We start from the raw sequence: 72,089 nt of genomic DNA, 5'->3' as shown, positions 1-72,089 counted from the left end.
CTTTCCTTTTGGCACTATGATGGCAAAATACGAATCTGCACGCTGTTGGGAACATATTTTTTAATGCCTTCATATATGAATTGCTAGTTTTCATAATGGTGACATTAAACTCTCACAAAATGGTCGCATATTTTTAACCATCTCTTTCCTTTGTGCATCCATAAAGTATATCCCATAGGACCACTGAATGTGGATTCTCTGTGAAATGAAGCTTTTCAGTCTGGCAGTTAAAAAAATTATTACCATCCTAGCAGATGGAACATCAGTAATTTGGTACTAATCAGCTCAACTGGTTTTACAGGATTTCTGCCTTTAGTGTTCTGTGCTTTCATTGTGTATGATTTACATCTAAACTGAGAAAAGCTTCAAAGGCTGGCAGCCTTCAATAGCTGGCTGATGCTATCTCCCTCTCTGTCATTAGTTCTCCTCTTGCCAAGTGCTCCTTGGATCAGATGACCAAGAATAGGCATAGAAATGACTATACTGGTAAACTGAGTTCTTCTATGAGACAGATTAAGTCTTGGTAGAATAAATGGTGCACTGTTTTTTTCAGACCACCAAGTGACCACACTATTATGCTATCAGCCATCAAGGATAACTGAGATGAGTAAAGACAAAACCCATGCAGATAGTGTGACCTTCATCCGAAGAAAATGATAGAAATTTAAGAACAGGTTCAACTATGGATTAAGTACCCATTTATTTTTGCATCTGTATATTATCTATAATTTCAATATGGTAATGATTTGGTTTTGTTTTCAAAAGTTTTTGTAAAATTACTTACCAACACAAGTCATCAAAAGCAGTAAAACTTACTTGAGGTACTAGACTTTAGCAAAGTTGCTATTTTATTTTTGTGGATTTTCATTTCAAGATGTTGTATTCCCCAATGTGATTACATTGAGCAGATGTTCAATAGTTTATCCAGTTTCTTTTAAATGCCTGAATTGAAACATGTTATCCACTCTAAACTTCTCTAATTTCCTTTCAACTCCAAAAGTGGCATTTGCATTAAGTAGGGTCCCAAAGGAATTTTGATTCTGTGATCTAGCGCCATGCTGTTTTTGTTTAATTTAGATCCCGTTTTTAAAGGCATGTGCAGAAGCATCTCTAACATTGGCTCATAAATGTTACAATACATCATAATGCTTTATTTTTTTCAATTTTACTTTAGCAAGTCTTTTTCTAAATGGAAATGGGGTTAAGTTACTTCCAAACAAACACCAATAGCTATAACTTGGAAATCAGATACCAATCTGATACACAGAGAAAAGCTTACTACTTCATTTGATGATGGATGGAATAGAATTAATTTTAGAGCTAAAGTCATGTGGAATGTAGCTATTATCTCAGGAAATACCAGTTATTTATATAATCATGGAAGTAAACACTCACACTTTGCCAAAGTTGTGTATCAAAAGTATTTTTATGTCACTTTTCACTGCTTTTTTATTGTCCAGAGGTAAATACACATAAAGAATCAAAATTTTGCCCTTTTGAATAAGGAACTGTACTGTGTGGAATTGGATGCCAAAATGAACTCTTTAACAGTTCCAAAGAAACAGCTTCCTGTTTTCTGTAGAAATAACAGCAAGTACTTTTGCTCTGTTTTAAAGGAGTAAGGGATTGGGAAAGGAATCTGTGAAACTTAAACCTGTTTTCTTTTTCTTTTTATAATGAGCATGATGAAACGACCTTTTAGAATTTTAGTCTATCTATTGATATGGCACACTTGTGTGATAAGGCCATCTACATGCTATGAACAGCAGACAAGCCAAGTTCACTTTGAATAGGTTGGCAGGTCTTCTGTACTCAAGCATCAGTGCATCAAAATTGAGTGTGTTTAATACTTTTTCAATACAGAAGGACCTCAAATATATAAGGATAGACAGCTCCATGTACTGAACCTACATCCCCTTATTACATTCATCATTCAGGGCTGAGGGTGCGGCTCAAGTGGTAGAAAGCCTGCCTACGAAGTACAAAGCTCTGAGTTGAAACCCCAGTACCATGAAAAAATAAACATAAAAAGCCTTAAACTTCTGTGCGCTCTCATTTCATCCATGTCCCCATGCACTCCCTCAGAGCACATAATTTAAAAACAAAGTCTAATATCTTATTGCACTGATAACTATTTTGATAGCTATAACAAATGAAATTTGTGACAAAAAGTCATATCAGTATTCTGTAAAAATAATTCTTTAAAATGATCAAATATTTAATTATTATTCAAAACTTCCCTGTGGATCTAAGAATGATTTAGTTTAGCAGTTTGTTTAAATCATGGTTTAAAAAGCCACAGTCTCTTGTCTGTTGTTATGACTTAGTCTTGCTTCGTCTTGAGGTTCCTCTTTGTCATTGTTCTTCCATTTTCCTTCTGAAACACTTGTGAATGATACTGACTTGCCCCATACAGTTGACCATGGGCTAAATTTCCTGATTTTATTTACTGATGCTCTTAAATTTTTGTTCTCTGTCATCTGTTTCTCTCTATATTGGTAGATGGCTGATCAGAAGAGGGGAAGCTTTTTTTGTGTATGGAAAATATTTTGTCAGTGATTATAGGCTTATATCAGGAGGTGGATAAAGTCTTATTGATAACATTAATTATTTTGTATTTTTGCCTGCTTGATTTCACTAATGCTGCAAAACAGGTTAAAAAACTTCACATTTCAGTCCTGCAACAGAGACTGAGATGTAATTAGATAATTAATTCAATAAACAGTTATGAAAGTATTATTCTATTTAAAAGGGACAGCATTCAGGCCAGGCATGGTGTTCAAACCTGTAATTCCAACACTTGGGAGATGAGAAAGGAGGATCAGGAGTTTGGGGCCACCTTGGGCTATATAGTGAGTTCCAGGCCAACCTGGGGATTGTAGCAAGACCCTGTCTCAAAGAACAAACGGTGGAGGACAGGTTAAAGATCAATGTCCTTGTCTTTGAGGGGCATATGGATCAGTGATATGATGACACATGTACACAAAATTCCAGCATTACATGTATTTTGTGACACGTACAAGTTGATGCAATATGAAGCGACCCCGTGGGGCAGACGTAGAAGCAGATCCAGTCCTGGAAAAAGACATTGGAAATGGGGGACCCTGGCTCCCTCCTATAATCCCAGTTACTTGGGAGGAAGAGATTGGGAGGACCATGGTTCCAGGCCTTCCTAGATCCAAAAAAAAAACCAGAACAAAAAAAGCAACAAAACAAATCCAGGCTTGGTGGCACATACCTGTAATCCCAACTATGTGGAAAGTGTAGGCAGAAGGATCATGGTCTGAGTTAGAAAAATACAAGACCCAGTCAAAGAAAAACTCAAAGAAAAATATTGGGGCAGGGGCCTAGGGGCATGGATCAAGTTAAGAGCTCCTGCCTACCTCTTGCAAACCTAAGAATTCAAACCCCTATACTGCAACAAGGAAGAAAAGATAAAGAAAGAAGAAATCTTAGGCCAGAACATATTTAGTGTGATGGAACAAAGAGACTTAAATCACTGAAACAGGAATTTATAAAGGTGGCCAGTGAATAAATAAGAACATAAATTAAATAAGAAAAACCATGATCAAATGTGTTTTAGAAAGAAAACTCAGGTGTAGAAATTTAACAACACTGCATTTAACCAACCACTTTTAATGATGAGGGACTGTACCAGTGCATAGGGTTCTGGCCTGTTGACCTATGAACCTAATCCTAAGCACACACAATGTGACCTGGATGCACTGAGGCATGCAGAATTTTAGTCTGCTATTTTCTCTCAATGTCTTCATGCCATTTCTCAGAGTATTAAACTTGGGTACTATTGGTCTATTCATACTGAATCATTAAAGGAATCAGTCTTCAAACTGAATCATATAGCCTCAAGTCTAATTCATTTAATTTTAGGAAAAATCTACTGGAGTATGGTACTATATATAATATTAGCTTGTTAACTTTTTATCTAGGAAGGTAAGATGAATGTATGTGAGGTCAATGCTTCTTTTCTTATCGGAAAGTACTACATAGGCACATCATTGCATGGATGTTAGGTTTAAGCTTCTTTTATGAAATATGGGAGCCTGGTTGGAGCAGGACAATGAGTAAAGTACAGAAGGGGAGTTGAATATAGAGGCAAACCTTGAATAGTTACTGTGAAGTCAAGGATAGGTAACAGGCCATCAATGAGGCAAATTCCCGACTTTGCTGGATCAAATTATAATTTGGCACACTCCATACCCTTACACAGCCTTTGTGCATTTGTTTATTTGATGGGTTCCTTATTTAATGATGTTCCAAATTCTTGTTTGTGAGTAGAGAATAAGGATGCTTGCATACATTCAGACATTTACCTACCTCCTATGTTCAGTGAAGGAAAAGTGCTTTCAAGAGGATTGTAGGAGCAATGAAACCTCAGATTTCATAAAATTTGGAGGGTCAGCACTAAAGAAAAGTACATAAACAATTTAAAATTAGAACTCACAGAAGCAGAAAGCATAATGTGAGTTCTGGAAGGATGAAAAGTGGGGAGGTGGGGACATGACAAGCAGAAACAAATTTCCGTTGGAAATTCTGGAGGAATAAGTACCAGAGACCTGTTGTATTTCATGGTGACCACAGTTAATAAAAATGTATTCCTGAAATTGAGAAGACAGTACTACATTTTGAGTGTTTTCAACACAAAAATATATGCAGATTAAAGCATATTTTAATTATTTTGGCTTAACTATTCCACAATATATACATATACCAAAATGTGTGATATATCATGAATATATAACTTGTATTTATGAACATTTTTAAACTGCCAGAGGCTTTCATCATCAGCATAGAGAAATCAGGTGAACCATTAACTTAGGGTCCAGTTCCTGCACATCATTTATTCTCTAAAGTTACCCACCTGAAAATTAATAAAAATTAACTGCTTTTTGTTTATTGGGATTAGATATAACCTTGTCTGGACATGTATTTGTCAGTTATCTGTTGAAACTTACATGATTTCTGCTTTAAAATTTTTCTTGTTCCAACTTTCCTTTGTTCTGCAGTTTACAAAATGTATTCCATGCTGTAAATATCTACCTATTTTAATTTATTATTTATAAAACAATCTAAATAATGCATATTAAATAAATGAAACTTATTGATTAATATTTATTATAACATAAAGTTTCTACATATTTTATGATACAAATTTCTTTTCCAATATGAAAAATAATATTTGTTTTCTATAAAATATAATTCAAGTATTAGCAGTAATGCAGGTGTAGAGAGGGCAGAGACCTGTGGAATTTTGTAGACATCAGTAGCAAAGAGATTTTAAGAACAAAATATTTAAGTGAAGTGGATGTCAATAAAGAGGTTTTGAGGGATAAAAGCCAAATTTAAAATTTTGTACTGAGAAAATTGGAAGTAAATCTGCCATCAACCCTATAGGAAATGAAATAACACGGAACACAAACAACTTCAACTCAAAAAGACAATGATAGAAGCTGTGTTCTGAGGAGACTCAAATAACAATTAAGTCTGTGGGGGAGAGTGAGATTCTCTGGGGAAACTAAGACTGTAGTATAGTTTGACAGTAAAACTGTTTTGACAAAACTACTAGTGGTGGTGTTTGAGTGAATGTTCAAAATCAAAGAGTGAAAGACAAAGCATCTAGGAGGGAAGAAAGGCTAAAGGACAGATTTTATCACAGATACTAAATAATAATGTTGGGTCTGATGAAGATTTATGATATTGCCATGTAGAGGAAATGAAAATAAAAGGACAGGTGCATATCATGATTCCTGCCTTGTAAAAGCATTGGTTCAGCAGCACCTATGGAGGCTCTGAGCGAAAGCAACCAAGTCAGAGTGCGACAATAGATATGGATCAGGTGATACATCAAAGAATACCTGAAGTTTTAGTGCATCGAGAACAGCTACAGTGCTCATGCAACCCTGAGGGAAACCTTACACAAAAACTGGAGAGAGCTGAAAATCTGTTCACTGAATTATTCAGTAAAGCCAGAATGTCATGGTTAATTTTAGGTGTCAACCTGACCAGAGCAAAGGATGTCTGAGTAGCTGGTAAGGCATTCCTGCTGGGCTTGTCTGTGAGGTGTTTCCAGAAAAGATGGGCATTTGAATCAATGAACTGAGTCAGGCACCATGCAATTACCTCAGGGGCAGATATAATAAAAAGCTTTACAAGGGTGAATTTTCTGTCTCCTGGAGCTGTGACCTCCTCCCTTCTTCTACTGTCCTTGCCCATCAGAACTCTAGGGCCTTTGGGCTTTGGGCTCAGGAACTTGCCCCAAATGGCTCCCTAGGTTCTCGACATTTAGTTTCAGATTGAGTGATATACTTCAGGGTTCTGGTCCTGCAACATTTGAACTTGAACTGAGCCATGATACCAGCACCCCAGGGGCTCCAGCTGGAAAGTGACATTTCATGGGACTTCTCGGCCTCCATACATGCACCAAATCCCCTTATACATATATTTCTATAACCTATTGGTCCTGTCTCTTTGGGGATCTCTGACTAATATAGTGCTGAAGCCCGAAAGAGGTCTAACTTAAAGAATGACAATAAAATAAAATCATAAAATAAAGAAAATGAAATTCATTGTCACAATTTGAAGAGTATATTGTCTATAAAAGTATATACAGAAATGAGATAATTTAATATAGGAACAAAATAAATGACATAAGTGTACAAAAAGAAGGATGGAAAAATATTAGAAAAGTAACATGCATTAGTGACAAAGAAATCAGTGTGTGTAATACAATTATTACACATATGTGATACCATTTTTATAAAGTATAAATCAAGTAAAAATGAATAATATGTTGAGATATATAAACACATGAAGAAAGTAGTTTTAAAATTCATTGATCCTCAAGTAGAAGATGAGGTAAGTTACCTTTGAGGAAAAGGCAGGCATGTAGAAAAGGATGAACACTACTGATAGAATCAATGGTAGCAGGAACATTTTAATTTTATGGGCGAGTGATGGAATCACAGGTGCTTGTTTCAATCTGGGAGACATCAGCTACGTAAGTAATGCATAGTGTCTTTATGGACTGAGGATGATATAATAAACTGCAAATTATGACTATTGGTAATATGAAATTAGTAGTATTCACATCATACAGTTTTCATAAATACTTTTAGAGAAATTCAGAAAAGTATCAGTATACAAAATCAATATACACAAATCAGTAAATCAGTGGATTTAGAAAGAAATCAGGAAATAATCCCATTCAATCTGACTAAAAAAATCTAAAGTAACTAGGACTAAATCTAACAGGAAGCAAAAGACCTCTACAATGAAAACAAACAATGGAGAAATTGAAGAACACACTAGAAGATGGAAAGTCCTCCTACTTTCATGGATTGGTGAAATTAGTATTGTTAAAATGGCTGTATTACCAAAGTAATCTAAACTTTCAATACAGCGTCCATTAAAATTCTAAACACATTATTCACAGAATTAGGAAAACTATCCTGAATATCATATGGAAGCAGAAAAGACTTCACATAGATAAAGCAATCTTGTGCCAAAAGACCAATGCTGGAGGTTTATAATACCAAATTTTAAATTATACTAAAGAACCATAGCAGCATAAACAGTATGTTACTGATTCAAAATCTGACACCTAAATGGAATAGAAGGGAAGACCCAGAAATAAACTCACTCAACGACAGCCATCTAATTCTTGTCAAAGGTACCAAAAACACATGTTGGAGAAAAGGCAGCCTTTTCAACAAATATGGTGCTGGGAAAAGCGGATATCCCCATGTAGAAGACTAGTTCCCTATTTGTTACCCTGTACCAAAAAATAAAACTTTGAAGTGAATCAAATATCATAATGTAAGCGTTAAGTCTTTGAAACTAGCAGAGGGAAACAGAAGTGAAATACTATAAGAGACAGATAAACAATGCCTTTCAGAATAAGATTCTGATAGCTCAGGATTTAAGAGTAAGAATTGACAAATGGGTTTTAATTAAGTAGAAAAGCCTCTGCACAACACATGAAACAATCATCAGAGTTAAAAAACAATGTGCAGGTGGGGATAATCTTGTCAACTATTCATCCAACAAGGGATTAATATACAGAATATGCACAGAATTCAAAATAATTAAACACCAGAGGAACAAACAATCCAATCAATGACTGGCAAATGAACTGAATACTTTTCAAAAGTATAAACTCAAATGACTAGTCACAATAACTGAAAAATAATACCTTTAACCACCAGGGAAACTCAAGTTAAAATTACATTGAAATTCCATCTTCCTCTAATTAAAATGACTATCATCAATAAAATAAACAACAAATGCTGACAAGGATGTGACAACAGGAACACTGATACACTTTGGAGGAATGCAAATTTGACTAGTCAGCATGGACAGTAGTATGGAGGTTCCTCAAAAGACTAAAAATAGAACTACCATATGAACCAGCTCTACCCAGATTATACCTAAAGGAATAAAAGTCAACATTTCAGAGATACCTGCATGCCAATGTTTATTGTAGCATCATTCACAATAGCCCAGTTTATGGAGTCAGTCTCTGTGACCATCAATAGAAGAACTGATGAAGATATATGGATAAAAGGATAAAGATAATTATGTACGTGTGTCTTCAAGAAGGACTTATGTCATTCAGAGGAAAAGGGAATAATATTCAGAGATCATCACATGTTATGGGTTGAATATGAAGTCACCCTCCCAAAATGTTCATGTGTTAAAGGCTTAGTCTCTGGTGCAATCAGTGTGCATAGGTGGAGTTTGGGGGAAGTGTCTGGATCACAAGGGCTTTGCCTTCACCAATAGATTAATACAATGATGAAATCAAAATCTGACTAGGACAGTGGGAGGTGGTGAAACTGTGGAAGGTGGCACCTAGTGGAGGGAACTGGATTATGAGAAGCGTGCCCTGGAAAGACACAACTTGTCCCTGGCCCCTACATGTCACTCCCTCTGCCTCCTGTCTGCTGTAACACGAGTTATTTTGCTCTAGCACATACCACCATGCTCTGCCTCACAGAGGCTCAGGAGGAAGGGAGCTGGGAGGCTATGGTCTGAAACCTCCAAAAGGCTGAGCCACAATAAATGAATCCTCTGTTTAAATTGTTTGCTCAGATATTTGTCTCAGTGACAAAAGATCTAATTACTGCTTCATGTTAAGCAAAATAAGTCAGACTCAAACACAAATATTGCATGTTTCTTCTCATATCCACACATGAGAGATCCTAGACAATAAAAAAGACATGAGAATACAAGGGGGAATATTAAGGAGAAGGAATGGGGTCAGGGGCAAGGAGGGAGATTTGAAATAGTAATGGGGAAATTATCATCAAAGGTGTATAGGCATTTATAAACATGCCAAAATAACCAGTATTTTTTACAATTAATGCATGCTAATAAAAAGTTTAAAATGAATACTTTAATTAACAAATTAACAAAAGTAATTGATTAGTAAAATAAAGCACTTAGACAATGTCTAATACATGATAGATGCACTGTATTTATTAACTAAGTATAATTTTAAGTGGACCAAAAACCAGCAATACAAACTGAAGTCACAGGAAGACCTGAGCATCACAGATAAAAGCAGGATGTGGTTATGAGTTTGGTCTTTGGAGGCATGTTTGTGCTTGGACACCTGAAATTTTTTTTTTTTTAGCTGTGTGATTGTTGGTATTCTGTCAAGCCCACTCTGTGCTTCAGTTTTTGCATCTGTAAATGAGAGTACTAATAGGAAGGATGGATTTATTAGATACTTCACGATAAGCAAACAATTGCAGCATGTGCAGTTTGCAAGAGTACTTGGCGTATGGCAATTGCTGCATAAATATTAGAGATTCTAACGTTCATCGTGACCGTTACAGTCATCATTATTTCAATGGCTTGATGAATAGTAAGGGTTGTGGTCACTACATCTGAGAAGAATAGTTTAGAGATACTAGAAATTTTAAAGAAAGAAGGCTACACACATAGCAGAATTGAACATATAAAAATGGAAAGAAAACCTATGGGAGCTAAATACCAATGACTTCTTCAGATGAAAAATCATTGCTTTTTGGAGATGAAAATTTTTATCCTGAATTATAAGGATTAAAGGAAAATTAAATTTCCATTATGCAAGAGTAAGTTAAACTCAAACAAAGAAAAACATAACAGGGTCCTACTTGTTTGAAGTACTGTAGGGCAGAAAATTAAATAAGGTTCAAAAAGTAAAGAGTTGAAAAGAGAAACTGGACATGTGAATTCTTTAACAGCTTTATGTGCTGTCCTTAGTTATGGATACTTCCTGTAAATGCAGAACTCTCAAAAACGTTACTGGAAAAAACAGATTTTTAATGCATTTGAAATAGGAACCAAGCTTTTAAATGAGAAATTATAGCAAAAATGTAGAATCATAATGAAAACACATTAGAACACTCACTGAAATCTGATTAAGATTTGTTAAAATTAGTATAAAGCTCAACACAAATAAAAAATTCCATTTACCACCTAATATGTGAAAATGACTATGGTTATTAATATCAATTATATAAAAGGAAAATGAAATACCTAATTTTCATTACAAACTAAGCTAATCTTCCTCCCAATATTTCCAATTTAAGAATGTTTTATTTCCTTTTTTCTTGATGTTGTGATGATATGGATATGCAATTACATATACCCTGTTATATGCAATTTTATAAAACTATTATATATACTTGTATATATAGGTATATACATACATACATACACACATACAGGTAATTATTATTATACACATCCAATTCAGTTAGCTATATTATTATAACTATTATAGCATATAATTCTTTAATATTTAATTATACATATAAACCCCTTCTTTATGTCATATTAACTTGACATAAGATAAACTCCTTCCCCATCTTCCATTTCTATTAGAATAGTCTTCACATTTCATAAATTTTCTTAATCATGCATATTACATTTTTTTAAAAAAATTATTCCAAATGAAACCTAAGCATGTTAAGACATTTTCTTTCCTATGGATATATCATTATTATTTTGTGTGAACTAAAAGCACATGATTTGATGGACAAAAGATAAGAAAAGTAAAGTTCTGAAAATTGAAGGAATATGTACAAAAGAACCTAGTATCTTTTTGGCTTTCTCCACACCCTTGGATCATGTTTACACTCACTGTGTGTCATAACTCATGTCTCCTCATAATTTTTGTTTATTTAGAGACTAATACTTTGCTGAGTAACATTTAATTTGGGGAATATAGATAGATAGATAGATAGATAGATAGATATAGATGGAAAATAATTTTCTCAGGCACTATATATTTTTATTACCTCTACTATGCATGATAACTAGGTTAAAGTTATACTTCTTGGGAATATGGCTATCAAAAATAACATTTTTGATATCAGACTAATGACATTTTGGCAATAATCTCTCTCTCCTGTCTTTTTTTTTTTTGACATTTTTTCCATTATCCTTGGAGTTACAAAATTTCATCAGTAGCTGTCTATAGTCTGTATTCATGGCATATTTCATTGATCCCACTTGATAAATCATTTATTTTGTGAATATTGCTACATTACTCTCTTAAGGAAGTTTCTTCTATTACTTGTTTTAAATACTGTCTTCACTTTGGTCACTACATTCAATTCTGTGATTCTGTTACATAGAATCACTGATCTTATTAGTCTATCCCTCATATGTCAACTTTGCTCTATGTTTTCTGCCTTTGTGGTTCTGTTTCATGTTACAGGAAATAGTTGGAGCATCACTTGGAAAATTGGGGCCTTAAATTTCAGTTCTACACATTTTATATTACTCAAATGCCCATTAAGTCAAGTTTTTCTTTTTTGTGTGCTGAAAGAAGTTTTCTAGAAAAGCATTTTTGTTTTTTATATACTTTATTTCTGTTTCATTGCATGAATACTCCATATTCTGGGATATCCTCAAGATTACAAATAGTAACTATTATAGAAATGATGTATTTTGCTTCTAGCATTTTCCTATACATTTGCAAGTATTGTTTGTGCCTAATTTCACCCTGGTAGACTTTGTCTAATATTCACTGATCCTTATTGTTATATTCAAAATTATAGATATTTAGATACAGAGTATCTATACTAAGTTTATTTAGATGTCCAGATGGGAAAAACTGTGTTCTCTGAAATGTTGATTATCTTTGGCTCATTAATCTGTCAAGGGACTTGAAAGATAGTATAAAAATATACCATATGAAAATCAAAAATCATATATACAAATTATTTAAATAACCATGATTACCACTCCTAGTTAAAAACAAAGAAACAAAGGAATTCTAAACATTTATCTTTTGTTGATACTGAGTTGATAAAATGATTCCACGTTAACATTGAAAGTAACTAATATTCATTGTTTCCTTACCACGTTTTTTATTTTACTGAAATCTTTTAAAGGATTATTTCATTAATTTCACAATCAACTCTTGAGATGAGATTATTTTCACTGAACTGTAGCAATGCAGAAAATGAAGGGCATGAGTGTAAACTGACCTCTAAAGCAACAGAGGTACTGTATATTGATGCTGGATAACAGTCCCTATTTTCTCACTTTCTTAGTGATTTTTCATTACACATTTTTCCCTCTAAATATGTATGTGTGTCTGTGATATGTGAAAAACATTCCAAAATGTTATCTCTGTATTAAGAGTTTATAGGTGCAATTTTATTATGTGTTTGCAAATTATCTCTAATATATATGCTGATTAATTTTATGAATAGAAAAAATACTAAAAATTTACATAATATGGAGTAAAATGGAAGATTAATATAGGAGGGGATTCATACTGAAATGCTAGCAAGTCAATGGAAAGGCAAATTTTAGGTGATAAAAAATCTTTATTTTGAGAGCTGACTAGGCTTGCTGCAAGGCTTAGAAGTAGAAGCTCCTATCAGGGTGTTAATGTCATTAATTTTAAATATTTTTAACAACTTCTAGAGTATGAATGAAAATTATTGAAAAGAAGTGGTCAGGAACATCAGATATATGATCCATTAAGACAGAATCTTTTCAAATGCACATTGATATCACCAAAATTATGGCAGGGTTCTGTAGTGTGAAATCAAATCCATAAAATACGATATGATGAAGAGGGAACTATGGTTTAGAAAAATTACACATTCGATCCTGAAAGATGAGAGTTCATTTTATAGGAAAGAATGGGGCTAAACAGCAATGAAGAAATGATTGAGGCCATCTATGGGAATTAGGTAGAATGGTTACTATACATCTTGTCAACAAGTTCCATGGGTATCTGAGAAAAAACTTATCACATGCTCAGGAAAATGGAACAAACACTGAATTTCTTAAGGGACAGAAATTCAACCAGTAGTATTTAACATCCAGAAAGTCTAAATAAAGTTCTAGAATTCAACATGTGGAAACTGCAACTCATAAACAAAATGATGATGTAAAATATCATCATTTGCCAAAATGAGAACACAAATCAAATTGTTCATGAAATCCATACCCCTCAAGAGCAAAACTCCAGTGGCCCATTTCCTTCAACTAGGTTCACCTTGTGATAGTAATTTCAGCTACGAACTTATCAACTGATTAACAAACTGATTGAGTTAGTGCTCTCCTGATCACCTCTCAATAGCACCATCAGTGTTTAGGGATAGTTTATATCCAAAACATAACACTTGCTTTATAAATTTGTAGATAAGTACTGTTTCCTGCAGTCTATTTGTTTGTTTTTGTTTTTGTTTGTTTGATACAGGGTCTCACTGTAGGCTACACTGACTTGGAAGTCTTGATCCTTCTGCTTCAGCCTTGGGAGTGCTGGAATTAAAGACACCCAGACCCTGCAACATTGATAAAGTGTTGCTTGTTTGATTTGCAAAAACCCATTGTATAGTATTATTAATTTATATAGGAAAACATTTAGGGATTTCTTATTTTTTGTTTTGTTAAAAAAAAAAAAAAAACTCCTCTACACTACAAAATTTATATAAACTGAGTAGAGACAAATAGGTCCCTTATTTGCCCAGTGATAAGGTCTGTATTCCCATAACAGGTTAATGAGAGAAAGCATAACAAATTTATTTACTCAAATTTTCATCAGACATAGCAGCCTTCAGAAATATCTACTCTTAGCTGGGACTTGTGACTCAAATCTGTAAACCTACCTATTCAGGAGGTGGAGACCAGGAGGATGGTGATTTTTGGTGAGCCAGGGTAAAAAGTTTGCAAGACCCTGTCTTGATCAATAAAAGCTGGATATAGTGACATGCACCTGTCATCTCAAATACACAGGAAGAGTACATAGGAAGATAATGGACCAGACCACCCTGGGCAAAAACTGTGTGATTCTACTTGAAAATACTTAAAGGAAAGGGGCTAGAGGCATGGCTCAAGTGATAGAGCATCTGCCTAGCAAATGTGACACACTGAGTTCATAGGCCCAGTATTTTTTTAAAAAAAGAAAAAGGTAAAGAAAAAAAAAAGGAAAGAAATATTTATTCTTATGCTTAGGTTCAGTGAAAAAATGAGTATCCTTGTAGAAATGTGATTGGACAAAGGGAGCAATATAATGGTCACAAACTGGGGGACCCGAACAAGGATTGTCTTCTCATATTCTTCTCCACCCCTGTGTAGCATCCTTTTCTCCTGGGTTTGGGGAAAGACCCCTACGAGATAAGTGTATTCAAAGAAGACAGAAATTGACCTCTTTAGGTTTTAAATATTGCATTGGGAGTGAGGGTTAATATGATCTGCCTTGGGGAAACAGAATTCTGATTTCTATGATTTGCTTTGAAGAGAAAGAGAGAGAGATAGGAGGACAGAAAGTCAGAAAGACCTTGCTTCTGAGACTTTCCAATGTCCTTCCGTTCACATTAATCAGCCCACCAAGGTGATATACTTTGAAGTCTGAGCTGTACCATCTGACTGCTGTTACTATACTATTTTATTGTCAAGTATCATTAATGTATTCTAACCTACAAAGTAGCACATAAAACTGTCAGAGGATTAATTTGACTCCTGTCAAAAAATACTCCATTGCATTAAAATTATTTTTTGAGTTTTATGAAATTTAATACAGGACCTCACATTTAGTCAAGTGACTGATGCTGTCCTAATCCATTAAGAATTATTATACCTGACTCATTTTTAAAGGCATCAGTGTTGTATGTTTTTAATAAAACAATAGATTGAAATAATGTGGTAATTATTAGTTTTGTAACTGTTCATAGTATTTTAACTTTACAAACCCCTTTTATATATTCTACAGTTTATAATACTGACTTTTTCAAAAAGTACATGCATAACAATCTTTCCATTAAAAGTTGAGAGTTATTCAAAGCATTAAAAATTAAAATTAAGTAGAGATTTAATATGCATTTGAAGTTATATTTCTTTAAAAGAAGTTTTAGCTTTTCAGCGTCAGAGTACTAGAAAATCCAACAATGGTTTGCTGTCATCCAAAATATTGACAATTGATGATCAATTGGAGGCCATAGCACTCTGGGCACTTAAGGTGAATCAAGGAAACAATGGAAAAGTAATCAATCACAGAAAGTCAAGGTTCAATATATAAAAATATTGCCCTCTCCTGCTGGGAAAGCCACTGGTATGGAAGGTAGCAAGTGTCCTCATTAATGAAGGTAATTTTCTCTCCTGCTTTTTAACTGTTGATAATTTTTTAATGTTCTTTGCCAAGGACTTGCTAGGAGTTGTAGTGACACCACAAACAAGGTCACCAAGCAGATATTCAGATGCTGTAAGGCAAAATACACATGTAGAACAAAATCATTTTCAATATTTCAACTTATTTGATACATGCAAGTTTTTAATTTCTAGGAGATAAAGCAGTATTCATTTTTGTGACTAACCTAGGGTAATACGCTGAGATTGCCTGAAAAATAATTTGAAATAAACTTAAAGGAAAGTGTTTTGGAATTTTCTTAATTTTTAATTCCTGTTGGATTTCAAATATTTGGAGACTAGACTTATCCTTTCTCCATCGTCTATTCAGCTGATACTTTGCCTTATAGAAACTTATGCCAATCAATTTCTACCTCAAGGCTTCACAATACTTACAAAGATTTGACACTAATAAAAATTTCAGTGTCATTTGATTTTAGTTCAAAGAGGCCATTGAATATTCTTATGTACCTCATCTCTTCAAAATCAATTGTGGGAGAAATCTCAACTAAATGGTTTGTCGCTGCATGTGCCAAGGGTTGTCCAGGTTACTATAGATCACTGCTAGACATACACTGTAACTATTGCTACTACCCACTCCTTGTTGCACCCTGTGTTTGTCATGTGTCTGTCTGTCTGTATTTTAATTTCTATTCCTAGGAATTACCTTTCTCTTTTACCACATACTGATTTAGCCCTGCATGTTGTAACATTTGTCTATCATGAAAATAAGATATTACCTGAGTCTTCAAGTTAAAATGTAACATGTGTACAGTCAAGTGTATCTTTTCTATAAAGGGTTTTAAGGATTTAGGTAACTGTTGTACAGAGCCCACCCTATTGTATTATATACTTTACCCTTAAAATATGGAAACTGATAGAGCAGTACTTGCTGATTTTCATTCAAAGATATGCAAAGCTGTCATTTCCTCCTTGTGCTCCTGGAAATTATCTAAAAACAGCAGGGAGAATAAAAACCAAAATAATTTTTTTAAATAAAACTGGGAGAAAATTAGATTTATCAAACAAAAGAAATGTTAATTTGTATGTCTTCAAATTCCAAATACAAGAAGAGTAGTTGATGGCAGTTGGAACATCTGCCTGTAAATCTAGAAAAGATAGAATAAGCAATGGCAGACAGATTGCCTTTTGAAGGCAGCAGGATGTTACAGGGACCAGGGATGTAGTGAAGTTAAAGGTGTGTGTGGGGGTGCGGGGGTTGGTAAACTTGCTCAGGTTAGTGATGTGCACAACTTTCAGCCAGAGTATTGTGGGGAAGAAAAGTGGCTGAGATGAGGGATCCCGCCTATTAGAAGAAGCTGAGCTTAAACTCAAGAGCATCAGAGCTGTGTCAGGGACCTGTGGACTTCAAGCACCTGGCTAGTTTCCCTGCTTTATATCACTTTCTTATTTGATGTACTACACATGTAGGTGAAGAAAATTCTTATTCTAGATGATATGCATGTTTGAGTCATTTTTACAATTCCATGTCTTTAGAAAACTTGCTTCCCTTCAGTTTGCTCTGTAATATGCTTACTACTGATTTTACTTGTCAACTCCACAGATTGCTTTTATGTGTGCAGGGATCCTGCAGCAAGCCCTCAACTCCACTACTTTGAAAGTACAATGTGTGATATACCAGATAGAGAAAGCATTTGCAAGAAAGACACTTACTTCTCACAGTCCTGGTTTATACAGTTTAGGCATATCAAATATTTTAGGACTGTAAAGAATGTTTTCCTGGAAGCAACTGCACATTAGCATTCAAAAACAGCCTATCTTTTCTCTACTCGATTGGTACAGGTGCATAAGAGTTAAGGCAAGTGTCTGCATTACAAGATCAAGGCATGGATAGGACAGCATGCAGCAACATTGAGGACAACTACAAGGGAAGGACTTGGGCCAGAATGTTTAGAATCACACACTGTACTACTGGTTATGAAATACACTAAACATCATGTTTTATATAATACATATTTTAATTTTGTGTCAAAACAAATTCAGAAACACTAATACTGTTGTAAGCATTCATCCATGTAACATCACCATGTTTTCATTTCAAGAAGCTAAAATTGTCATTGTCATCTTCACCAGCACTTGTGCTGGGACACCCATCTTTAGCTTTCTTAGTTCTTAGGCCTTCCAATTTGAATACAGTTACACCAATGTCTTTCCTGAGTCTGCAGCTTACAGACAGCATTTCATGAACTTCTCAGCCTCTGCAATCAAATCTCAGAAATCATATAGTATATAGATAGTGCCATGTGTGTGTATTGATTTCATGTGTTATATACAATCTATAACATAATATATGAAATACCTATCATTATATAATACTTTATTCTCTATATACATATAAAATTTCTTATTGGTCTATTTCTCTAGGGAATAATAGTGTAGGTAGCTACATATTATATGATCTACCGTAAGTTGACATGTTAAAGGTAATGGAAACCAGATTAGTCATGCTTAGAGAAAAGACTTTTAACAATATGGAAGGTAAAAAGTAGAATGAACTCTGTGGTGTTGGATGGGAGTGGTTTCAGTGTGAACTTGTGTCTTTGTGTGTGTGGTATGTGTGTGTATGTGTCTTTGTGTGTGTGGTGTGTGTGTCTGTGTGTGCATGTGTGTGGTGTGGTGTGTGTGTGGTGTGTGTGTCTTTGTGTGTGCATGTGCGTGTACATGTGTGTGGTGTGGTGTGTGTGTGGTGTGTGTGCACATGCATGAGTGTGTGTGTCTGTGTGTGTGTGGTATGTGTGTGTGTGTGTGTGTGTCTTTGTGGGCATGTGCGTGTGTGTGTAGGGCCAGGATATATGAACACAGCCATGTGCGAGTATATAAAGTTATTAGCTCTGTCCACTGAGAGGTATTTTGCTGCTAAAGGTGACATGTAGTTCTTGGAACTTGACTTCTAAATGCTGTTCTACAATAAAAGGACACAGGTCTCCTTGACTAGATCTGAGTAAAAAAGAACAAGATAATTGTGGAATATGTCATGATGTTACAAAGCAAGACAGCACTCAAAGAATGAAAATGATGGGTAAAACCGATGGATATTCTCACTTGAAAGGTCTCTTTTGGGCAAACCATGGAGAATTTGGTAATAAATATTAATTTTTCTAATAATGTCTTTAAATCTGTTGAATGAAATATAAATCCTAAGTGCTTTAAGATGTAAATAAATCATAGTTAAAATTATCGTAAGGTTAAAGGTATTCACATAAACTGTCTCCCCATAAAATTCCTATCAAATGCAAAGATTCATTTGCAACATTTCAGTAGAGAAGCCTGACTAGCACTCTGTCAGTGAATGTTCTCCATCATGGGAAGTGACAGCCATGGTCTATGGACAAGGGGCAATAAGGAAAGCACAGCATTGCTTCCTGATAGAAACACTTAACCTGAATCAAGTGTGAGGCAACATCAGCAAGCCCCAGCCTAACCTAGGAGCAACTGGCCCACCAAGATCAGGAGTGAGAGGTCAGGACTCCAGGACACTTCCAAAGTGAGAGATCCCAGTGGGATGGAACCCTTATGTCAAAATGGCATCACTGGTATTTTGTGAGCTGTGAATAAAGTCTGAACATTAGAGAGCAGTTATGTTTCATGCTTAATTTGTTGATTTTATTCATTGTACTGTGGTTACATAGGAGACTGTTTTGTAGAAATTAATATTAACTATTTTCAGGATTATGGGTTTAGAGAAGACAAGCTTGCCTGATTCAGGAAAAATTGAAGTTCTCTATTTTATACTTGTATTTTTGGTACATTTAAAATTGTTTCAAAATAAAATATTTTTTGCTTTTTTTTTCTATTTTTTCCTTTTTTTTTTTTTTTTTTCGGTGCTGGGGACCGAACTCAGGGCCTTACACTTGCCAGGCAAGCGCTCTTCCACTGAGCTAAATCCCCAACCCCTCAAAATAAAATATTTTTTAAATAGATATGTAAAATAGGCACTATCATAATCATTTTATGTTACCCTAATTTTTCTTGCTTTGACATTTTAAGGGCAATTCTAAGACAAGTCTGGTAGTCTATGCCAGCAATTCCAGCTCCTTGGGAGGCAGAGACAGCAGGATTGAGGTTCAAGACCAGTCTAGGTAAAAGTGTTAGTGAGACCCTATTTCAAAGAACAAGCCAGGCATATTATCCCACAACTGTAATTGTAGCAACACACCATGCAAAGGTAAGAGAATTGTGATTGGAGGTAAGCCTGGGCATAAGTATTACTCTATGTAAAAATAGCTAAAGCAAAAAGGGCTGGAGGTGTGCCTCAAGTTCAAACCCCAATACTGCAAAAAAAAAAAAAAAAAAAAGAAAAAAAGTAATTTTAAAATATTTACTTTGGCAAGATGAAGTTTTACATAGAAAAGCAGTCTGTGTAAAAAAAAACCACATTCAAATACATAAAAATGAATTGTGTATTTAAAACAGTCAACACACCATTAATATTATTTTAATAGTATTTAAAATGGTTTAGTTTACCAATAATGAAAACATATTCCTGCAAAATTGCCATACAAACAATGCTATCTTATTTTAGAAAAAAAGAGGAAAGAAGGGAGTTGTTTTCATCTTAATTATCTCTAACTTATTTAAGCAAGAGAAAAATAAAATTCAAACCAAAGTAAAGAATTTTTGTTTTTTTATGGAAAAGTCTTGTGGTTTGGTCCCTCAATTTGCACAGTACCATGACTTACTGTACAACTGGTTCTGTGGGAGGGTGACTTGTGGTATATGTACATACACTCAATTATAAAAATACTATGTAAAATAACAATTTATGTAAGAGACCTTAGCAGCATGACTTAAATATTTCAGATTTTGTTTAAAAAGATCTATATACATCAGATCCCTTTTTCTATTTATATAAGAAGCACCAAAGATGTGTTAGCAGCATACATTGTTTTTGAGGTTCCAAGTTGGAAGTGGGAAAGCTGAAAGAAAATGGTGATTTGAAAGAACAGTTGGGATAGGTATGGGATCTATTCCACCTCCATGGTTGGTTTGGCAGACACCATGGTGATTTGACACGAGAGCCATGTACTGTGCAAGAGCCAGAGGAACACTGGGAAGTAATAACTTCCAGCAAATCAAAGACATACACAACCAAGCATGAATCATGGGCTCTGTCTCCAAGGCCAGCATGAAAGGCTCAGCTTACGGGCAATGTACATATTCTGTACACACACAGCTTTCTATATTTTGCTGTCTATAAACTACTGATGAGGTGATGAAGTAAGGGAGTTTTTTCTGTCTCCCTTCCCCTTTGGGGTAATCTTCCTTTTAATGGTCTGCTTCATCAGTGAAACCCTTGACATAGCTTTTGTTTCTGGTTGAATTTTTGTTTAGCTTCTCTTTCACTCTGCTCACATGATATAATCCTCTAAGGTGTTTTAATGTGCAAATCATGTGAAATAAACTATGAGAAATAGTGCTGTACTGTGAGTTTTGAGGTCAATTAAAATATGACAGAAAAAAAAGCACTCCTTGGATGATAGCAAATAGCTTTGCAAAAGTAATACTCTGGCTGAATGCAGAAGTGTGTGGCCTTTTTCTCTCTGAGGATGCCCTTCTGAGCACTCAGGGAGGATCTGTGAAAGGGACAGTGTGGCATTTCTGTGTTGTAACTGCAGTTGATATTCTGATGAGAAGTGCACAGACTGTGTAGGACCCATCACATTTCTAAAAAGCAAATCAACTTAAATATGCATTCCCCTATAGAATGAGGATAACTGGTCGTTGTTCACTAGGGTCTTATAGAATTGTTTACTATCATATTTGAGCCCTGAGTTCAGTTTGATACATTCTGAGAAAAGACTTACTCGTAAGAGAATTGAAGACATGGGAAATCCCTCTTTCGGCGCCTGGGATATCTTTTCTGTCTTGTACTTCACTTCCAGTCTATGATGGTATTCACATGATGCTGAATCTCTTGCATGGTGTGGGGAAAAATGACCTGGGAAGGGAAGATGTATACTGTCAAGAGATACAACCAGTGAGCCAAGGCAGTAGCTGTGTGCCAGGATCTTGGAGAGAAGAGCACCTGAGAGAAGCCAAATCCAGTTTGTCCTCCACCCTCCAGTGCTACTCCACTGTTTATATGGCAATAGAGTGTATTATTGTATATAAATGGGACCTACCTATGGCATTGTCCCTGTTTTAAATAATAAAACAAAAACAAAATTTTAAAAAAGTAAAATACTCAGATTAACCGATCTGAGGCCAATCCTTTAGTTCTAGCTTCTTGTCTCTTAAGACCTAGAAGTGTGCGTGAGCGTGTGTGTGTGCTTCCGGCTTAACATAAACCTATGCATACACACTGATTGTGTAGCTGCTCCTTCAGGTTTATCTTTGTATCTTCTGGGTCTCAGTGTCCTTCATATTCTTCAGTTCTCACCTATTCTTCAAAGTCGCTCAGTCAATTCCTCAATGCCACCTCTCCCTATCTCGGATAGACAGCAGATGTTGCAGGATTATAAGTCACTGTGCACTGCTTCCATGGCTATAAAATTGAAAAAGTGGCTGGGTTTCCCATTCATCTCAGCTTGTTTGCTGCATCCTTTTAAATGTCTACTGGCCAGGATCAATGACATGAGAACGAACAACACTTATAATGTCCTTTGTTGCTATCACTCTATCATTTCAGCCTTAAAATACAACATCATTCTTTTCCTCATTTTGATTCCTCTTTAATAAAATCCTGACAATTCAAGCAATGTGCTATAAAACCTTGGAAATAGATTTTAAATATCTATTTTTTCAAAATATTCTAATGAGCTGCACTGACATTTGCCAAAATAGTTCACCAAAATTCATAAATAGATTTCTCACCACAGATAGAATATTTGATAATCTATGTTTTGAGAATGGGAATCACTGCAATCATAAATATTTCAAATATAAATAATTGTTAACAATTCATGCTTTCTGAGGCGAAACCTGAGAGAAGCTGTGTGTTTAATCTTTTATCAGGAAACATATATGGAGAAAAGCATTGATTTTTCTCATTTAAGAAGTTTCTGTATTTCACAAAATTTGATATTTTTCAAGTTACAAATGATGGATTACAAACTGATTTTTAATCTGTTGAAATTACATTTATTTTGTGATCTGAGTTTTCTTTTGGTGTTTTCTTATTACATAAGTGAAATACATAAAGATATGAATAATTTATGAGATAGATTATAAAAACAATTTGCATCTGATAATTTGAAAGTAATGTAGGCAATAATACTCATACTATAAACCCTTACTCACAGAGGCAAAGTTATATATATATATATTTAACCATATTTGACGTTGCAAAGGAAATTTCTGGTGGATTGTCTATGCTGAAATTATCGAAATTATACTAAATCAAATGTGAATCTTACCAAACAAATATGCATCTTTTATATTCATGTTGCTTTTTAAAAATGGAGTCTAGATTTTGAGAAATATGAGGGGTTTGTTCAATATGTCTGATGTTGTTTTGCTTCATTTTTGGTTTTATAAGCCTTGTTGGCTTGATCAAGAAATAAAATCAGGAGAATTTGGACGGACACTGATTTTAAGTCTTTATTTTGCAACTATGTTTGTTTGTTTTGTAGTGCTAGACAAGTACTCTATCACTCAGTTATATATCTAGGCCTTAGTTTTTCAAGATAGGGTCTCCTTATGTAACTCAGGCTGGCCTTGAACTCATGTACCCCAAGGTAGCTTCAAACTCAAGATTCTCCTACTTTTGTTTCCTGAATCCTGGAATTACAGATGTGCATCACCACACCTGAATCCCTATATTTTCTTGATATGCAATGAGGAAAGGGGAAATTTGTTGAGACATATAGAATATGGATTATGTCCATTTTTTTACTTAACACATTAAATGTGAGCATGCCCTGAGCCCATGTGAGCATATATTCATGGGAAGAGTGCAAGAAAGGAAGAGAAATTTTGTGAAAACAAATCTATGTATTTCATGGGTACATATTTCACCAATCCCATTTTCACTGTACACTGTGGATATGATATCAAAAGGCTCTTAAGAAATTCACTAATTATAGATCATTCTGCCTTTTATGCACGCACAGGAGAGTTTTCCATGAACCTGAGTGACCTTAAACATCAGGGTCCTGCTCACATGCATGGGGCTTTCTAAACCCAAAGACAGAAGATTTGCATGCATAAGTCATAAATTTTAAAATTCACAAAAACAAGACACTTTATGTGGTTCACTGTTTCCATTCAGATAGCAGCTCTTTCACCCTTCCACTTTATTAACAGAAGGAGCAGGAATTGAGTTGGGTCTGTCTGTATGTCTCTCCTGGGAGGTTAAGTGGAATATTTTAGTGAATGCAGTGAAGTGATGGTTTATAGTCATGGCTTTGTGTAACCGACTTATTGCCAGCTGATCTGGGGCAGAAGAAGTTTTCAAAAATGAATCTCCTTCCTCTGTACTATATACTCTGTGTCCCAGCCTGGAAGTTGCATTGTGATATTGACTTGTTCTGTATTACACATTTTGGAAATATGTGACTTGTGGAGAAGATCAAGGTTAACAATGTATGGAGTCACAATCTGTAAGTTTCAAAACATGGATTATAGCCTAGTGTGAGCGTTATGGGCATCTTGTCCACCGGGACAGATCTTTCTTTCCTGTTGGGTTTATTAATAATGCATTCTATACAATTTTAAGTTTATCTTCCATTTTATTTTTTGTTGGTGGGAATCATAAAAAATTGATATTTTTTTGATGCTAGAAGATAAGATCATGAATATGATCACCAGAAAAACTTGATAAATAAACCAGGTGCTGGGGACTAACACCTATAATCCTAATGAGGACAATTATAGTTGTAGGCCAGCCTAAGTAAAAAAGCAAGACCCTATCTCCAAAATAACCAAAGAGAAAGGGATTAGAGGCATGGCTCAAGCAGTACAGCACCTGTCTAGCAGGCATGAATCCCTAAATTCAAATCCCCAGTATCACCAAAAAAAAAAAAAACCAAAAAAAATGATAAATATTCGAGAAGACCATACACTACTAATTACCCTCATTTAATCACTATGCATTGAATTAAAGCAAGTTAGAATTTAGCAGAATTCTTGAGTTTACAAAGTACAACCTGTAATCAAGCCACAAAAAAGTGGATGTGTATGTCACTCTGATTTGGAAGAATCTGAGCAAAAGTTATCCACAGGTGATAAATATTCTGCAAGTGTAAAGCCAAAAGGAATTTTTCTCAAGTATAAAAAGTCAAAACAAAATTTTAATTTGTGGGAGACAAAAGAAATGCTAAATTATCTTTTCTCTTTTCTCTAGAAAATACAGAATAGATACTATTTTGTCGTATGAAACATGATCATTCTGTATATAACCAAAAATTAAGAGTTTGTCAATTAATAAAATATTATTTTTTTCTAGATGTTATTATTTGTGATATTTTGTGTCATTTATTATTTGTTGTTTATTTTCATCCTAGTGTGTTTAGGTTTTGGCTAATGAGTTTGTATCACTTTTCTGAAAGGATCCTGTATGTAAACACAGCTCACTGCACTTAACCTTCATGTTGACCTGCATATATTCCTTAATTTTATCTTTCTCACTTTTTGCAAAGATATATTTATGTTGAAGATAGGCTTAATTTTCTGTTTTATAAGTACAACTACAAATTCATAATATGTCTGTAACCTTTCTAATTTTAGTTTCACTAATACTATTCTCCTTAAAGTGAGAATTTAGTTTAAGTAATGTTTGGCATTATTAAATAGAGTTAAACGAAAAGATCATAGTGGTACAAAGTTATATTAACATGCTGAATGAGGAATGTAAATTCACACTTTGGAAATGTAATGTGAGTAACAAAAAGAGACTCCAGTAGGATAATCATGGATTAAAATCCACAAGTATATGCTAAGAATTTTCACATATAATTGAGGAAGATAATCAATACACAATGTAATTTACTGATATTAGCTAAAGTCCATGAAAAATTTAATTCAGCAAAGGATTTTTCTACATTTTAAAGTACATCTTTTCATTTACTTTTAATTAAATTTATTTTCACTGATACTTAAAAACATAAAAATTGCAAAGTACATCTTTAACACTTAAGGAAAAGAACATAAGATCGAAAAAGGCACTGAATGTATTAAAACAAACATATTGATTTGTATGTAATGTCATAAAATGTTTTCTAAAAACTTGCACTGAATTTAAGATAATCCCTTGCACATTTTGAATTTTTTCTTATAAGGGAAATGACGAACTTTAAATTATTATTGATTCAAGAATTTCTGTATATCCTGTGTTATAGTATGTGTCTCAAATTCTTTCACTCATTTTGTTAGACCACAGGTGATTTGGCTGCATATTCTTCAAAGGGATGAAACATGTTAAGATGAGATTAGTCAGAAAAAAGTAATTCAAAGGATTTAAAGAAAGAACATAAGAGCATGGGAGCAATTCCAGCGAACAGAATATTTTTTATCCAGATATTTGTTCCAGCCTTAGGAGCCCACAACTTAGTCCGGACTGGAAAGCGGCTAGGGAAAACAGACTTTTGAAAGAAATCTAACAAACTCCATAAAATTTATGAAAGCTAACACAAATGATCAGGTTTTCCATTATGGACAAGTGCTGTTGGAATTGGACTTGCACTTTTAAAAATAAAACTTGTGGAGCTCTTCTCTTCTGTTGGAGCAGTCTGTCAGTGTCGCAACCTTTGTTTGCCTGTCACTGAATTCCCGTGATTAAATGGGAAGATTATCATCATTAACCATGCCAGGGGTTCACTGTGGGTGGAATCTGATGTGCTGATGACATTCTGTTTATGCGATGAAGTCAAAATCAGACTTCATCTTTTCTGGCTCAGCACCCAAAGGTCTTGAGGTTAGCTACCAAGAGCCAGCAGCACTTGCAAGTCCTGACTGCATGCTAAATATTGCATTCAGACTGGCTTGGGAACAGTCCCTGTACCCTGCTGTCCAGGATTCCCTTTAACCAAGACATACAGGCATTCAGCAGCACAGGAGCAGTTTCATTTTAAAATTTGCATCCTTTTTAAGTATTATTTTCCGATACATTTTAGCCTTTAACAATTATAGTGAATGATTTTAAAATTTCATTTTGCATGTTAAACGTATTGCTATGGATGGTACTGACAACAGGAATGCTGGGTACTGTTTTTCTGAAATGACTCAGTTGCAGATGACAATGAAGTGCATATAGTTTTAATGCACTAAGTAAAAGGGTACGCTAGTCTTTAATACATTTCTGTAGACATAAGTAAATCTGAATGCATTTCAGTAGGATTGAAAAGATTTCATTTAGCAATAAAAATACTTTGCAATTTGAATTTAAGCAAAATTGACTTTGATATATTTTTAATTACCTTTAATTCTGTAGAGAACACCAACATCAGCCTTGGCTAAGATTCATTTTGTGAATCCTGCTACATTAATCTCTTGTAATGAATAATGAATCAAACAAATAATAACATTCATTATTTGTTTTCTCTTATTATATACAACTTTTATTGTTCTCTTCCTTTAAAAAAAAAGAAAGTGAATTAAAATTTACAACTCTAACTCCATACATTAAGATTTTACCCTAAATTTGTGATTTGCCAATCAGCTTCCTTCAAAAACTGTATTGTTCACACTTGAGACAGATGGTGAACCCCAGTGAGTAGCTGACTTATGTTTGTGAGACAGAGGAACAGAATCACTAAACTTACCATGTTTCAAGGTGCAAATAAAGCTCCTCAAAAAGTACCTTGAACAGGCACTGGTGGTTCACACCTGAAATCTTAGCTACTTAGAAGCTTAAATCGAGAGGCTCGTGGTTACAAGGCCAGTCCTGGCAAATAGTTCTCAAGAGCCTGTCTCCAAAATAATCAGAGCAAAATAAACTAGAGGTGTGGCTCAAATGGTAGAGCACCTGATTTGCAAGTATGAAGCTGGAGTTCAAACCCAGTCCCACAAAATAACTACATTTAATTAAAAATCATTTTCCTAGATTGTACTAGACTTTAGTCATCGATATGGTAAATAAAATTAAAAATAACCCAAGCGAAATTACTATGAATAACTTTCCTTTTGATTGCTAATAAATACAAATATTATTTATCCTCAAACCATAACTTGTCAACTTCAAATAAAATTCCCAAATTGCTTATAATAGGTTTCATGTGAAAATTAAGAAAATTTTGGACTATGCTTTCAAAGAGTTGTAGGTTTAAGAGTCTTATGAGAGAAACTTGAGACCTCTTAAAACTCTACCAAAATTCAGATTCTTTGTAATATATGGAATGTCTTAATCGAGATAACAAAAGGGTATTGTCTTGAAATGCAATATAATTATTGTGAGTTCAAACAATCAGCAAGACAATGGGCTTAGAGAAATAATGATAGTATTTGGGATAGAGTAAATTATGTCTACCACACACTAATTAAAGCCAGTAGATCAATCATGAGATGAGACAATGTGAGCATGCATTTGGGGGCCTTGTCTGCCAATGTCTCCTGAGGCTTTCCTGCTGTTAAATCTTCTCTGACCTTCCTCATCATTGTCATGACTGTCATAGTGATTTTTCCAGTGTGGCTCTGCAGCAAGACTGCTTTCTTCCCTCCAGGTCATCTGCACTCTGTGGGGAAAATGGACAGGAGGCAGGACTGAGACACTCACAAAGGTGAGTAGGTGCTCCTCCATGGTGGCCCTTTGGGTAAACACAAGTTTACCCAAAAAAACATTGTGCAAAATACCTATAACCAAGACAGGTGTCCCTGTGTGAAATGAAACTGTAGGTGCCACAATTATCCCAGCACACTCCTGACGGACAGAGGTAACACCCCTGCTCACTCCACCACCTGAATGCATTTGGTACATCATAAAAGAGATTGATAGGCAACTCAGGGACCTCCAAACATGGGAAAGGGCCAAGTGACAAATCCTCAAGAAACACCCCTGAGCCTAGTGACTTCAATGGTAACACATGGTTCTAGAAGCTGGAATGGAAGCACAGTAATGACAATAATATCAACAGCAATAAATAAAATGGTTCTTTTGAATTAAGTGTCTATCATTAGCCCAGCCTAATCCAAAGTGCTTTACACATATAGCAAAACTTTTTCAGTTTATTATTTTATTTTTGATTTATTATACATTAATAACATGAGATTCTATTGTGATAATTCCATAATGCATAAGTGTACCCCTCCTACAGACATTGTTTGGTGGGTTTTATTAAGCAGTGTTCATATGTATTGTACTTCTATCCTCTTCACCACACTCAGTATCCTCGCCTTTCTTCCTTTCCCCTCCATGACAATTCCTCATAGGAACTCATATCCAATTACAGCAGATTTAATTCCCAAATAACTCCATAAGGTTTTACTTTTATCCCTTTTTCATAGAAACGAAATATAGAGAAGTTAACTAACTGCCCAGCATCACACAGCTACAAAAAAGGAAAATCACAGAAAGGCAAGCAGCTAATCTCTTCAAAACCATTCCAACATTTTTATTGTGAGACATTTGACTCTATTATCAAACATTGTAATGAAATGTTACTGTGTCCAATATATTTTTATTACGCTTTTTTATATCTACATGACAAAGAACAATTTCCTTTACTCTGAAGGTTTAGCATATTCAAATACTAATTAGAAATGTTCATTTCTAAACTTTTTAGAAAGCAAATCAACCTGGTTGTTATCACTAGTTGTCAAGCCCGGGGGTGGATGTGGAGAGGGATGAAAGATAAACAAAAAGCCCAGAACAGAAGAGAATATATGAAAGCATTAAGCATGCACTATACCACTTGAGCCCTCTACCAGCCCTTTAATTTTTTTTGATACTAGGAATTGAACTCGGGAACTTATGTTTGCTAGGCCAGAACTCCTATCCAGCACAACAATTAAAAAATCCATTATGGTAATTATTTAATTTGCAAAAGAAAGCATTTTAAATTGAGTCAACAGTGAAAGCAAATGTAGAATATGTGTCCCTATTTGTGCAAGCATTTTGTGAAAGGATTGTCTCTAAATCTACAGTGGCTATATTCCAATGATCAGAAGTCTGTTGAATGTTTTCTCTATATATTTCCTCTATCTTGATTTTTCACAATGGACTTTAGGTCATAACAAGAGCCTATCTATTACTTGAAAATCCTACCGTAGATAGCTCACCAAGAAATTTGAGATCCCTATTCTTGAATGCAGTTCTGACCAAGGATTGGGACTTCAATACTGATGCTATAACTTTCTAGAGTAGAAACACTTGTTAAGCAAAATATAAAAATTCAGTATTTGACTGTTCTGGTGGGATTTCTGCCCCATTTTGGCCATGGTCCAGGCTTTATAAAGAATACAGATGGCTTTTTAAGGTTTCAGAACAGTTGCCCTTTTTTGGTGGGTGGTACTGGGTTTTGAACTCAGGGCTTTGTACTTGCTGGGCTGGTGCTCTATCACTTGAGCCACACCTACAGCTCTTTTTGCTTTGGTTATTTTGGAGATATGGTCTTACCTTTTAGTCTGGCCTGCCTGAACTGCAATTCTCTTATTGATACTTCCTGCTGTAGCTAGGATGACAGGCCTGCTCATCACACACAGCTTGTACCCTTTGAAGTGGGGTTTTGTGAATTTTTTGTGTGAGCTGGCCTGGAACCACAATACTCCCGATCTCAGCCTCCCACATATCTTCCATGGCAAGCTATCTTGCATAGCTATTTGGCAAGATATTTGGTCGAAATGGGGTCTCATGGACTTTTTTTTGCCCAGGCTGGCCTTGAACTGCGATCCCAGGGTATATCTCATTTTCTTATTTCTACATATCCTCTAATGTATAAGCAAGTTGAACTTGAGAATTAGCCGGAGTTCTCATTCATGCTGTGAGGATGGCTTCCATTGTCTTTCCCCAAATTTTTAACATCCTTATTTTCCTATTACAAAGAACCAAATGTTAAATTAAGGTGTTCATTTCCATATTTCATACATGTATTTTTTTATAGTACAGGTGTTTGAACTCAGGATCTTGTGTTTGCTAGGCATGACCCCAGACCAATTTTGCTTTCATTATTTTTCAGATAGCATCATTTTTGCTTGTGGCTGGCCTCAGACTGATTTTCCTATTTATGGGCTCCTGTGTAGATAGATGGCTTACAAGTCTGACCACCAGACCCAGTTTACTGATTGAGATGGGGTTTCCCTAACTTTTGGCCCTGCTGGCCTCAAACCACTATCCTCCTAGTCTCTGCCTTGTTGGTAGCTGGAATTAGAGAAGTGAGCCACTGCACCCAGCCAGGTACATAATGTAGAAGAGTTTCCATACTACCTTCATGTTAAAGCAGGTATAACAATGTCATCCACGTTAATTAGACAACTGTGACCCTAAAAATGTGGAATTCTGTGCAGAATCTCATGCAAGATTCTCTGTGAATATCTGCTCAATTTTTTGGCTTCCTTTCTTTTTTTCAGGACAATACTACAATAATAAAAAACAGGATACAATATTGATATATCTTCACTTACATCCAGGATGTATGAAGTATTTTTAAATCAATCATAAGAAAACAAAGACTCAACAAAGAAAATCTGTAAAAGATTTTAAAAGACACTTGCCCAATGAAAACATTTTTATGGAGAAGAGGCTTATCAAACTATCTCCAGTATCATTAGTTTTAGGACAAAACACATTAAAATCACAATGAGACTTCACTACATGTCTATAGGAAGGCCTAAATCTTAAAATAAGTGTTGAAAGAATGTGAAGGAACTGGAACGCTTGTGCACTGCATTGAGGAATTGGAAATGGCACAACTCCTTTTAGAAAAGAGTTTGGCCATTTATTGAACAGTTAATCATATGAGTCTACCATGTAATCCTGTGATTCCACTCACAGGCATTTATCCAGGAGAAAAGAAGGCATTTCATACACCAAAAAAATCTATAACAATGTTCATTGCACTGTCACTTGTAACAGTGGAAAACTGGAAAGCAACCAAAACGGCCATAAACAGGTGAATGAATGTGCAATCCATATAATAGAATAAGCAGTGTTGATATGTGTTCCAACATAGATAAATCTCAAAAATCATAATGCTCTGTGGAAAAGAACAGATTAAAATGAAAAAAGCCGAGGGGAAATATTGATGCATCTTTAATTGTTTTTTCACTCCATTATGTAAACTTATTGCAAATTAACATCAGGTAGCACACCTGATGTCTCCCTGCACTCAATGACGCTATGAGCTCTGACTTCAGCTTTGATCATCTGTCTCCTCAGTTTCTCTAATCTGTCCCCATGCACCCACAGCAGACCTGCTGTAAGTCAGCCTGGTCCACAAATGAACGTTTCTTTCTTATAAAATGCACTTCACGTTTTAACAATTGTCACCCTGAACTGTGAGCACTTTTGCCAGTCATGCTGAAGCCTTTGTTCCTGTAGCCCATTTCTTCCTGGAACACATTCCTCTGGAATTGACTCTTATCTCAATCAACGTTTTTACAGAGTAATCACGGATGTGATTCATCTCTAGCCTCATGTCTTCTTTGAAGGATTTAACTTCATCCCAGGTTGAATTGAGCCTGCCCTTTTGAGTTCATTAAATTCTATGAATGCCCCAATACAGCTAACAACACTCATTTTATATTTCCATGTCTCTGAGTTCCAAACAAAACCGCAAGCATTTTTATCCTATGTACCTAAGTTAATATTCAGCACCTATCAGCACTCAATAAACGTTAAATTAATAAATGGAAGTTTTAAAACTTCAAACTGTTAATAAGCATGAAAAAATTGTGACATATCACATTGGAAGATTAATTTAATTGCCCTTAGAAATTATTAAGTAACAATCAATAGATTACTTTTTTGACCTAATACTCTATTTGTATAATATCATAATGCTAGATACTAAATCATTCTGCTTTCAAATTTTCTAGGAAATTACCACTTTCAAAAACTTATACTTTAATTTGCAGTTCCTTTATTGCTAGAGATGGTGAGCATTTTTTCATGTGTTTTTTGGCCATTTGAATTTCTTCTTTTGAGAAAGTTCTGTTTAGTTCACTTGCCCATTTCTTTATTGGTTCATTAGTTTTGGGAGAATTTAGTTTTTTAAGTTCCCTATATATTCTGGTTTTCAGTCCTGTGTCTGATGTATAGCTGGCAAATATTTTCTCCCACTCTGTGTGTGTTCTCTTCAGTTTAGAGACCATTTCTTTTGATGAACAGAAGCTTTTTAGCTTTATGAGGTCCCATTTATCTGTGCTATCTCTTAGTTGCTGTGCTGCTGGGGTTTTGTTGAGAAAGTTCTTACGTATACCTACTAACTCCAGAGTATTTCCTACTCTTTCCTGTATCAGCTTTAGAGTTTGTGGTCTGATATTAAGATCCTTGATCCATTTTGAATTAATATTGGTATAGGATGATATACATGGATCTAGTTTCAGTTTTTTGCAGACTGCTAACCAATTTTCCCAGCAGTTTTTGTTGAAGAGGCTGCTTTTTCTCCATCGTATATTTTTAGTGTGGTGGGAATGTAAACTAGTACCACCACTCTGGAAAAAAATTTGGAAGCTACTAAAAAAGGAAAACATTGATCTACCATTTGATCCAGCAATACCACTCTTGGGAATATACCCAAAAGACTGTGACACAGGTCACTCCAGAGGCACCTGCACACCCATGTTTATTGTAGCACTATTCACAATAGCCAAGTTATGGAAACAGCCAAGATGCTCCACCACTGACGAGTGGATTAAGAAAATGTGGTATCTATACACAATGGAATTTTATGCAGCCATGAAGAAGAATGAAATGTTATCATTCACTGGTAAATGAATGGAATTGGAGAACATCATTCTGAGTGAGGTTAGCTTGGCCCAAAAGACCAAAAATTGTATGTTCTCCCTCATATGCGGACATTAGATCAAGGGCAAACACAACAAAGGGATTGAACTTTGATCACAAGATAAAAGCGAGAGCACACAAGGGAGATATGAGGATAAGTAAGACACCTAAAAAATTAGCTAGCATTTGTTGCCCTCAATGCAGAGAAACTAAAGCAGATACCTTAAAAGCAACTGAGGCCAATAGGAAAAGGGGACCAGGAACTAGAGAAAAGGTTAGATCAAGAAGAATTAACCTAGAAGATAACACACATGTATAGGAAATCAATGTGAGTCAACACCCTGTATAGCTGTCCTTATCTCAACTAGCAAAACCCCTTGTTCCTTCCTATTATTGCTTATACTCTCTCTTCAACAAAATTAGAGATAAGGGCAAAATAGTTTCTGCTGGGTATTGAGGGGGTGGGGGGGAGAGGGAGGGGGCGGAGTGGGTGGTAAGGGAGGGGGTGGGGGCAGTGGGGAGAAATGACCCAAGCATTGCATGCACATATGAATAATAATAAAAAAAATTTTTAAAATCAAATGCAGTAAGTTTGCTATAAAAAAACTTATACTTTAAATACCTATTTCATTTCATTGATAATGTTATAAGAAATCGTCATGCCATCTATAAAAATTTACATGATTATATGTAACACACTGATCTAACCATAGATGTCTGAAATCAAGGACACCCTGAAAACACTCAGGATGTTCCATTACATTTTCCTTTTCTGAAGAACTGATCTCACAGCCTGGAATGTAGAAGAACCACTTTGGTTATGGCATACTGTGATTTCATAAGTATGTGGTGTGTAAGAGGAGAGATTAGGGATAGACAATTTGTGAAGATATTTTGGTTCTATTCTTGTTAGAGTGTTTTGCTTCATAGATCGGCCACAGTCTGGCCATGTCTCAGAACGGCCTCTTCCACTGGCTGGGATAAGTGACCTGGTCTTGTATGTAAGACTTCAGGCAGGTGCTTTGCACTTGTGCTGTGTGCTATATTCTGAACTTCAACTTTCTCTGGCCAATATCTCTGCTGGGAGTCCTATTTTGGTGCCTCTTTCCCTCCACTGGAGTTTTGATTCAATGCTTTTCAAACTAAAATGAAGATGAGAATCATGGGGAGATGTATCTGCAATGCAGATTCTGATTTTGTGGTTCTGAGGTTGGGTATGAGAGCTTTCATTGCAAACAAGGCCCCAGATGGAGACACTGCAGATTCACAGATCCCAAGTTCTGTAGCAAGAAGTTAGTTGGCAAATCGTAGAAGAGAATATTGCATCATTGTGTTTGAATTATGGACTCTGGTTTCACCAGTTACCAGCAAGAAAATCTTGCAAAACTTCTATAAATGCTTTCAGCTTCAAGGAACTTGTCCTATAAAATAGGTCATTAACAGTTCATAGGGTTCATGAGAGGAGAAGAGACTAATATAATTATAAGTCCGAGAAAAGGAAGTGCTCACTAATATAAATGCCTTTCTTTGGCTCTCTCCCCACCCAAGTACCCTTAAACTTTTGACCTGATTCAAATATTGCAAGATTTTGTCAATCATTTTCTGCCACTTGCCCTTTCTGGCTTTTAGTTTCATCATGGGTGTTAGGTTCTATCTATTAATTAACTTATGGCTATTTCACACCCATGCTGTTACTATCAGGCAGACCCTTCTGAGATCACATGGGCCCTCAATGGTGGAATCTTGGTAACTAGAACATTTTACCCCTGAAATAAACTTTCCCCCCATGAACTATAGTTAGCATTCCTTCCATAAATGTGGTGAAATTCATGGAAGTCAATGAAGTTGAACCCCTTGGGCTGTCTAATTTTATCATAATTGGTTTGACTTTCTCTCCTAGACAACCTAACTGGTTTTATAAAAAGTAGACATTATCACTTCATAGTTTTCATATTTTCTGATAGTAGACATTAGCATACTCATATTATTCTAGAATGGGTTTTCACATTCCTTTGGGAATCCTGAGACATTTCTTATCAGCTCCTTGGGTGCTAATCAGGCCTCACTTCAGGCATCTCAGGAAGGCTTGACTGCACTTGCGTGAAATGACCAGGTGTTTACAGTCACATGTGTAATATCATGAGGTATGAAAAAATGATATGCAGGCAGTAAAACAGTACATTTTTGAAAATCTGGCAATACAATATTTCATTGTGAGGAAAGAAAACAGCAGAGGTAATTAATATATTTGACATGTGCTCTTTGACATGTAACTAAATGTCATGGATCTCAATTTACTCTCTGATCAAAAGGTGGGGATATGCAGACATTACGCTTAAGATATCTTAAAATTTAGCCTTGTACATTGATTTGGTAAATATATATGCTGTTTGCAGGCCTTCTCTCTTCTCTCTATGTAATAAATGCTAATGTGCCTAAATATATAAACATTTTTCCTGAGTTCATTTTAGCAAGAAGGTTTGATTTGATTAAGTAGAGTTTTATTATTTATATGATTCACAACAATAAGTTTAGCTTATTACTTTTATTTTTGAACAGTTGTTTGTCAATTAAAGAATCCAAAAAACAGAAAATAGTCATCATTATTATGTCATTTGCTATACAAAGAGTCAGATGCATTTGATCTCTAATTAAAGACAGGGAAATATAATATGAAATATACTACCAACCAAAGTAGCATGGCAGTTATGGTTTATATATGGAGACTGTGGGAGGTGACACATTTAAAAAATTATCAACCATTGATGCTATATAAGTAACAACATGTTATTTGTGCTATTTTTACTGTGTTATACATTTTCTCCCAGCTGTGGTTTTGGCATTACTTTTGAAGTCGTTTGTTTTCATTTGAAGGAGTAGGCACCCACCTATAGTCTGGGGACTTACTGTTTGGCTCAATGTCTTATGAACTTCACAACTTCTTATATTTCCTAAATTTCTATGCTTCAAGGGAAAACATTATGTTAAGCATTACAATTGGTTATTTTAGAAGTTTTTAGTCTGACATAATATTGGAAGCATTTTGTGCTAAATTTTGTCCTAGTAAGCATGGTATACTTGAACTTCAGACTTGAGAGTAATGTTACTCCTCTTTAAAATTTGTTCTAATGACTTAACCATAAAGTAGATTTAAGGACTGTACACAATTTACTGCTTTTCTATGAATAATCAATTTATAATGTTTGCCTCATATAAAAATACTCATGTCATGCACACAGATGCACCATAATTTGTAGATCTTTGGTGTCTAGCAGACATCTGTCCAATTTCAAGAATCCCTCTTGCCAAGTTTTATATTTTATGCCAGCCATTCTTCAATTATTTCAATAATGTGCTAAAAATTTAAAAGTATATGCAAAAGGATAAATAAATATGGAATGCCATTATTTCTCCAAGAACAGACTTTTTAAATTTTGTTTTAATCTGTTGGGTGTATTAAGATACTAATATGAATTGGGCCTTGAAAAGAGGCATTTATAATAATACAATATAAGATTTACTGAATTTTCATGACCATAAAATCATTTATTTATTTATTTATTTATCTGCAGTGCTGGGATTGAACTTCAGGTAAACACTCTACAAATCACCACACTGAGGCCAAACTTAAAAATTTTTAAGTTTTAAAAAAAAATTTAAAGAAATATCCAAATCCCTAAAAAGCACATGAGCACTTAAATTAATTTAATTAAACAGGTTCTGCAGAAGGACAGAGTCAACAGGATGGATAGATGACAGAGGATGATGATAGATGATAGATGATTGATGACAGATAGATAGATAGATAGACAGATAGATGATAGATAGATGATAGATGATAGATAGATAGATAGATAGATAAGTAGATAACTTGATAGAAGAATGGGTTCATGTGATTATGGAGGCTGAGAAGTCCCACAATAAACAGTCTGGAAATTAGAAAGCCCTTGAAGTCTGCATCGTGGCTCACTTTAAGTCCAAAGGTCTCAGAACTAAAGAAACTGATGGTTGGTGTGACTTTCACACTGAGACCAAAAGTCTGAGAGCCTGAGGGGGCTGATGGGCTACAGAGGAGCTGTGTTACCTTTCAATCTTAATTTTAGATTTTTCTCTCATTTGCCTCCATCTTTCCAATTCACTGCCCATAACAACAGGTTGTCATTAACCCTGTCTATTTTAATACTTTAATATCTCAATGCTCCTTATTGTGTCGATTTCCTTTCTCTTTTCACTTAGCATTTTAACCACTCTTGCAGACATCATGAACTCCTTAGCCTTCTGATTTTTGTTTTTGTTTTTGCTTTTGTGGAGGAAGGCATACACAGCTGTCAGACATGCATGTTTAAGAAGTCCTAGCGTAGGCATGGCTGCATATATGCAAGCAGTAGAAGGTTGTTTTAGAGAAATTCCATCACCTTGTTAGAAGGCTAATAGTCCTTCAACATTAGCAGACAATGCCTCAACATTTTTCTAGTTAAGTTGTCTTTCCTGTTCTCAGAGATGACAATTTTATATCTTTTCTTCAAGTTTTAGCAATCACTCTTCAACCTAACTCTTAGCCTAGGAATGAAATAACAGAGTTCAGTCAAAGGCTACTGCATCTTCTAATCACAATTTGGACACACTGCACTCCTATTTTAGCCTACCCCCCACTCCCCGCCATGGAGATGCAAGGAAAGTCACTGTTCAAAACTAACCTTAATTCCTACATTTTTGGTATTATTTCCTCCTGCTTCCTCACACTCCATCACTGCTTTTCCTGGTCCTATCACCTCAACCTTCAAAACACTCAGAGTCATAAGATGTTTTCCACATCACCAGCTCTTTCCCAGACCACTTCTACCACATGGTAATTGATTCCTTTCACAGTTATTCTCTTCCTGTCCATGTATACAGAAAAACCAGAGCAATATTTTCTGAAGGGTAAATTATCATTAACCTGTCTGACATCCTCCATTTGTTCTTAAAACAAAATCCCAACTCTCAAACTACAAAGGGAGACCTTTGTTGTTTGATGCTTATTTATCTTTCTGAGTGCATTAGACCTTGTTCACTATACTCCAATGCAACTGGCTTTATTCTGACCTTATGAGAGCCTGAGTGTTCCCTGTTAATGTCTTCTACACCTGAATTCCTATGCACTGGGATACTCTTCCTTAAAAATCATGCAAATTCTGTCCTTATGGTTTAAGTTTCAAATCAAGGCCCATTTCCTCAGGAGTCTTACCTGACCATAAACCCCAAGCATCATTCTCATAAGTGACTTTCAGAACTTGACTATACTTCACTTACTTTGTCTTAGTCGTAGCACTTCAGTAGTTGAAATTATATCAATTGTCTATTTGTATAATTCTTTAGTTTCCAAAGGAGAATGCAAGCCAGGTAAGAACAGACTGTGTCAATCCTTGTCCATAATGTGTGTGTAAATCTCAGGAGAAACCTGTAATACAGGACCTTCCACAAAAAATACTTGTGAATAGACTGAGTACACCAACAATATTAACAGAATAACTTATGTGCTATAAAATAATCTGAAATAATATGCTGACTATATGTAAATTCTTATAAATAATTGAACTTCTCAATATATAAAAACATAGAGATACTAATTTATTATAGCAATTTTATAGGCCTATTACTAGATTTTTATACACATACCTTGTAATTCTTACAAAAAGCTAATTCTGTATGAATGTTTCACCTTTTTAAAATTCTCATTCTTAAAAATAAAATAAAAAAAACTCTAGTGTGGATCTAAATAGAACTACATTAAGACTAAGAAAGAAGTTGAAAACAATAATTATTTCTGCATCAATAAAACGTGGTATGAAATGACAGTAAATTTTTGTTTCTTTTTCATATTGACAGGCTACTATTTTCAAAAATTAGACATATTAGCAACACACATTCCACCTCATTTGAGTTCTCAATTTCAAAACACATGAAATTCAACTTCTGTCATTCTGACAATGACATCATATGGAAATATTACAATAAAGTATGATGAAATGTGATACAAACAATAGCAATTTAGAGAAAAGTATAAAGATTTCTGCTTTAAATGCAATGTACATATACATTATTCTTAAAATCCTGAGAAAAATTAACACATGAATTATATATGCTAAATTAGAAATAAATAAGAGGTTTTTACAAATTTATTCAGTAGAATTGATTTTCTGTTAGGTTACCTTTATTTTTTCATTCATCATTTGCACCTATAGACATTATTTTTAAGCATGTGACATCCATGTTCTATTTATGTCTTATTCTTTAAATTATGACCCTACATTTTTTTTCTCTTAACAGTATTAAATTTGACTTGAGTAGCCACTGTGATAAACTTTCAGGCTACACTATTGTACTGTTATAATGTAGAAGCAGAAATTAATCATTGTTAGATCTGTGCTGCTTGGAACAACCATGTGAGATTTGATATGCATGGCAAGATAGTGATTATGTTAAGAAAGTCAGATCAACATGTCAAATTCTTTCTAAAATTTTAGTATCATATTGTTGTACTGGGGATACATTGTGACATTTACAAAAGTTCTTACAATATATCATAGTTGAATTCACCCCTCCATCATTCTTCTTTTTTCCCCATTCTTAGAATAGTCTCAGTAGGTCTCAATGTTCCATTTTCGTAGTATTTCCACAATATTCACCCTCCTAAAATCTTTCCTTATGTCCTCGACCCTCCCACTGGTACCAACCCCCATACAGGACTTGTTCTACTTTCTTGTCCTCCATTTTATTAATTTTTAAAAATTTTTATTGATGTGCTGGATGAGTGTACATTGTGGAATTTACAAAAGTTCTTATTATATATCAAACATAATATACTTGAATTCACCCCCTCCACCATTCTCCTTTATCCTCCTCTCCCCCCATTCCTGGAATAGTTTCAACAGATATCATTTTTCCATTTATATACATGTGTACACAGTATTTGCAGTATATTCACCCTCCTTCACCATTTCCCCACCTCTTCTCCCCTTCCACCTGGACAACCCTCTCCTACCCCCTTACTTCCCCCCTCAGGCACCATCTGTTCTACCCTCTTTTTTCTTTTTTTTCTCTGCACTGGGGTTTGAACTCAGAGCCCTATGCTTGCTAGGCAGGTGTTCTGCTGCTCCTCTTGTCCTTCATCCTCCATTTTAGACAAAAGACATTTTTGTTAAATTAGCTACACAAGGAGGTTTTGTATGACATTTCCATGTATGTGTGCATTATAACCTAAATTGGTTTATGCCCTCCATTTTTCTCTTTTAATCACCCTTTTAATGGTGATTTCAATAGGTTTAAAAATTCTGTATTCATGCTTGTGTAGAAAATACATCACCATATATTCACCTTAACTTCATTCATTTACCTCCCATTTCTGTTACTGTTGTCTCCTTATGTAACCTGTTTTTTATTCCTGTACTACACTGTTAAGGTGTCTCATCCTTTGTCAGTGGACTTAAATGCACTGTATTGAGTCAATGTAATCCCCTCTTCACTGACTTCCTCACCCTTTCCCCCATCCTGTCTTTTTTAACAGTTTTCAATGTTTCCTTGTATCTTGTTCCTACACAGATGTGATATATTCATTATTATTTGCTTCTTTTCCTCTTCACTTGTTCTTCTCTACCAGTCCCACTTTTGGGGAGGTGTTTTGTATATATTTCTATGTATTTGTTTTGGGCCTATATTCCACATATGAAAGAAAACATGAGACCTTTGGTTTTTTGAACCTGGCTAACACCTCTTAAAATTAAAATACTTAAAGCTGAGGATTCTTGCTTTGTACAATCCCCATATATCATTTAAGTTCCTAAATGTTATGTTTCCAAGTTTAGAAGTGAGTAGAAGAAAATGGTTTTCTATCTGGAAGAATGTATGTATTTTGTAGGGAATTATTATTAAGGTTTAATTTCATTTAGTTTGCAAGCAACGCTATTTCCCAGTTTCAATATTCAGGTGTTTGTTGACAAGATTTTATAGAATGACTAATTTGCAAAGATTTTCTCTCAATAGGACTTTAATATTCTGGATTTTGTTTAATTAGAATATGTTGAGAAAAGATAATAGCTTTTATTAACAAATCAAGTGAAAATGACCTTAGATAAATTATTTCTGGGTTTAATTTAAAATAACACTTGTATACCATCTCAGAGTTTAACTAAAATAGACCTCACTCTGGTAGATGCATTTCATAAGCCACTGTTGTCAGTTCTGAGGTGTGTATGTGTGGGTAGACATGCATATGCAAGCTCATGTGTACATCAACCTTTAAATGTTATCAAGAAAAAAAAAAGAAAGAAAGAAACAAGTGCAAAATCCAGAAAATCCTTCTTGCCCCTCAGGAAAGAGCTTGAGGGTATCAGCTGATGCAGTTGTTGTTAGGGGTTGATCATGACTTATAGGAGCCCAGAATCCTGGAACTGTTTTTTGAACTTCAACTCAGGAAACACATTCTTTAACCCTTGCCTAACAGCGCCCCAGTGGTTCTCCACAATGGGCAGTCTCTATTTCAAACATAACAACAAAAGCAATGTAATCATAGCAAATTATGAAACCCCGTTTCTTCCCAACCTCTCACATCACATAAAGGCTGTGGGTGGTCTTGAGTTCTCACATCCACATAAGTGCTACACAGAAAGCACACTTTCTCTCTTCCTGAGTCAGACACGATGTGCACTGGGGAACACTTCAATCACTACACACTCACATGTTGACTATGACAGATGAAAAATTGAATCTGACTTTTGAGACGAAGTTATTCTATCACATGTATTTTTCACAGTAACCACTACACTAGTTCACATAAAGGTGATGTGCTCACATCACTTCTAAGGATCTCTTAATAGAACCATGAAAACCAAATTTTGTTCAATCATTTATCACATTTTAGAAATTCTGGAACAGTTCCAAATCCTCTGAGAAAACAGTCTGGACTTTAAAAGGTATAATAACAATGTCAGGGGAAAATAAGAATTTCATGAGAAATTGTTTTAACATGTCATGTTTATTTAGGCATTATCACATTACTCAAATGTCTGAAAACTATCTAAGATAAAACATTTCTAACACCTGTCTAAGGAGGAGGGAAGATAGAACTTGGTGGGGGGGAGGAAGAGGGTCCAGTCATAACCTCACATCTGCTTAGCCATACGTGGAGCCCTGGCCATACCAGGACATCAGGACCATTTTGAAGGAGAGTGGCTCAGGAAATACTTTGCTTTCCTATGAAATACATCTCTCTTCTATAACCTCAACTTCATTCTGCTGAATGGAGATGGGTAAGAAAGGTACAAACAACTAAATGATGACTTAAAAATCCATTGTTTTTGATAGCCCAAGTGGTATTCCTTACATTATTATCTTCCTGTTATAATCTGTTAATTCCAACAAATAAGGCTACTGAAAAGGCATTCACTTTGAGTTTGAGAGATAAAGATGTGATAGTAACCTTTCAATGTTCTCTGGAGTTGAAAGGAGCGATTATGATGTATTTGTATAAATGGTGTGTTTAAATGTAAGCATTTTGGGGAAAATGTTTGCTCAGAAAATTTGAGTAAATTATTGATAGATATGCCTGATTTATCTTGGTGTGTAAATTCATATATACATATAACATATATATATGTACACACATACATGTAATTGTGTATATACATATATGTGAATGTGTTCTAAAGATATAAGAGCATAAGGTATATAACAATTCTAATACAATAATTTCCAAAATCTTGGAACAGTAACATTGCTATGACTGATGTCAGAAAACAGTTTTAGCTGTATTTTTGGAACCAGTTTATCAAAAGAAAATTATGATATTTTATGAAAAGTTTTATTTACTTTACTAGTTATTTTACCTGCCATTCCTCTCACTATATTCCTTTAAAATCTCATTCATTCTGCAATAATTTCTCACATTTTTCAACAGTTTGTGAGTCCAGGGTCTAAGTAACAAGAAGCCACTTAGAGGTGTTAAGTAGGTTTTAAGGTACAGGAAGAACAAATGGGTAAATATATTTAAAAATAAGATGCTTAGGTTTATGGTGATAGTTACTTCATATTAGCAAAATGTCCCCTAACTTAAAATGAAACAAGTTATTCATTGAGATAGGCAAGACAGCAAGACAGATCCCTGCTCCTGAAACAATAGAGCCATCAGCCAACTTTCTGCCCCAGACTAATTCAGTGTGTCAGGCCCTAATCAGGTCTGTTTCACAGTGCTTTGCTCCATAAAAGCAGATTTGCTTAACCACAACCTCCATTTCAGCATGACTGGAGAGGGAGGAATAACGGACCAAACCAGGCATATCTCACATGTTGTATTATGGGCACCAAGTGAATCCATCATTTGCTGGATGGTAGAGGAAAAGTGACAGGCTCATTCATGCCTTCGAGACATTTTTAGGTCTATTGAAAATTTTAATCTGTGCACTCTGGATGAACCTCCACACTCCTTAATTTAGCCCATGTAGCCATGTGCGGAGTCTGTCTACCTCAGATAGGGCCGGATGGCTTCTGTAGGAGGCAACCCCTCAGAGCAGTTTTCTTCTCTAAATTCAGCTTTCCTTGAACTTTACACACACACATAAGCTCCATTTACAGGAGGATTTCAGAGTTAATCAAATGCCAAATTTGTTTCCTTAGAAATCACATATGCCTCAGGGTTAAGGAAAAGCATTTCAGCTAGTACTTTAATTTAGGATTAAGCATACTGTTCATTTTCTGAGGAAATTTTATTTTTATAAGTACAAATCTATAGAGATGGGGAAATTTCCTCCTTCTGTTACCATAAAAGGTTTTAAAAATAGGTTTAAAAAGGAAACCATAGGCTAAGAGATGCTGCAAATCAGCAAATTCAAAATCATCCTTTTACCTAGAAGGCTTGAGAAGCAGACTAGAATGCCAGTAAAATTGCTGCTTTGCAGATAAGGCTGTTGAATGCCTTCTACCAAAGCTTCCTAGGGTTGTGTTCTCTTTGCTCTGGATTTGCTCTGTGCATGCCACAGTGATAATCCCAGAAGTAGAATATTTACAAATATTTGGGTCAAAGATGAATGACAGGTCTGATTCTTATTATCGGAATAGCAAGTCAACATGACGTAATCATCTTACTTCCACTAAAATTACTAGAAATATCAGTGAATGATTTCATTCTATAATTTTCTTACATATGAGTCCTCAACGGGACAAAAGGTGAAAAAGGTGAGCAAGTGAGAGATAGAAAAATCCAGGAGCCTACTACCTTCTTGGTAGAATTACTTTGAAATGCTGTGTGACAGACACTGCACAATTAATTTAGTGCCTTGAGTTCATTTTTATTGCTGGCTGTGAGCATCCTTTGCAAGAATCTTGCCTTTTGGCAAAATGATCAATCTCTAGTTTATAGATTTAAAAAATGTAAGAGAATATTCAGTGAATACAAATACAGATAAACACAGAAAAGAAGGAAAAAAGTGCTTTGAACACAGTGAACACTGCGAACCTTTTTCCGTTTGTATGTTTAAATTATTAGCGAGACTTATGTGTTCATTTCAACAAGGAATGCTTCTTTCCTTCCTGTGCTTTTTCACTGGCTGTAAAGTTTGGAATAAATCAGTGAAGTGAAGTTTGAAATAAAAATAATTATTGCAGTGTTTGAGGTAGAGATACAATTAGGCAGCATTTGGCATTTTCTGTAGGTCAGATGAGCATATGGATTCTTGGAGGTAAAAAGTTCAATTCATGAGGAAGAACAGAGACAACCAAAGGCTAGAATCGTTACAGTAAAATAAAACAGCCCTAGACCCCGGCCGAGTAAGCCCTGTCCATAAATCTTAGTAATCAGGGATATTTCAAAATAAAATGAGCAAGGAAGAAAAGTATGCCCTATCTCTTACATGCCCAGTTTCGTTATTACTTAAAAAAGAGGATAGAAAAAAGAAATTATTAGAGTCATGAAAACTGGATAATCAAATCAAAGAACAATGCAATTTACGCAAGTTCATGAAGATAAACCCTGTATACTATTTTGAACAGCCATGGGTAGCCTACATTAAATGTATCAAAATTTTATACTTGCATATGTGTGGAATTATTTTTGCTTGTGTGAAATAGTCTCATTTTTAGAAGAATATATTTATATTTCATATTATTTCCATTCTTTGGCTTACTGGGATTAAAACACTAGTCATCTTAAATGCATCTTCTGTCCAAATGCATTATACAGGGCTTCATTATCAGAGATCTTATTCATTTGAAGATAACATTTTTTCTGGTTTCTAAAAACAGATATTGGGAAAGGAAATTAAATAAGGTGTAACTTGGAAATTGTATCTTAATGTCTCAGTGAAGAAAACACATATAATAATATAAATATTTAAGAGAACCTAGTTAGCCCATTATCAGATGAAATTAATTATTTTAATGATTATAGTATGGTAGTTACAATATAATTTTATAAAACTTCAAATCTATGTACATGCAAAATCTTTTAATTTTTTTCAGTTAAAAATAATTTTTCTGTGAAAAACACAAATTTTTATGAAATGTCAAGACTATATGCATGTAAGGAAAAAAATAACCTTACCTCACAATTCTCAGAACTGCTAACATTTTAGCATGTGTCTTTCTTAGTTTGGTTACTTTTATTCAGTGATGACAGTTGTAAACATAGTAACAGAAATGGATGAACAGAAAAGTAAGATTCTGCTGTTTATTTTCATGAATTACTGTGTATCAAAGCACAGAAATAGATGCAAGTCAGAAGCATCAGAGCCTCACTTTTGCCTTAACTGAAGGAAGCCAGTCAATTGTCACTAAATATTTACCTTGCTAAATAGAGTTCTTCAGGAATAGCAATTTTGCTAGCTTTATGAACCTCCACTCTGCAAATGTATCAAAACTTGGTTAATTAGATTGCTTGAGTATTTACATTTATTGTATACTTATGTTCAAGTTATTTTTCTTTTAAAAAATTTGGGACCATCATAATTTTCCTGCCCTTCTCCATTTATGAATCCTGAAACAAAGTTCTTAAATATTATTTCCATAATTAGAGAAATATTTTCATTGTTTGAAATTGCATTTTTTATTCTTTTAGGATTAACTATTATGAATACATTTACTTGCTGAATTTTTTATTTTATATAATTGTCTCTTTGTATGTCTGCTACCTAGACAATATTATTATTTTTTGTAATCAGTCTTTTCTTATATTATTATGGACTTAGTATTTTTCTTTTTCACAAATGTATCATTTTCTTTTATAAAACTAAGTAAGTAATTTTATTATAATCTTGTCATTTTGTATAAGTGCTCACAAAAACTTCTTTTCAAATCATGAAAATATCTTACACTTACTTTATTCTTTTCCTTTGCATCTAGTACCAACTATCATCATCTCTGTGTAATGTTTTTTGGCATATTACAAATTAGCAGAAGAAATATGATCTTATATTTTAAAAAGATACCCTAGAACTACTTATGAAATACTTGTATCTCTTTATGGCGTTATCTATAGCATACACTAAAATATACATAGTAATGTCTACCTTGCATTATTTGTCTCTTCTATAAAATTCTTTCTTTCCTTTTTAGGAGTGCAATATTAAACAACATTATCCTTAAAATGTATTTTAACATTTAGCAGAATAAGTCCTCTATTATATTTTTAAAATATCTTGAAAAACTTCTCTCCCATCAGGCTTCCAAAATCATTTTATCATAGTATTGATAATTTCTCCTAAATGATATTATGTGAATTTATATTTCACTTAGAAATAGGATGCCTTTGAAGTATTTTATGTTCATTCATATGATTTGATAAAATCTCTTCTCTCTCTGAAATTATATGTTCATGTGCTGCTTGATATTTCTAGAATTTGGAACTTTTTTGTATCAATTCCTATTTGTCTTAATACATGTATATGTTATTCCCCTGCCTTATCTATTGAGTAAATGACATCTCAAAGGTAATTCTTCAGTTACAATATTTTTAATACATTTTCTGAATTTTCCCAGATCTATTAGATCAGTTAAACAGAAACAACAACAATAAAAACAGGTTGCCCTGTATGTACCATCATTTTTCCCAGAGGCAGAGCTAGCTCTGAAGTTTCAATTTTGCCATTGTGACATTTGTAACCTTAGGTTTTATCTTTTTTTGATAGTTCTCTTTCTCTTATCCTTTTATATATAAATATACATTATTCTTCAGAGGATGGCTTTATTATTTATGATTCATATCTTTCTGTTACCTATATCATTAATAGATGCTCTTTTCTCATTAATTTAATTTTAAGCTATTAGGTCTATTGTTATTCTAACTTATTGAGTCGAATCCCTAGTTGATTTGAACTCCCTTTATTTGGTTTTAACAGGATTAGAGTAAGTTCTCTTTGAAGTGGTTCTAGAAGGTGTTCAGTGCTATACTTTGAATCTTTATTTTATCCATATCCAATCCCTACATGTCTATAAATTTTGAATCACCCAGATAGATTTATAAATATATGTAGAGATACAGGATGTATGAATCAGAACTCCCAGAACTAATAAACTTTATTTCCACAAAGGGATAAGACAGGAATAAAAGTCATCTTCGTATGCACTGAGGTCTTATTGGACAGTACTCACCATGGATCCTTCTCCTCCGCTGCCTCCTTCATTTACTCTTGTGTTTCACAGTTGTGGATCAAGTTGTAAAAATAAGATGGTTATGAGGTGTTGAGTGAAGACCCAACAAGCCTGTCCTGCTGAGGAACCATCCTCGAAGCAGACGTCTGTCACTTGGAGAAGCACAAGTGCCTCTTTGGTTTCAGAAACCTGGTAAAAGATAGAGTGACTTTAGCAGGCAGGCATGTGAGACCCAGGTGCAGCCAACCATGAAATGGGTTCCAGTGATAACCTTGAACACAGACAAAAGAACAATCTCCTACCAGATTTGGCTGAGAATTTGTATGAGTGAATGTTTCCAAGTGTGAAGGAGGCTAGGACTGTTGCTTAAAAGTTATGGGGAAATAAACAAACTACCAAACCCCAGTGTCAGATCTATCCAGGTGTAGATAAATGCTCTATTTCTACACAGCAGGTTTGATGAAACACGGTCAGTTGAACTGAAAGTTGAACTTGGGAATGTGAGATGACACACTGTCTTACTCAAACAAGGGACAGGAAATCTGCTATTCAGATCTCACAGACGTTCGTCATTTGGCACCTTTATCATGTGTTCCTTGTCTGCTGGCTCCTCAGTCCTCTGATTGGTAAGATGTGCTGCCTTGAGTCAGCCTGAGACAGAAGAAGGTTGCAAGGTTTCTAATCTGAGTGGACAATTTCATCGTGTGAGGCTGAATCTGAAATTTGGTGTGAGAGATGTTTGGCTGTTCTTGTTATTATTGTGTGTTCATATTACATGCTTAATTTTATGTACTTTTTTTCTCATTTGGCAGATAAACTTTAAATTGATACTTAAATGAATAGAGGTTTTATTTCAACTTGAAATTGTCTTAAGACAATTAAAACTCTTTAGAGAAATGTTTTTGTGCTACTAATTTGCTTTTACAGACAAAAAATATTTTCCTTTGGATGCAAAGTTAGAATGTATTCTTAAGAGTTCAGATTCACATTTTTAAAAAAAAATGATTCATATAAACCAACAGCCAATCACAGAAAGTAAATGTGCAAGGCTTTAGTTTTACAAATATGCATCCACAATTTACATGAATACATGTATAGGAAGTGAATTGTTAATGAATTTTATTAGCCAGAACCTAAATTTTTTTTCATGGATTTGATTTACTATTTTAAGCCATAGTCATAGACATGTTTAATCTGTTTTATCAATTTGTTATGTTACATTAATGCAGTATGTCCAAAGGCTAGAATTTAGAGGAAATTACCATTTGGGGGATTGTTTTTAAAATACCTTTACCTATCTGAACCTAAGACTCTTGAAATAAGGAAGCACATGTGTCTGACAAAAGAGACAATGGAATTAAATTCATTTAGTTAATTGTTGAGGAAGATATAAATTTTAAGTCACAAGTCACTAGTTCTTTTCTAATGAATATTTGTATCACAATTATTAATGATATTTGAGAATATTTATGTTCTCTTTTGATATTAATATATACAGGAAATGTTTCAGGCAACCAGGCTTTATGTATTTTATATATTTAATAAATAAGTGACTGGTATTTATTTAATAAGAATTCTTAGCCAGACACACAGTGGCTTATGTCTATAATCCGAGTAGGTGAAGATCAAGGGACAGAGATCAAAAGAATTGCAGATCATGGCCAGCCTGGGCAAAACATTAATAAGACCCCCTAACTTAACAAGAATACTAAGCATAGCAGTTCATACCTCTCATCCAGCCATGCAGGAGACATAAGTAGGAGGATTTTGGTGGACCTGGGCATAAAAGCAAGAACTTACTCAACAAATAACCAAAGTAAAAAGTACTGGGACTATGACCCAAGTGCTAGAATACATGCCAAGATTTTTGTTTTTTGGTTTTTCTGGCAATTAGAATAGTACATTCAAGACTCTTTTAAAAATTGTGCAAATCTATGACAGTTATTATTGTTAATGCTGCTATTATAGTTATGATAGATAACCTTGATTGTCAACTTGATTGTACTGAGAAGTGTCTAACAGTTTAGCAAAGGACAATTCTGGTATGTCTCTGAAGGGCATTTTCAGAGAGGAATAAGTAAAGGGCATGACCTCCCTGAACGTGAGCAGCAGAACACCATAGGCTTAGGGTCCAGACAGAAGGCAAGGGAAAAGTGGAAAGACAAGCACCATAGGTGTCTTCTCTCCCTCTCTTCCTGACTGCCATGTGGGAGTCATTCTGCTCCATGCTGTCCTCCCTACCATAATGGACTGAAGCCATGACCCACAGTAAGTATCTTCTTAGGTAGTTTCTCAGGTGTTCATCACAGCAATAAAAAGTCTAGCTAAAATAATCATGAATATTATTATTGCCATGCAAATATTAGAACAACCCAGAAATATAATTAGCTTGCAGCGTGTAAATAATGATTTGGGGTCAAAGTGGTCTGTCTTCACCTAGTACATTTCTTACAAACCTATTATATGTACAGGTGCTATAGCACATACTGGTGCTCTGATGGCAAAAGGTTCAAATAAACACTTCTATTCTTTTCTAGAATGTTCTATACCCTATTTTCAGAGAGAGGTCATATTTACCATAGATAAAAGATATACACATATAAGCAAGGGTCGACAGATAATTTATGATTACACACAGATGTGCAAAGCGAAGCCATTGCTGTTACCATCATAGGTTAAATTCATAGTCTATTTGGAAGAGGCCAAAGGTTCACTTTGATGCTTTCTGATTTGGCTGTTTTTTTTTTTTAACTATACTTTTTCTGTATACTTTTGAAGACTAAAAGAGTTCTGAATGGATTTGATGTTAAGTATATTGACAAAGAATTAACAAGTCACCAAAGACAGATTACATCAATTAAAACAATCTTCATATAGCTTCTGTCTACTCTAGATGCTAAAAATGGCTTTTTCAATTTCCCAAAAGGAAATCATCCTTCATACAGTGAATTTAAATTATTGCTTTGACTTTTTTGTTTTCTTTTTGTATTATAATCTAATTAAGAAAAAAACCTGACGTTATTAATGTGATTGGCTTAGGGTAGACACTCTTTGCAGAGTTTAAATTTTAGTAAAATTCTTTCAGAAATTCCCAAACTTCTCTTGTGTGATGTCCATTTAGTTTTTTTTTTTTTTTTGGTCATTTTACTTTTCTTAAAAATGAACATTTGTTTCTCAAATGGCATTGAAGGTAGTGACCAAAATAATAATGTTCTACTGCACAGCTCTGACTTCAGATCTTCTTCCTCTGTTTTCTCTTGCCCCTGCTTGAGTCTCTGCAGGGATTATGGCCCATCTCTGCCCGTTTCTCACTCCTGATCAGCTTCTAGAGGAGAGGAAGAAATGGGTACCTTCCTTCACAGACCTTCATTCTAATTTTAACCCTTACCCACAACTTTCCTTTCTCATCTCTCTCCTGAAAGAGGTACTATTCTGAATAGTACATAGTGAACTGATAATTCCCAACAAGGCTATTAAAATTGCCAGACATCTCCAAATTTTTTATTCTGATGAATATGAAAAATTATGGTTTGCTTCATTTAATTAAACCAAACTGTTTTCAGGAGAGTAGCTTATATTCTGCCTCATTCTACCATAGCTACCCTCTTTGCTATGACTCTCAACTTTGTTCTACTGTAAGGAAGAAGCAGAAAGGGAAAACAAGAGACATTCTTGTCAGAGGCTTCTGGTGGTGGGAATAAGGAAAGAAAAGCCAGTGAGGAATAGGGCATGTAAGGGAAGTAATAGAGTTGGTGATCAGGAAACCAAATAAATCTGGTTCCTGAGAAGGCTCTGATGGAAACTGGTGCCTTTCATCACCTCTGGGAAGACCATCCTGACCTTTGACCTTGAGACAGCTCTGCCTCTTTTGAGTTACTGATTCCATTCTCAATAGTTATAGTGTGGATCTCTCTACAAGAAATCATCCTCTGTAATCAGGAAAAGCAAGAGGTAAGGCAAGGAGCTACCTCTATTTCCATTGTTAGGACTCGATTTTTTTTAGCCTCCCAACTTGGAATGTGCAAAGGATTTTCCCATGGAAACAGTATGGACAACAGGACAAGGGTCAATAATGCCATGGTCTTGGGATAATACTTTGTGTTCCTTATGCATTAGGTTGACTTTTATGGATTTGCCACAGAAACCAACCACATTTCCAGCACTCTTTATCTATGAAAAGGTCAAATTCAAGTCAGTTAATTATAAAACCAACTATTGGAACATAGCCAACTTATATGGAACTGCAGTGAATCTCTTCATTGTGCCTGCATACAGGAAAGATATGCCCACCAGCAGCATTCCTTGCCTGGTTTTGGAAGCTAGAACTCTAACAGAGTTTTGGGATTAAACTGTTATCCTTCTAACAAAAATACTCATTTATTTTAGAAGTGTTATACTTCTGTAGATAATAAGTTGGGGTAAGTATTGTTTCTACTTCACTTACAGAACCTGTTAGATTTGCTTTTTGGTGCTTTGTTACTTGGATCTAGCTAAGTGGTTAAGGGCATATAAAGTTCACTCCAAACCCACACTTCTCTAAGCATTTATTTCCTTGTCAGTGGTATTATGTCAGCAAGTATGTGTGGGTGGTAAAGGAGGCCCTGGGAACACTAACCATTCATTGATTAAATAAAAAGCTGCAAAAATAATGTAAATGAGGAAAGAGGCTAGCAACTAATTCCAACTTTTTAGGTTAAAAAGTTAAAAAAATTTTCAGTAAAATTACCAGCATTGCATATTTTGAACAAATTTTTCACAATCTTGAACATTGCTCAGAAGTAACCTAATGGTACATAAGGCTTTGTACTTTCATAAACTTTAATCTGATATGTTCTTTTAGTAAAAGGAATAAAAAGGCAAGGTTATCAAGAAAGGAAAACAGGCCCTTGTATTAGGGCTGCTTTTTATAGGAATCATTGTGAGTAGCTCATTAAATAAGTTCTTTGACTCCAAAGGATGGCTTGCTTATTTAAATTACTTGGCAAAGGGGTATGAGCTAACCAGTCTACAAAGAACAGTTTCTAAAAACTGAAGCAATGTATGTGTCCACTGAAGAGGAATGTGGATGCCTTTCCAAGCAAGGTTTTCCCAGTGTCATCTCCACCTCTTAGATAATGCCATGACCTGCTTTCTAGTAACCATAGCTCTTGCAGGAGGTTGTGATTTATAAAATCACCTCCCTAAGTGAGGGTAGAAGATGGATGACAAGGGGCTGTTTGATCTTAATGAAATCCTTAATGGGAAAGCCAACCCAATTACGTGTTTCCCTTGGAGTATTCTTCTTCATTCATTCATATTTTCTGAAAAAAAGCAGAACAATATAAGAAGTATATTAATCATCTTAATACTTTGGCTGGAATAATTTATTAAACAGTATCATGGTTTCCTGGAAGATTTACTAAGCCTCTTCAAATGCTTTAATCTTGTAGAATAATTTACATACCAGCAGAGCTGTTGGGAAAAAAAATGCATGAATGAAATCATTAACTTAGATTGCTTCAGAAGCACCTGGATGAAGATATGTGACCATCATTACAATTCTTTATAACTACTGGTTTCCATGTATCTACCTTTTAATAAAAGCCTTTAAAATTATTGTTTCATTGCATCTTTTTCATGTTTAATATTGTGGATCAACATCAAAGACTTATTAATTAGTAAATTAATTTTGAGCAAATATTCTAACACTAATGTGCTTTTATGGCATAAGTGTTTTATTCCAGGTTGCTGATAGCAATCAATTTCCTGTCAAAATGTTAAATTTTTTTACTTATAACCTCTGTATTCTTCACTCCCCCACCCCCTACAGCTTACTTTTACAGTGAAGAGAGTAAAACTATATCCTTGTTCATGCTGAGCTAACACTACTGTACAGAGGTACATCTCTATATCCACAGTTGAGGGGAAAGGAGTTCTAATATCATATAGCACAATAGGGAAACAATGGGGTACCAAAACTAATCATATATTTGGAAATAAACAGAGGAGAAGGAGTTGAAGTTTTCCAACACATAGAAAAAGTAAAATTTGAGGAGATGGGAACATTATTTACCTTGATTTCAGTGTTGCCTGTTGTGTGTATGTACTGTTACATGATAAATAACATGCAAACGTTGCATGTCAATTAAAAATAACAATTAAAAATGTATATTGAGAATTACATTCTTAAATCCATCTAATTTGTCCATTCAAAAGAATGAATAATCCAGTACTCCTATCCATGGGTGGTTATTCTTGAAAATTGCATGCTCTTAAATAAGATATTTACTAAGAGAGGGGCCATGGAGAGTTATGTTACATGACATGTGGGATGTTTTCACTACTGATTTACCTTTGCTAGAAATGTCCATAATAAGTTATTAGCACCTTTCTTTTACTTCTTTTTTAGTAATAAATTACATATTTAAGCTGGGTGCTGGTGGCTCAGACCTGTAGTCCTAGCTACTTGGGAGGCAGAGATAAGACGGATCACGGTTTGAAGCCAGCCTGGGTATATAGCTGAAGAGACCCTATCTTGAAAAAACTCATTGCACAAAAGGGTTGGTGATGTGGCTCACAGTGTGGACATTGAGTTCAAGGCCCAGTACCTGAAAAAGAAAAAAGAAGTATCACAGACTAGTTGGTAAGCTCCACTAATGTGAAATAAAATTAGAATTATTGCAAAATAGTGGATTATAATTGCTTAATTCTGTACAGCATAATGTATGAATAATACAAGTTATGATTATTGTCACTTACAGATGTAAGTTTGGGATACAATTTTTAGGACAGTCTAAAGTTTCCCTCTTGATCTTTCATTAAATTTTGAACATCCTCCCAGCACATAAAATATGGCCTAAAATCTGATCTAAAATATGAAGTTTATGGGAGTGACTACTGAGGGCAGTATATTTTTAAACTGTAGTTACTAAAGCTATATACATATAATTTTATGCATTAAACACATTTTGCAGAAAATCTCTATACAAGAGACTACAAAAACAAATGCTCATTGCCTCTTATATCTGTCACTAACATGCAACATTTTAATGTCTTTATACTTTATTACCACATAATTTTTGAAAAGAATATTTCACAGTTTTCTCATGGTTTTCATAGTTTTTCCTGATAAAAATCTTCATTGTGTCAGACCTGGTGGCTCAAGCCTACAATCCCACCTACGCAGAAGACAGAAATTGAGGGGAATGCAGCTCAGGGCCAACCTGGGCAAAATCTAGCATGACTCCATCTTAACAAACAAATGGTCTACATCTATAATCCCAAGTGTGAGATTCTGTAGGTAAGATGATCACAGTCTCAGCCTGGCTGGGTCAGAAACATGAGACTCTATCCTAAAAATAACTACAGCAAAAATATAAGTGATAGAATATCTTAAGTGATAGAATATCTATCTAGCAAGCATAAACTTATGAGGCCATGAGTTAAACTCCGGAACCACAAATTCTAGGAGGCTATAGTGAATATACTAAAACCACATTAATTTTTTCTTTGCCAAATATGTAGGATTTAGTTCTAATTTTATATGCAAAATACAGTTATTTATGTCTATTCATATATATTATGCACAGGAAGAGAGACAGAGACAGAGTTCATTTTATATGAGAAAATGGTTTAATAAGCTCCAGTAATACTAACTCAGAAGTTTTCAGGATTTAGTGTTTTAGACATTACATATGTCTAAAAATTGCCCTTCCAGAATAGGAATGAGATAAAAATCAGACCACAATTCAAGAGCCCAGCAGATGCCTGAGAATATAACTTGCCAGAAATCATGAAATCAAAGATTCAAGGGCCAAGAACTACATTTTCCCATTTTCATTTATGATACCTGCCTTTCAGCTTCATACCATACATAAATATTAATCCATTTGGATGCTTCTCCTAAAAATCAAAATAGTACATGCCTTATTTATTGTGTCACTGACACAATAAATTTAAGATATTTTGAAATAAAATCATTTAAAGTCTTTTGTCTTGTATGATGTCTAGCAAATTTTTCAAAGATAAATTTATATTTTAAAGAATAAGTTTAAGTTCTAGTTTCCTTGAAAAATTATTACACCTCATTAGTAATTCAAGGTTTATTTTGCACAAAATATTTATTTTACTTCAGCTTCTCAAGATTTGCAAGAAGAACTGGCATTTAGTATCATGAGTTCACAGTAGCCTAGTTAGTACCTCAAGCTCTCTGGGATAGACGAGGTAGTATTTGGTCTGTCTTGCTCATGGAAGGGTGTATATGTTATGTGTCCATGGTAAGATTGTAACCCATTTGGAAGACGAAATATACATCTATCACAAAACAGGAAACATCACAATGTTTTATACATCAAAAATGGCATAGTAAATAGCACAGAATTTCTTAATATTGAGGGTATGTTTTTTAATTGCCATTTCATAATTTTGTGTTCAAAAACTGTTTCATTAACAATATGTTCAGACTGTAAATCTATGTAACTTTATCAGGATTTTACTCTAAATAACCTTATCACCACATTATACAATGTTTTGGGGGTCAAGAAGTGACAGCATACATGATGAGTGCTGGGCTCACTAAATTTAATGGCATTACTTTGAACATGTTGAGAAAAATCAACTGAATACATTTTGTTGCTGGAGATGGATGGAGCTGGAGATAATCACATAAAGTAAAATAAACCAGATTCAGAAAAGCAAATATTAAATGCTTTCCCTCGTTTATGGAAGCCAGGGTAAAACAAGACAATACAAGTCAAAATAAAAGAAGGTCATGAAAGTAAAAGGGGAACTACTAAGGAGGTGGAAGCGAAATGAAAAAAGAGGAGGGACAAGAATAAGAAAGAGTAAAAAGGGATGTGAGCATGATCAAAATGCACTATAGGCACATGTGCAAATGTCACGATGAAACCTCTTACTGTGTACAATTTAATACATGTTAATAAAAAAGAGAGAGTTTGTAGAGATAATTTTAAAACTATTTCAGTATTTTTCTATGCTTTCTTAGCTAAGACATGAAAGCACATATAATTACAGTGCCTGTCTTTATGAGTTTCACCAGTGCCACACTGGGTTGACTGTATCTGTCACTCTGTGTCAGGTCACATTGCTTGGAGTCTTATAATAAACACTGACATGAGGTAGGAGGCTGCAGTCACACCTATGAAAGTAAACTCAATGGAAGCAGATGGCACATTACTTGCTGTGGTAGCTATTGTGGCAAAATAAAATATTTAAATCTAATTATGGAAAAGGATATTGTGTTTCTAAACTATGTAGTCAGAACTGCACCTAACACTTCCTGATGTGAAAGACAAGTGCTATTTGTTCAAATATATGCCTGCTTTTGAATCGTGATGAAATAGAAATCAGGCTAACATTGTCTCTTTTACATAACATTGCACTATACATTAAAGAGTACAATGCAAACCCTTTCCATTCTACCATGAACATTTTAAACTATTTTTTAACAGTTGCAATAACAGTTGTGCTTTTTCATTTAGTTGTAGTGGTATTTGAAGCCAAAAATGCTATAGGAGTCTATTGCTGTTTTGAAGAAAGAGAGTGACCATGTTTTTTCGTACTGATCAACTCAGATTCATAAATTGTAGCAAAGAGTTGCCGATGCAGAAGTCAACAAAAATTTTCAGAGATGATAACTATTTTAACAGGATACAGAATGAACTATTGTTGCTAAGTAAGTCCAAACGAGGCTGAAATATTCTGGCGTTGCACTGCGTTTCAGTCTATGTCAGTGAACACTGAAAATAAGACCTAATTTTCTTAGTTAAAGAGTTCAATATCTCCCTTGCAATCTGACCTACTTTGGAAGCTTTTAAAGTCTCTTTGTTACAATGAGTAACAAGTCATCCAAACTGTGTTTTTTAAGCATTTAGTTGTTGAGTGATATATCAGAATTACTATTAGAAAGTTGATGTTTTATATGATAAAGGAAATTAGGAAAGAAGATGATTTCTCATTGGGTGAGTCTCTTTTTTAGTGGTAGATTTAAAGGTATTCTGTCACAATCAATATATTATTTAAAAAGAAATATAGTTAAATACACCAATAAATATAATCAAATTTAACACTTCACTAATGTAATAATTAGTTTACATAGACTTTTACAAAACAGACATTCTATATAAAGAGTTATTTTTCTTAAACTTCATGAGGATGTTACTTTTCATATTGAGTAAATATATATCATTATACAAAAAATTAATCTTGCTACACAGATTCATTGATCATTTCAAATTGCAAAACTAAATACACTGATTCACGCTTAATGGTTTAAAATTTGTTTTCTTATATATCTTACTGAAATTTATCAATATTTCTTTTTTCTCTATGGCAAAATAAATCAATATATAAACAGTTCTTATATTTTCTATATGAAAGTATAAAACAATTTGAAAAAAGCATGTTAGTGTTTGTCATTCACAGAGTGATTAAATTGAACATGTAAAATTATACTAGTATCTATTTTTTTTCTTTAATTTCAGTAAGTGGTTTGAGTAGATGACATCTCCGAAGTTCACATGGCCTCATATTAAGGTAGGATTCTTGTTTGACCCTTATCTGTAAAATAACTGATTCACTCACTGTGTAAAGTTTGACTTATTTAGTTAACTATAGAAGTGTGTAGGGTGTGTGTATACTCAAATTACAACATAAAAAAAACAGTGAACACTAAACTAATTGGATAGAGAGACAGACAGAAGAGTGAGAGACAATTTTATATATTTGTTACAGAACTGTCCAGGGTTGTACTTAGTCACTATCTTCCTACAGTGCTTTCTGGCCTAACTTGGTATTTTAAGTTCCCACTTACTAGCCTCTTTTAATTATTCCTCTTGTAGAACACTTGAAAACTTAACCATCCTTTCCCTGTTGGAAATTTCTTTGATTTGAGGACACCTAAATGTCTCTCTTACAGTACAACCTATCTCTGAGACACGGGTTCTTATTGACAACTGCTGAGTAGACAATGTAAGCCCAATTAGTCCTTAATCCTTCCTGCATTCCTTTATCCATCCACCAATGTTATTCTTTTCTAGTTTTATGGCTATTGGCTTAGAAAGCCAAATACAAAACAAGGTCTTAGTCTGTATGAACAACAATATAAAAATTGAATCCAATGCAGTCTAACAACACAAAAATATTTTCAGAATACAGTCAAGGTGCATAAATGTAATTTATGAATTTGTTTTCAGGGTAGAGCTTCAGAACAAAGAAGGCAAAAACAAAAGAAAGAGAGTGTGACTGTGTAGGGCTGAGTCTTGATCAATCTGTCCCTGGTCTAACTAATAAGTGCTTTCCCTGCAGAAGGAGGACATAGTAAAGAGGCTAACTTTGCTCAGACATCAATTAAAAGATTTCTGATGGGTAACCTTATGCTCTCATGTTCATCTCATAAAGGTGACTCTTCAGAATATCCTGTATATTCTTCAGAAACCCTATCTGTCTAAAACATATTTTGTTTCTCCTAAATTATTCTTACATTTTCTGACTGGGTGTCCACAGTGGAAACTCAGCTTTCTGTGAGTGTAACCTTTCATTCTCCATCATCTATCATCTTTCTACTGTTGTAGAAAGTTCTGTTTCAAAATTTCTCTTTAATCCAGTCCTTCCTCTCTATCCCCAGTGATTTTTTTCTACCTTAGACTCTCAGAGTCCTTTTCTAGAAAGACTTCACTACTTTTTTCTGACTTTGCTTATGTCTTAATCTCTTCTAATTTATCACCTACCCTGACATCAAAGTTGCCGTTTTAAGTTAATTTTATCACAACACTCCCATGTTGTCTCATTCCTGGGAAAAATCCAAATTCAGCAGCATTTGCTCAAGATTTGTTTTCCTCTCTGACCCCAACTTCTGGTGCTTGAACCCAAGTGCTGGCCTTGCCAACACTGCAATATTAACAGGAAGAAATGGGATTCAACAATTAATTTGTGCCTGATACACATGTACTCTAAGTATTTGCTATTATAATTTCCAAAATCTACAGATGTTGAGAAACAAGACCAGATTAACATAAACCTAAGATTACTGAACTGGAAAATAGCTCAGGATTTATTTTTCCCATATCTCACATATAAAATCATAGAGTGTACATCCAAGAATTATATATCCTACAATGTTGCATATAGAACAATGGGTGGTACAAGGTCTTCATAGAATTTCTTGCCCACCTTGAAAGGAGGTGAATCTTCACTATGGTAAGTTTCACATGGACTTCACCTATGCTATTATGTCACTATCTCATCTTCTTCCTTTTATGGGCAGTCAATATTTACAGCACTTATTTAACTGAGGCTAATGAGATATAACTCTATCCCTTATAAATATTACAATGCTATTCTTTCAACATATTATTTGAATTAGCAATAACACAAGAAATTTATTAGTTGAATATAGGAAAAACTACACATGTTTATACTTGAGATTGAATAACAATTATATTTGGCTTGATTTTGATCTTTGGCCAGTGAATGCAATCTGAATATCCTTCACCTATGTCCAGTGAAGTTTTGCTTTGCCACATTCAAGTGCAAGTGAGAGGCAGCTTTTCCCTAGCACATGGAACACAGACTTTCACAAGGAGCAAATGCGTTATCATTGTGTTCCAGACTTTCAAATTTGATTTTCTGAACCACATTTAAGTACTTGGCATGGCACTCTATCCTTGGTACATAAGGTCAAGTTTAGAAGTAAATGCGAATTTGCTCTTTCTAAGAGCTGATCAACAAATCATTGTCTTTCTATAATGAGATTGTTTTGGTCCATGTCAAAATAAAAAGCCAACTCAGTAAAGTCTTCCTAAAGCTAAATACATTTTGTTATTAATGATTTTAAATTAAATAGTGAAATTATTCTCTTTCTAACTTTTGGTATTGGAAGACTATTCCTTCTATGAAGTAAAAGTAATGGGAAGCTCTATGTTAAGATGGTAGAATTGTGTTTATTTTGTTTTTTTATAGCCTTACTAAAGAAAAAACATTCAATGTCAATACAATTACTTCTCATCAATACATATTTTCAATTTTACTTCTCTGTGAAATTCAAATATCTAAGAATTATTCAATTATCTATTAGTAATGATCCTTATCTGATAATTTAATTTAAGTGCTTGAGGACCAATTCCAAGCTTCTCTTCTTCAAAACAAATAGGACATCCAGTCTTGTAGCTTTGGTTCATATCCCTCTTAAATTACTTGCCTTGACCTTGGCACCCACAAAGGCTCTCTTAACTGATTTATCAGAGACTTTATATACATACACACATGCTTATAAGTATGTATAAAGCATACATTTCTCTCAATTATTATGTACTGTTCATAATTGTATATGCTACACTTATCTTTGCTCAGTTTATTTTTTTAAAAAATTATGTACTTGATGCATTCATGCATACACTGTGTAATGATCAAATCAGACCAATTAACATTTTATCACCTTACATATTATCATTTGTTTGTGCTGTGAATCTGTGAACTCCAATCTCTTGACAGAATATCTAATGACTCCTAAATTACTCTCATCTTACTGTGCTGTGTAGCACCAGTACTTATTCAAACCATTCTCCTCCATTCCCTCTCCCACATACATCTTAACCACTAGTCACGTCTATTCTACCCTTCACTTTTATAAAATAATCTTTTGTAGCTTCAACATGTAAGTGACAGTGTGTGGTATTTATTTCTGTGTACCTAAATTATGTCACTTATAATGATTTATGGTTCACCCATGGTGTTACAAATGGTGGGGCCTTGTTCATTTTTATGGCTGAATAATATTCAACTGTGTATATATTCCACATCTTCTTCTGTTAGCATTCTGGAATTTAGGAGGTCAGTTACCTTGTTACACCCTTGGCCTTATGCATATATCATTCCCTTCAGCTTGTAGTATTGTGTAATAATGGTGGCTCAAACAATGCTTTCATTCTACCTCACTCAGTCTTATTTCTTAGCTGACTTGTCTTGTGACTTGAGCCCAAGCTCCCAGAGAGAGCCCTTGTAAGTCAGACACAATAGACAAGAGTGATGAATCACATGCTGTACAGCATGGACAAGTAAAACTTCAGAAGGAGCTCGGTAAGTGTGGCAGGCACCCTAAGGGAGAAATATCACTAAAATCTGTTTGGTTTTCTACTGGGCATTTCCCAAACACTCTTGCATTAGATGTGACTATATTGTTTAAAGAGTGGCCAAAGTAAGGTTCCATTATTTATTGATGTACCCCACTTCTCAATATTGTCATAATACTTAATCTGCAGCCATCATAATGTGTTGTCTCACATTTTGACCAAAGAAATGGGAATCTAAGAATCTAGCATTGAGAGAAATTATAAAAATTGAAGATCATGGGTTTCTGACTGATTTTGTGGAAAGCTATGTACTTGTATTCTGTCAGGACTAAGTAATAAATTTCTGTGATGTTAAGCATAGACACTGAAGCATTATTTATTATCTTAACTTGGTTAAAGAGTTCAGCTTACCCAAAGTGAGGTCATCATGTCTTGTAAAAAAGTAATTATTTAGATAAAAATGTTATTGTATGGATAATTATAATTACTTAGTCTTGAACTCTCTAATAACAAAGATCTCATTCCAAATGTACAGTTTGTGGTATTATACATATTATGGATACTCTTCTTTCTTTTGAAAATAAACAATACTGGGATTCAGTTAATGAAGAGACAATCAGATATGTGGCTGCTTAGATGGGGACAAGATAACAGATTGGAGACACTTACCACAAATCTGAAATGGAACCTCAGGTGCATAGCTACAGGAAAGGCAGTGAATAGAAAGGCAGACCAGGACACCAGGAAAGAGGGGATGAAGACCAGATGAAACCAAAATATCAAACTTTAGATCAAGAAAAGAAAGGGGAAACTTTGTTCAGGCTCCATACAGAACCATAGCTACCCTTTACCCTGAGGACCCCAGTCTATCCTACTTAATCAGGCCAAGAGAACTGGAGTATGCAAACATTATGGGATGTCCTCTGAGCCACCTGTGCCTGGAGCTACTGCCTTGAATACCTCTTTCTTGGGTGGAGAAAGCTAGCTTCCCTGGGCCTCACTTAGCAACTGGAATAAGAGCCCTTAGTAACCAGAGTAGAGCCAGTTGGACTTTGGTGGAGCCAGTTAATCTTGCTGAGAAATAACTTCTCACCCACAGTAATTCAGAGGAGTGCAGATTTCATGGGGCACACCCATAGTCACTTTATGCTAGGAAACACTGCCTAGCATTCTTAAGAGAGAGAGCTAGCCTTGCTCTAGTTGCCACTTGGCAACTGGAATAGCAGCATGTCAGACTTGGGTGAAGCACATGAATCTCACTTAGGATGAGACACAGCTGTCACTGGACCTGTGTCTCTCACCCAAAGCAGTCCAGAAGAATGTGCAAAGATTTGTGGGGCATACTCAAACTCTTCCCATGCAGGGAGACATTGATAATGACCCATATTCAGCAGTGCTGAGACTAGTTCACCAAACCCCCAGCTACTATAGGCCATGTCTGCAGATGTCCCACAACTACCACAACCACTGCTGTGGGACAGAGTTACCCTGCCCCATAAGCTGCTATTGAGTCATCAGATCTGCTCTATCCCTCTGGACACTGCTATGTAATAGGAGTTACTCCCTACCCAAATAGGCGCTGATGCATGCCTGCAGCTTCCCTTACCCCAAGTCACTGAATGGAGTCCAGACTCTAGACAACAATCAGTTACCTTAGCTAGACTGTACAAAAAAGTCAATCACAGGTTACTCTGTTCCCAGAAAGACACTAGAAGTGAACACACCTGAAGAACCACAAAAGAATTCTTAGGTCCAGAGATTGGTGAAAAACACATGCTACCCTCTTCCTGCTCAGTAAGGAAGAGTACTAACTTTTATTTATGCATTTACTTAAGTATTTATTTACATATAATATTTTCCTCTTTCTCTGCATACTCTCATATACTATTTATGTATACTTTCATTCCATTACTTCTCCCCCGTTTTTTCCTATTTTCCTTCTTCATTCTTCCTTCCTTGACTCTTCCCTCTTACTAATTAACTTTTAATAACTATACCTTTAATAATTTTTAAACTACTAGTTTATCCTACAACAACCTTAGAACCTTTTTAAGTAACCATATTGGGAATGTAGTTGATGTTTCAATTGTGTTTTACTACATTATAATATAAGGCTTGGATTTGAATTGGTGATTTCATTATTGCTGTATGCTTTTTGTACTCTGAGTGCTAGTGAAAGAGATATTCAACCTAACAGATATACAAATCACAACATAGAAACTCAGTAATATGGAGAAGCAAGGCAACATGACTCCTCTAATAGTTCATAACACCTCAATGAACAAATGCATAGATACTTAAATGCTAAGGAATTCAAAACCTTACTTTTACAACTGATCAGTGACCTCAAAAACAATTCAAATAAACATATAAATGAAGTGAGGGAATCAATGCAAGATCTAGATAACATGGATGAGAATTCAGTAATGAAACTGAGTTTCTGAGAAAAGAAATAATAAATGGAAAACACAAATGAAAACTAAATAGATCAAATTTAAAAACAGGAGAAAGCCTCTTCAGTAGATTAAATCAAGAAGAAGAAAGAACATTAAGGATTAAAAATAGGACCTCAGAAATAGTACACTCAGACAGCAATAAAAAAAATCACAACCAAAGTGTTCAAGTGCTCTGAGACGTGCTGGAGACACCAAAGCTCAGAATTCATAGGGTAGAAGCAGTAACTGAATTATACATAAAAAATTAGAAAAATTAAATACTAGCAAAAATTTCCCAAGTATGGGGAAAGATATGGATACTCAAGTATAGGAAATATTTAGAACCCCAAACAGACATGATCAGAAGAACTTCTCTATATCACATTATAGTCAAGATGCCAAGACTAGAGAAGTAAGAAAGGATATTGAAAGCTAGAAGAGAAAAATGGCAACTTACTTACAAAACTAAACATATCAGAATTTCCTCAGAACTCTCATAAAAACCCTAAAAGACAGGAACACTGAAATGGTTTCTGGATTCTTCTCAGTTCAGAGTAGAATAAAAGTAAATGTCACAGCAAGAGAAACTATAGAAACTACACCAATATATGGAGGTTTAACATAACACATTTGAATGATCAGCAAGTCATTGAAGAAATCAAGGAGGAAATTTTAAAAATTCCTGTAATTGAGTGAAAATAAAAATATAGCTTACCAGAACCTTTGGGATGAAGCAAAGGCAGTTTGAAGAGGGAAGTTTATAGCATGAGTACTCACATTTAAAAATTCTAAGAGATATCAAATAAATGACCTAGTGATTCATCTCAAGCTTAGACAAACAAGAACAAGGCAAACCTCAAATTAATGGATGGAAGAAATAATAAATGTCAGAGCAGAAATCAATGAAAAGGAATAAAACCAATGCAAAGAATTAGGGAAACAAAAAGTTGGTTCTTTGAAAAGACAAACAAGTCAGGTATGGTGGCTCAAGCCTGTCATCCAAGCTACTTTGTAGGTAGAGATTAGAAGACTTGAGGGTTGAGGGCATTTCAGTCAAAATGTTTGCAAGACCCCATCTCAACCAATGACTGGTCATGTTGGTTGAGATCTTTCAATCAGCTAATGGGAAAGCACAAATAGGAAGATCATGATCCGGCCAGGACTGGGCATCAAGGAAGACCCTATCTCAAAAATAACCAAACCAAAAAGGGCTGGGATGGCTGGGATATGGTTCAAGTGAGAAAGTACCAACCTAGCACGTGCAAGGCGCTGCATTCAATGCTCAGTATCAAAAAGAAAGAAAGAAGGGAAAAAATGATAAACAAAATTGACAAATCCTTAGCAAAAGTAACTAAAAGAAAGACAAGACTAAATCAATACAATTTGAGAAGATAAAGAAGATACTACAACAGACAACAATGAAATTCAGAGGATTATCAGGGGATGCTTCAAAAACTGAAAAATATAGAAGAAACTGGTAAATTTCTAGATGCATATGACCAACCAAAATTGAGCAGAGGATTAGCACCACTTAAACAGATCTATAATAAGCAACGGGATCAAAGCAATAGTACAGAATCCTCTAACAAAGGGAAGATCAAGACAACATATTCACTGAGAATTGTACCAGATCTTTCAAGTATAATAGCAGTGCTTTTCAAAAATTTGCATAAAATAGAAAAGGATGGAAAACTGCCAAACTCATTCTATGAAGCTTATAATACCCTGTAAAATCCATATAAGGACAAAAAAAAAAAAAAAACAAAAAAAACTACAGACCAATTTTCTCCAGAACATAAGCACAAAACTTCTGAACATACTTCCAAACTGAATTCAGCAACACATCAGAAAGGTCAAATACCATATTCAAACTGGCTTCATTCCAGGGATGCAAGAATGATTTGATATGTACAAATCAATAAATGCAATATGGCAAATAAATAGAATCAAGGAGATAAATTACATGACCATCTCAACTGATGCAGGAAAAACATATGACAAAATTCAGCATCCCTTAATTATAAATCCCTGAATAAACTAGGAATAGAAGGGACAGGTATGTAGAAGGCTCTACATGACAACTGAAGACAACATTGTATTAACTGAAGAAAAACTGAAAGATTTACTCTAAAATTAGGAAGAAAACAATGGGATCCATTGTGGTCTACCACTTGAGCAATGCACCCAGCCCTTTCTGCTTTATTTATTTTTCAGAAAAGATCCTATTGTTTTGCTCCCGGGCCAGCCCAACTATCCAGGAAGTCTAAGCAGGAGGACTGCAGTGTGTGCCACCATCCCAGCTGGTACTTTGAAATCGACTTTTCCTGTTTCATTGTTTGTTGCCTAGAATATCCTCAAACTGTGGTCCTCCTAACTCTACTTCCCAAGTAGTTGAGGTTACATGTGCCTGGCTCACTGCCTCCACTCTTACTCAATATAGTTCTTTAATCTTAGCAAGAACAATAAGACAAGATAAATAAACAAAAGGAATAAAAAATAAGAAAGAAATAGAATTATCCCTATTTGCAAATATATGGTCCAGCTGGTAATATCATTGATAACACTATACACAGTTACAATATGTAATAATTTAAAAAAAACTGATTGGATGATTAATATATTCAGTAGGTGAATCTTCAAATGCCAGGTACACAGTGCCCATGGAGTACATTGCACTATCAGGATTTTTACTACTGCAGAGTCTTAAAATACTGGGATTTTTGATTTCTCAACTTTCTATAGCTTCTCTATGTTGGCATTATTCTGCATAATTAATTGTATCCTTGAGGAGGAGGTAGACAAATGAGAGACAGGGATGTGAGCCAAGTACTAAATGTTTACTGAATGGAAGATTTCATAAAGGTGAGTGAACATTTAGAGAACCTGAAGAGGTCTCAGAAAATAAATGTCTGACACTGAATCAGGGAATGATCGTATATGTTAACCTAACAAATTATTCACTTTAAGGAAAAACATTTTTATTGCTACAGGAGGATATCAGTAGTAGAAAGCTTATCAAGCATGGATGAGGCCCTGGGTTCTACCCCTAGTACCACTGAAAACCAAAATCAAATAACCAATAATTCTATATGTTTAAAATTTATTTTTGTGGAATTTGAAGAAAATAATTTTATATTGATTCATATTGCTTATAAGTCATTCTGAATTGCTACATTATTCTGTATCACTTTACATATATTTTAATTAATGTTGAATTCAAATTCAAACCAATTCCTTCCTTAACAAGCATACACATTGAACAAAGTAATGATAGAACTTTCTCCAACTTTACTCAGTTATTTTCTTCTTATCAAATCCCTGTTTTGATTTTTCCCTAAAATGAACAACTCATTATAAGAAATATGGAGAATTTTTTATTTAAATATGATTTGAATTAATTTGGGTGGTCAATACCATTAGGAATTGCATTATTATATTTCAGAATTTTAGCTCATTGATACTTCATTATATACATGTATATTCACATATTACAAAATATTACATAGTTATAAATGTGTAAACAGAGTTGTATTTATTTAGGACCAACTTAAATTTTGTCAATATATGGGTAAGGATTCTTCAGGACTCCTTAAAAACTTACTAGGAGGAGGTCACATTAGAGAAAAGGAGGGTAAAAGAAGGACGTTAAGAAGGTGAATATGGTGGATGTACTTCCTATACAAGTACTAACAGAATTTTTAAACCTGTTAAAAATCACCATAAGAAGGTAACTAAGGAAGAAAGGAAAAAAACAGAGAGAATGAACCAATTCAGGTTATGATACATATATACATGAAAATGTAATAATGAAACTCCCTATATAGCTATCTTTAACAAAATGCCATTTTTTTTTTTTTACAAAAATAGAGAACAGAAAGGCAAAACAGGTCCTGTTTGGGGAGTGGGTACCAGTGGGAAGGGGGAAGACAAAAAGAAAGAGGGTCAGAGGATGAATATTGTGGAAATATTCTGTACATGTATGTAAATGAAAAAATAAGACTTGTTGAAACTATTCCAGGAATGGATGGGGGGAAAGATGAAGGGGAATGATGGAAGAAGCTGAATTCTACTATGATGTATTGTAAGAAATTTTGTAACTGTCACAATGTACCCCTAGTACAACAATAATGAAAATAAAGTATATAAAAACGACTGCCTGATCACCTCAGCTGGGTCTTGATGTGATAAGATGAACTGAATAGAAACTTTCACTGTGAATGGAAATGGGTATTGTAAAATGTTAGAAAAAGAGAGGATCTTATTTCTTCAATTTCTCATTAAGCATTATTTACAATGTCACTTTTTGAAGCTAAGACAAGAAAAACAATAATTTCATAGCTCATGATGTTGTAGACAGCATGGGATTAATAAAATATTTTAAGATTCTGTAAACCAGCTACAGAACAACAAAGGAAAGCCATAAATGAAAATAAGGTTTTGGAAAAGGCCTCAAGAGAACTGACATGCCAGAAAGTTAGCTTGTTCAGTTTTCAAATGGCCAAGTAAATACTCATGGTTGGGCTTAATTGATTAAAGATGTTCAAGAGGGAGGACTTTTAGGATATATTTCATGTGGACATGTCACAGTGTAAGAAAGGTATAAGAGAGGACATTTCTATTAAGTAAAATGTTTACTTTCACGAAATCCAATGATAAATGACCTTCAGATGACCCTTGCTAACACTTTTTAACCCTTTACCTTGGTTCATTTACACAGTTACAAAGTTAAACTTCAGTTCTTCTTTCCTGCAACCCAAACTGAATCCACTGTGCTCATATTTATAATCGTTATTTTTCATCCACATGACCACAGTAACAGAAACCTTCAAGGAGGGCATCCTCAACTTTCTCCCTGTCCCCAACTTCGCAGGATCTTTGTTTATTGTTTTCTGCTTCCTGCTCAGAGTAAGAGATGCTTCTATTTCCATATGCAGAAAATTCTCCCAAATCATCATAGTTTGAGGCCAGCCCAGGGAAAAATTAAATGAGACCCCATCTTAATAAACCAGATGTGGTAGCACATAAATAAGAGGCCAAAGATAAGAGGATCATGGTCTGAGGACAGCCCTGAGCAAAAAATGAGAGGTCCTAACTAAAAAATAAAACAAAAAAAGGACTGGGCGTATGCCTCAAGTGGTAGAGCATCTGCCTAGAAAGCATGAGGTCCTGAGTTCAAATCCCAGTACTGCCAAAAAATCTTTTTTAAGAAAGGAAATTCCTCAGTCTAAACTCTTAAATTTGGTGGTGTTGCTAATGATGGCTATTCTAACAGGGGTGAGGTGGAATCTTAGTGTGGTTTTAATTTGCATTTCCTTTATTGCTAGAGATGGTGAGCATTTTCTCATGTGTTTTTTGGCCATTTGAATTTCTTCTTTTGAGAAAGTTCTGTTTAGTTCACTTGCCCATTTCTTTATTGGTTCATTAGTTTTGGGAGAATTTAGTTAAAAAACTAAGTTTTTTTTTTTTAGTTTTTTTAACTAAGTTCCCTATATATTCTGGTTTTCAGTCCTGTGTCTGATGTATAGCTGGAAAATACTTTCTCCCACTCTGTGGGTGATCTCTTCAGTTTAAAGACCACTTCTTTTGATGAACAGAAGCTTTTTAGCCTTATGAGGTCCTATTTATCTATGCTGTCTCTTAGTTGTTGTGCTGCTGGGGTTTCGTTGAGAAAGTTCTTACCTATACCTACTAACTCCAGAGCCAGCAATACCACTCTTGGGGATATACCCAAAAGACTGTGACACAGGTTACTCCAGAGGCACATGCACACCCATGTTTATTGCAGCACTATTCACAATAGCCAAGTTATGGAAACAGCCAAGATGCCCCACCACTGACGAGTGGATTAAGAAAATGTGGTATCTATACACAATGGAATTTTATGCAGCCATGAAGAAAAATGAAATGTTATCATTCGCTGGTAAATGGATGGAATTGGAAAACATCATTCTGAGTGAGGTTAGCCTGGCCCAAAAGACCAAAAATCGTATGTTCTCCCTCATATGTGGACATTAGATCAAGGGCAAACACAACAATGGGATTGGACTTTGAGCACATGATAAAAGCGAGAGCACACAAGGGAGGTGTGAGGATAGGTAAGACACCTAAAAAATTAGCTAGCATTTGTTGCCCTTAATGCAGAGAAACTAAAGCAGATACCTTAAAAGCAACTGAGGCCAATAGGAAAAGGGGACCAGGAACTAGAGAAAAGGTTAGATCAAAAAGAATTAACCTAGAAGGTAACACCCATGCACAGGAAATCAATGTGAGTTAACTCCCTGTATAGCTATCCTTATCTCAACCAGCAAAACCCCTTGTTCCTTTCTATTATTGCTTATACTCTCTCTTCAACAAAATTAGAGATAAGGGCAAAATAGTTTCTGCTGGGTATTGAGGGGGTGGGGGGTAGAGGGAGGGGGTGGAGTGGGTTGTAAGGGAGGGGGCGGGGGCAGGGGGGAGAAATGACCCAAGCCTTGTATGCACATATGAATAATAAAATAAAATAAATAAAAAAAACTCTTAAATTTGATATCTTTCCATCTTCCCTCAGTCAAAGAAGGAAGGAAGGAAAGGAAGGAGGAATAGAGAGAAGGTGGGAGAAAGAAAGAGCATTAGGGAGCGTTATGTCACCCTTTTTGAATATTTTTCTGGAGATTTACATCTCTATTATTATCAGCTCACTTTCTTGATGATGTTAAAATGGACGGCACATTCTCCCATCACATTCCATCCACAGTCAACTAAAATCTGATCATATTGAAAGTTACCACTGAGTGCCCACTAATGCTTGCTCAAATAAAGACAATAATACAGTCAGTATTTTTAAATATGATCTGGATCTTATGAACCATTTGACATTATTGATTGTGCATCAACACATAGGATCTTTTTGTCAGATCAGGGAAATAGAGCAAGAGATTTTATTGATTAAGTTTTGTTAGTAACGTCAATGTCGCTTGTAACAGAGGAACATCTGGGATATTAAGATATTAAAGGTAGCTCTTCGTGCCTGTCATCCTGCCTCAGACAAGCACCTCTGGCTTTGAATAATAGATGAGATTTCTAATGAGGTCCACAGTCATCAAACATACCAGGATTATTTAAATCTGAATAGCTCTATTTTATACTCATTTAAGAGTTGTACAGTTTATTGCTGACACTCTCTGGGAGCCATTGTTCACAAATTTTGGACTCAGTTTGTTATAGGTAAGCCTTAGCTAGAATATCTTACATGCAATACATCAGAGATAAATTCTTTTTCTCCCATTAAATATCAAGGGTCCAGTTGACAAAGAGGGGAGATGAGAATTCCTGCCCATCTTTCTCTTCTCTTTCTCCCACGACGAGTCCCTGACATAACAAGTGGGGAAGGCATAGCAAAACTGGGGGGAAACGCCCATCTATTTACTATCATTTTCCTCTTTCATTACTTCCACAATATGATATTTTCCTAGTTTTCTTTTTTTTCTCTGATTATAT

The 72,089-nt window shown here is 34.8% G+C and overlaps 1 long non-coding RNA gene across 2 annotated transcripts; it reads right to left on the bottom strand.

The window, feature by feature from the left end:
* Positions 1 to 13,673: 13,673 nt before the first annotated feature.
* LOC141411427 (uncharacterized) lies at positions 13,674 to 49,899 on the bottom strand. Of its 2 annotated transcripts, XR_012436155.1 has the most exons (5): positions 49,838 to 49,899; positions 48,110 to 48,298; positions 21,483 to 21,616; positions 16,516 to 16,609; positions 13,674 to 15,731 (listed from the first exon to the last, which is right to left on the bottom strand). It is a non-coding gene; the product is annotated as an uncharacterized lncRNA (long non-coding RNA). The 2 variants fall into 2 exon arrangements; XR_012436154.1 differs by lacking the exon at positions 49,838 to 49,899 and having other exon boundaries at positions 48,110 to 48,385.
* Between the last annotated feature and the right edge of the window lie 22,190 nt (positions 49,900 to 72,089).

This window comes from Castor canadensis, chromosome 10 (assembly GCF_047511655.1).
Source record: "Castor canadensis chromosome 10, mCasCan1.hap1v2, whole genome shotgun sequence".
NCBI classification, from domain to species: domain Eukaryota; kingdom Metazoa; phylum Chordata; class Mammalia; order Rodentia; family Castoridae; genus Castor; species Castor canadensis.
Note: the sequence above shows the minus strand (reverse complement) of the source record. Positions and strands in the feature narration are given on the sequence as shown.